General features: G+C 28.7%; 4 protein-coding genes across 6 annotated transcripts; 2 read left to right on the top strand and 2 right to left on the bottom strand.

Annotated features, from left to right (window-relative positions):
• Positions 1-13,658: 13,658 nt before the first annotated feature.
• On the top strand, positions 13,659-19,701 carry LOC113854043 (cyclin-dependent kinase C-2-like). 3 transcript variants are annotated; one of them, XM_027484863.1, is made up of 12 exons: positions 13,659-14,116; positions 15,918-15,999; positions 16,236-16,326; positions 16,413-16,442; positions 16,610-16,719; positions 16,802-16,874; positions 16,982-17,102; positions 17,222-17,339; positions 17,613-17,752; positions 17,900-17,957; positions 18,432-18,502; positions 18,685-19,701. In XM_027484863.1, exons 1-12 carry the CDS (start codon positions 14,007-14,009, stop codon positions 19,244-19,246), a joined length of 1,566 nt encoding a protein of 521 aa, XP_027340664.1. In that variant the 5' UTR covers positions 13,659-14,006; the 3' UTR covers positions 19,247-19,701. The 3 variants fall into 3 exon arrangements, with proteins under 3 accessions (XP_027340664.1, XP_027340665.1, XP_027340666.1); XM_027484864.1 differs by having other exon boundaries at positions 13,700-14,116; positions 16,817-16,874; positions 18,685-19,558; XM_027484865.1 differs by lacking the exon at positions 13,659-14,116 and adding an exon at positions 15,328-15,475 and having other exon boundaries at positions 18,685-19,558.
• A 5,330-nt stretch (positions 19,702-25,031) lies between these two features.
• Positions 25,032-28,490, bottom strand: LOC113854144 (probable serine/threonine-protein kinase PBL2). Its single transcript, XM_027485014.1, has 6 exons — positions 28,372-28,490; positions 27,333-27,634; positions 27,095-27,230; positions 26,622-26,758; positions 26,394-26,517; positions 25,032-25,411 (listed from the first exon to the last, which is right to left on the bottom strand). Exons 1-6 carry the CDS (start codon positions 28,424-28,426, stop codon positions 25,032-25,034), a joined length of 1,134 nt encoding a protein of 377 aa, XP_027340815.1. The 5' UTR covers positions 28,427-28,490.
• Positions 28,491-43,945: 15,455 nt separating this feature from the next.
• On the top strand, positions 43,946-50,294 carry LOC113856684 (CBL-interacting serine/threonine-protein kinase 3-like). Its single transcript, XM_027488647.1, has 14 exons — positions 43,946-44,113; positions 44,407-44,469; positions 46,092-46,163; positions 46,615-46,722; positions 46,840-46,920; positions 47,459-47,512; positions 47,618-47,743; positions 47,826-47,915; positions 48,226-48,348; positions 48,450-48,560; positions 49,219-49,332; positions 49,428-49,484; positions 49,572-49,646; positions 50,220-50,294. The coding sequence occupies exons 2-14, from the start codon at positions 44,428-44,430 to the stop codon at positions 50,292-50,294; spliced, it is 1,128 nt and encodes a 375-aa protein (XP_027344448.1). The 5' UTR covers positions 43,946-44,113; positions 44,407-44,427.
• A 10,414-nt stretch (positions 50,295-60,708) lies between these two features.
• On the bottom strand, positions 60,709-62,593 carry LOC113856642 (GDSL esterase/lipase At1g71691-like). The gene is made up of 5 exons (XM_027488564.1): positions 62,347-62,593; positions 61,690-61,814; positions 61,347-61,592; positions 60,980-61,232; positions 60,709-60,896 (listed from the first exon to the last, which is right to left on the bottom strand). Exons 1-5 carry the CDS (start codon positions 62,591-62,593, stop codon positions 60,709-60,711), a joined length of 1,059 nt encoding a protein of 352 aa, XP_027344365.1.
• Between the last annotated feature and the right edge of the window lie 9,496 nt (positions 62,594-72,089).

Here is a 72,089-nt window from a genome sequence, read left to right on the forward strand (position 1 = left end):
TCTAAATATTTATAGAATTATTCTCTTATTTTTATTCTTTCCATTTCATCAAAATTTTGTAAAAACCAGCTTTTGATTTATTTGTTGTATTATGCATCTATTTCGTCTTTTATCCAAGTTTTGTCTATTTTAAAAGGTTCTTCTTTTGATACTGTATTTAATATTTGTGATGTAGTACGACTATAATTTCTTTCACTACTATTATCTTGTAAAATAGAGTTATATAATAGTATTGATATTCCTAGCTTAGTAATATTGTCTATACATTTTAAATCTAAATTTATTGTGAAATTATCTATTGAGTGTCTTGAAGGTTCTTTTATTACTCGAGGATTATTAATTCTTATTGACGAAGATCTATTCATTTTTAATCTTATTCTTCTATCAGTTCCGTCTATAATTTCAGTATTGTATACTTAATTCTTCATGTCTTAGTTTTCTAGGTACTTGTATTATACTTTTTCCTAGGTTAGCTTGTATTATTGTTGTTTCATTATTAGGAGTTTCTCTTCTAACTTTGAACCCATAATTTACTTTCGTAATCTTATAATATACTCTATATATTAAGTGAAAGGGATCAAATGTATTATCTACTATATTGTCTAGAGATTTTATAAATATTCTTATTGCTTTCACATTATTGTCATTGTTTAAACTCAGAAAAGTTTGGATAACAGTTAAAGAAAGCAGGGCCATATAATAGTAGTGAAGTAGTGAAGGCAGTTCTCTATTAACCGCTCTCTAAAGTCACACACTCTTTATAATGTATACTTCTTAGAGCAGTTAATAAGAAATCACTCTCTAAAGTCTTTTTTTATTTTATAAATAAGCACGCTCGATAAATATCTTCATCTTGCTAACAAAGTTAGTCTTTTTTACATCTATAAGTTCTCTTCATATTCTTCATCTTCTTCATTTTTTTTATGAGCTAACAAAATTTGTCTCTTTCACATCTGTAGGGTTTTTTCGTCTTCTTTGTACTAACAAAGTTGATATTTTTTTCATCTGTTACTACCTTTCTTACACTTCTTTCTATTCTTTCTTTCTTTCTTTCTTTCTTTTCTTTATTAACCGCAAATCATCCTACTAGTGTTGTAGATGTAGACTGTTTGGTTAATATAACGTACAAACTCAAGTTTTAATTTTGATCTGGGATAAAAATGAAAAAATTTTAAATGTAACAATAAATTAATTTTGGTTTGAAATAGAAAACTCATAAAGAAAAAAAAATTTCAGATTTGTGAATCATACTCATATTTTGGAGAGCGGTTGTATGAACTGCTCTCTAAGTGATATCTACTTTGTGAGAAGGGTTTCACATGGAACCGCTCTCCACTATCAACATTTGAGAGCGTTATTACCACTCTTTTAAATGCAACACATTAAATAGCACAAAATTTTAGAATAATTTTAAACGCTCTCTAAATTAAAATAGAACCAATCTCCTTTCTATCGTAGTGATACAATACCTATTTACTTGTGTATAGAATCTTGAATTTTTTTCATCAATTCCCTTGTTGTATTACTCTTAAGTTCAAAAGTTTTTATCATTTCTCATTCTTGAGTTCAAAAAATTTTATCATTTCTCATTCTTGAGTGAAACTCTAGTTTCTCTTCTTCAAGATTTAATATAATACCTTTTGTTGTTGTCTTAAATCTTGAATTGTTTGAGTTGAAAATTTTTAAAAATTTTCAATCACACAATAAAATATACACTTTCTAAACCATTTAAGAATAGAACTAATGTAGAAAATATGCACTATTTACATTGATTTTATTATAATTAATGTAAAATAATAATTTTATGTTAAAAGCTTTTTTAAAAAAAAATATACCAAAAAAATTGCTCACAACTAATTATAAATATGTTTAAATCACACTTAACTGTGTAACTGCATGATTATAAAACAAGTACGAGGTAGAGTAATAATGGCAAATAGCATCTATGTTTTATTCACATTCCTAGACAAGATGGCAAGAGAGAATAGTTTTTAATACAACGGCTTCTAATAGAGAGAGGTAATTTTATACATAAATATAAGGATAAAGTAAAATAAAAAAGATATAATTTGAAGAAAATATAAAAATAAAATAATAATAATAATAAAATTGAATTGACTTAAAAATTAAAAAAAATCAAATTTTAAATATTTCATAATGAAAATTACAAAATTGGAAAGGATTTGATTTAAATTTGACGATAGTAACATAAAGTAAATATGAAAGATCACTTTTTTTACGAAATAAGGTAATTAAAATTATAATAAATAAAGATAAATATTTCAATTTGAATTTAATACGTAAATATTAAGAGAAAGATCATTTGAATTAAAAATTTTATTTGAATATACAAATAAAAATAATTATTATTTGAATTGGAAATAAAATATTTGACTATGGATCATGATAATAAGGATTATCTTATAGATTAAATATTTGAAATTTAAAAATTAAAATTAAGGAATTACGAATAGTTTTGTTTTCATAATATCTGTAAATGTCTTTATAGAATGAGGATACACATACAATTTATAATAATTATTTTGAGATTTCACGTAGGTGTCGTGTCCATGCGTCCTTAAATAGGAAATCGCTAGAATCGGCAATGCAGAAAATGACCATTTGAGAAATGATTGCAACTTTGTTTAAGTTAACTTTAAATAGAGAAAAGAGAAAGGATAATGATAGCATTTCTCCCATTATCTTTATGTGATGTAATTATGATCAGAAGCACTATAAATAGTCCTCACAAGTCACAACAAATTCTATTGATTTTCAAAGTCAAAAGTCAACCCTGTCGCTTGCAACTTGCAAGTACAATACATATATGCTATACATTCATTAATTAAATAACTAATGCTTTGTACGCAAGTGATTAGTGTTATTCTTTAAATAATCGGAACAGTTAGTTCTTATCAATTCAAATTTTGTTATTCTCTATCTATTATCTATAAGTATACGAAATGTAAGGTTATTTTTTGAAGTTCAAGAAAATTTTATAAATAAAAAAAATTAAAATTTAATTATTAATGATAAATATTTTATACTATTGAGAAATAATTAATTAAAAATTTAAAAGCTTTAAACTTTAAAAATATAAAAATAAATATATTTGACTTAAAATATAGGTTAGTAAGTTGATCTCTTAATTCTGTTTTAGTTTATTCTTTTAATTTTTTTTCTTATTTCAGTCTCATAATTGACAAAAAATATTTTAAATAATTTTTTTTTAGAAAACGTTAATTTTGTTAAAAAACATATTATTCATTTTCTTCTTCTCAGAAGACTCTAGCAAAAACACATAATGTTTTAGAGAATTTTTATGTTATGTGTTTTTTTTTATCTTTTTTCTTCCTTTTCTTACTATCATTCGTGTCTTCACAATCCATTTTTGTTTTCCTTCAAACTCTAACAAAATATAATCCATCCACATTCTCCACTTTCTGATAAGTTTCTTTGACTTGGACCAAGCGAGCTAGCCAAGAGAGAGAGTATACTTCTCTAATGAAGTTCACCTTTAGTGGTTTCTCTATCTGTTCAGCAGTTGCTTTTTACTATTCAGGTACCATTTTTCTTTTCTATTATGCCAATTAAACTCTCCTCCTATGTGTAAGTTATTGTCTCAACATTTCATAAATTTCAAAATCACTTTAATCCACAAACTACAACCCAACACATGATCTGAACAAGCACGTAAAATAATGTGTCAATATGTGAAAAATAATCAAGATTAACAATTAAATCAACGAGACCAACAAATTAAAACTCAATCAAAACATAAAATTTAAGCACAAATAGTGTCTAACTCGGCTATGCACAAAGTTAAACTAAGCGTGAATTAATCAATGTCCACAGTGCTTCTAAAATAAACAAATATATATATATATATATATATATATATATATATATATTAAAATGCAGATGACTAGTTCAAAATTACATTACCTAAGAAGTTATTTGGGAAGGGGGGTTTGCTGGGGAGGAGAAGAGAGAGGAGGGAAGGATGAAATTTAAATTTTAAATAAATATATGTAAAATTAATATTTTTTAAAATAAAAATTATAAATTAATATATTAAGAAAAAATTAATATATTAATAATGTATTTGTCATCATAGATAATATATAATTATTTTAATTTAAAATTGAAAAATATGTCCTTCCCACCTTTCTCCTTCAAAAACTTTCTTTCAAACATATCTTAAAATAAATTTTTTCGATGAATTTGTTTTGTTATAATATTCTTAGTAAAAAACTCATACGCAATTATAATTGAATTTTTTTCTTTCAATTGTAGAGAAAGGGTGAGAGAAGCTTGAAGAGGGTAGTTTAAAAAGAATACTTAGGCCTATGTCTAAAGAGGCGAGTAGGAAATGCTTAATAAGCATTTATCTTTTTTATGTTTTATGTATACCAAGATAACATATTAGGTCATTCTATTATGTCTATTTCTAACTCAAACTTTCCTCTCCCACAAAACAAATGTTATAATTTTTTCTTACCTTATCAAATTTACTAAATGAATCCTTAATTTCATTTGGTTTTAGTTTTCTTTGATTTAAATATGTAAATATTTATTATTATTATTGTAAAATATTTAAAATATGACATAAAATAAAATCTACCTAAGACAGTTGCATAAAAATATTATTATTATCAATAGCATCAATCTGAAAAATGTTATTGATCGTCAATAGCATCAAATTGAAAAATATTCTTGTTCATCCATAGGAAATAATTTTTTAATAGTATTGATTGATTATATTTTATGTATTTATTTTCTTTTATATTTAGCTCATTATTCCTCTTTTGTGCCTAATTAGATTGTTTTGGACTATTTTGTGTTTATTGGGTTTCTACTTGGACTTAATTTCAATTTTTCAGCATTTTGCAATTTCTGACACTACTTCATTCTTTTAGTCATATCCTGAGTTATAGAGCTCATTTGATTATTGATCTTTGATTTATAGGAAATATAAGAGATAGGACTACAACTTTTATGCATAATTCATGGATAATTTTGAAAGTCTTTGAGTTGAAATTAGGTTTTGAAATAGACACTATGTCAGAATAGAGATCTAAGAGCGGTTCTATTTTAAATTAAAGAACGTTTAAAATTGCTCTAAAATCTTGCGCTATCTAATGTGTTATATTTAAGAAAGCGGTTAAACAACCGCTCTCAAAAGTTAAGATTGGAGAACGGTTCCACGCGTAACCGCTTTCTAAAATATATGTGTAAGATTAGAGAGCGGTTCCACGTAGAACCGCTCTCCAAAGTATAAATGTAAACATCGAATCTGAAATTTGAAATTGATTTTTTTTTTTAGCTTTAGATCTGTTGTAAAGTAAAATTAATTTATTATTACGTTTAAATCAAAATTTAGAATTGATTTCTTTGTGAGTTTTCTTCATTTTTTATTACAAATCAAAATTGAATCTTGAGTTTATACATTTGGTGTTAACCAAAAACAATCCATATGTGCATGAACCAAACAGAAAAAAGAAGAACAAATTAGTAGGATGAGTTTTAATGTTAATAGAGAAAAAAAAAAAGAAAAAAAAAGAGAATAGATGATTCATCGTTAACAAAGAGAAGAAGAAAGAAAGAGAGAATGAAAAAATACCTACAAATGTGAAAGAAAAAAAAATTGTTAGCGCAAAAATATGAAGAGAATAACAGAGAATGTCTACAGATATGAAAAAAAACTAATTGTTAGCGCAGAGAAGATGAAGAGAGAAGAATGAAGAAGTACCTACAGATATGAAAAAAAAATAATTTGTTAGTGAGAGAAGACAAAGAGAGCAAGCTAACAGAAAAGATGAAAAAAACATAAGAGAGTAGAGAAGACGAATAAAACTTACAGTAAAAGAGACCAACTTTGTTAGCTAAGAAGAAGAAATACGTTGAGCGTGTTTCATTTATTATAGAGCTTTATTTATTATAGAGCGATTTTTATTAACCACTGTCTAAGTTAGCGCTTCAAAAATTTATTTCTGACGTAATGAGAGTCTTAACTGTAGTTGCAATTTTTGAGCAAAATACATTCTAGAGGTCATATCTCGATCCACAAAAGCCAATTGAGTTTGTTCAAGTGACATTTTTGTAATTTACATCCAAGGCTTTAACTGATATTCAGATTAAAATCCAAATTGATGAGTTTACATTGCCAAATGTGGACAAATGTTACTAATTAGATTAGAGAACTTACCTGCATGTTTTCTAACATAACTTTCTTTTTATGATTCAGAATTTAGCAAATTAAGTGGCCAAATTCATCTAAGAGAAAGGAGATTAATATGATAGGTTGTTGTGGATTTATTTTATATGTTTTTATTCTATTTTGGTGGAGTTTATGAGAGGCCAAGAACCTTATAACAAGGGAGAATTTTGGGAAAATAGAAATTTGGTTTCTTTTCTTCCTTTTGTCATCTCCTCCTCGATGATTGATTTCATTCAAATTCAGCATACAAATTCAAGATCATCTCTTCCTTCTTTCTCCTATTGCTAATTATATTTTTAAATTAAAATTATTCATTTAGATAATTGATTATGCACATATGTTTGATTATATATTATTCAGTTGATATATATAATTAACTTTTAAAGAACTGTGAATTAGATTTTCAAATCTGAAATTTAAGATTAATTGTATTGATAATTTAAATTAGCACAAATCAATTAGTTTCTAAAAGTTTTTGAACATTAAGTGAATTATATATTAATTAAATGCATGAAAATTTTTGTGTAAATGCTAAATTCTAATTTAAGACTAAATTTAGATTTATTGTTAGTCACTCTAAATTTCTGTGGATATATTTTCTTGGAATCTGGTGATAAAGTATTCTTAGAATTAATATTAAATTCTAACGTGTAAGTTTAACCACCACGCATTTATAAAGGGTACTCAAATTAGAAATAGGCGTGCGTGGATGAGTTATTGGTAATTTCAATGCTAAATATTTCACTTACCTACTGTGAAAACTGTGAAAGTAACCCAAAAAGCATGTGTCTATGTTCAATTTCTCATATTATTGGACTTAACGCGCTAAGTAGGTTTAAGAAACCCACAAATCAAGTATTGTTGATACCTATTATCAAGTGGCTAACCATCCCTTAATCGTTTTTTATTCATGTAAATCAACTCATGAGTTTTATATGAATCTTGGCCATATTATCGTTTACGTGATTCCACAGTGATTAGCTTGCGTTTGGCAATTTCCAAAACCAATTCAAAATCTTTTTAGTTCAAACCAGTTATATGCCTGTATACAAATTAACTTTTAAATTGACCCAAACACTAATTCAACAATATTAATTTTAATATGAATGTTATTTGGCACAAAGTAAGTTCTAGAGAAAGTTTTTTTTTTTAACATAGAACAAAAAATAAAAAATATTAATAAATAATACTTTTAATTAAAAATATAACATTTAATATTATCCATGTATTGAATTTTATAGTACTTTATGACTTTTAATAAAATTTAATCTTATATAAATTATTTTTATTTGCCCTTAATATACATTAAAAATATTATTTATATAATTTAGTGTTATGCACTATGCAAGGTTGGTGTAACGCGTATATTCTCAAAGTTAGAAAAGGTCACTACCATGATACTAAAGTTTAGTTTCGATAAATTTTTAGAAAAGCTCTTATACAAGAAAGAGTAAGTATAAAAAATAAATAAAAATTTCTTTTATATTAAAAGTAATTTATCTTGTCCAATCCTAGAAAAATTCCTTAAAAATTTAAAAAAAAATAGTTATTTTTGGTCGAAGTTCATAGAACTCCCAAGCAGCATCATTTTCTGTTCCAAGTATCTAAGATTTTATTTCCTCTTCTAATTAATGTTACATTTAGGAAGCATTTGAAATAGTTTATAAAACATTTAATTATTTGAATTTATAGAAATACACAACTCTTGAGTTTTTTTTATTTATTTTAATAATATTTTTAAAATAATTAAAGTAAATTCTTTCTAACTTGTTTTAATAATTTTTATTGTCAAATTTATAGCGCATAATCTTATGCAAATTAAATCATTAAACAAATACTTAATAAAGTAGTGGTGTGATTGATATGCTTTGGGGGACCTATTTGTTATCTTGCAAGCATATACAAGTGTGTGTATATATATATTATTGTTTTTAAAAACATTTGTGACATTTTATATTAATAATTTCTGTTTAGTAGGTAGAAAATTTTTTCATTTATCTATTGATAATGTGTGAATCACGCTTCATAATATTTTATTAACGTTGGATAGAAAATTCTGCTGTAAGTCCATTTTGGTAGTGAGAGTCTTCATCAAAGTTCCTGCGACTAACAATCATCCATATGGAATCTAAATGGAGTTAGTGTTCATCCAACTTTTGAGGATTTGAAAGATGGTGATTTAATACTTGACATATGTCCTATTGCTTTCTCGTCTATAAAAATCCTCTATTCTTTTGAAATTAATGAAGAATTTTCTTTTTCCTTTTTATATGATAAACAATATTGAGTTTGATCATTTTATTTAATTTATAGGTATTAGATGAAAGGAATCTAGATGAAGCATCTCATAATATGTCAAAATTGTAGCATCCCTAATTTTGTGTTTCAAATTATCAATTGATTTATAATAAGAAGAAAATAAAAAAATGTTTCTTTTGAAAAATTATAAATTTAAGAATTAATGAAAAGATCAAAATTATATTTTTAAATCTTACACAGAATTAATTTCATATTTTTAAATTTATAAATAGAATGAAATAAAAAAAAATTGAATAATCTACTAATTTGAGTTACATATATGTAAGTTTAAAACACACATAATACCGTCTAAAAATAATCGATTACTTATATTACAAATACTTCAAAATAATATTTACAATAAAATCTATCCAATATCATAATTTTTAAATTTTATATTTAAATAATTACACAACCTAATTAACTTAAAATAGAAATAAAAAATATTACAATCCTCTAAATTTTATAAGAGCAATCTTTTCATCATTTCGCCAAAAATATGATCCTAAACAGATCAATCTTTCTTTAATTCTTTCAATTAGCATGTCCTAGAAACATATTTTATAAGAGTAAGTATTCCTATTTCACTAATTATTTTCTTTATAAATCAATTAAAATAACACAGGAAATGTAAATTAGTAGCAGTGTTATATTAACAAATTCATAGCAACAACAATTGTATCATTCATATTTTAAATCATATAATGTACACTAAAATAATACTAATTCATACGTCATTTTACTAAGTATTACAACATATCAAACAGAGCATCAATCATGCCATTAGTACTTTCAAACACACCAATTTCATATTATATCATGTCTTTTTTAGACCGAGCAGTATGTCATAATATGTACGTTATAACTATATTAATTAATGTATTACAATACATGTATTATAATTACACCCTTTGATATATTACAATACATGTATTGTAATTATACTAATCAATCCGTTATGACTTACCTATTATAATCACACATCTCACAATTCCTCAACATTGCCTCTAGGATCCCTTGATATCTTACATGAGTATAGATAGTCGCCAGTTAACCCAAACAACATGAATATAACGTGTGTTCCTTTAGGTTCTTTCAGCAAAGGTATAGTCAGGAGTCTCGTTAGGAGACCTGTGAATGCTTTTACTTTCAGCAATTCGTTATACACTCACTTACAAATAGCATTCACCACATTCATTTCTCCAAAAATTTTTAAATTTTCTCCAAACTCTATACCCCTAGTGTATCTCTATAACTATTTATATAGTATCTCAACATTTGTCATTACACTTACTTTTTTAGCATTTCATATGATATTTAATTCCTCAACATTTTTCATTACATTTATTTTATCAGCACGACATTTCCACATGACACACATTTTATCATCATTTCAACATTTCATATTACACACAATTTATCAACATTTCACTTTCCACTTTGATAACATAAACAACTTTAATTTTACATGCACACTTATTCATATTAGCCCTTTATTCATCAACTTTCACTAATAAAACATTATCATTCAAGACAATCAAATACTTTTCATAATAACATGAATTCACCAATTTCAACATTTATCAGTTATCAAACATAAACCTACACTTATTACACTACACCATTCCAATACGAACAAATCATCCACTTATTTCACATCATACAAATTAATAAATTGTGTTGAAGGTCGGACACCCTCAATCTCAAACTAGTCGTATAGTTTAACATATATTGAACTAAACCACATATACATTGTTGAAGATTACACTCTCTCAATCTTCTTATAAAATCGTCTATTCTGGGGTTTAGCACCTTTTATCCCATATTGTGCAAAGTCATAATCCAAAAATAATTATGCGTACATATCAATATCAAAATCATAAACTTTCTTAAAAACTTATGTTACTCATAATTTCGGCTATAAAAATCTTATCTAAGTGTTTTAAGAAATAGATAATTGGTTTTCATGCTCCAAAAATCCCATTCTAGCACAAAAATCTGCACAAAAATCTTAATAAATATGAGGGTTTTACTATTGAAAATAGGGATATTGAAGTTTTTAAGTTAAAACACAAAATAAAAGTTAGGGTTTATGATCTACTTCCCTTACTTAGAAACGAGTCTCTAAGATCAAATTCTTCTTAAGATACAAAAAAGAGGTACGACACTTTCGATGAGAGGTTTTGTCAAAACAATGAAGAACCTATGTATTACAAAGTAAATACCTTTTGAGAAAGAGAAAAATTGAAAAAAGGAATCCAAGAAACTTACTTAGATCTGAACGGAATAGACGTTCAAGTTCAGATTTGGAAAAGGTTCGAGGTTCAGAAGAGTTTTCTCTGGAATGGAAGGTAAGAGAACAGAGAGAAATGAGAGGAGAAACTGTTTGATTCTAAATAAAAATTCTTAAGTTTGAAGTCCCTTAAATACCCTTCAAACTAGCGTTTTTTACTTGAGCGAGCGTGTTCTCACTTGTGTGAGGTCAACTCTTGCCTGGGCAAAACCCTCCTCGCCTGAGTGAGAGACATTCTCGCTTGAGTGAGAGTGGGTCAAAGGAATTTTTCATTTTTCTGCAAGGCCACCTAGGCGAGACCACTTCTCGTTGAGACGAGCCATATTCTCTCCTAAACAAGAGGACAATTGGAGTGACATTATCCTCTCTTGCTTGAGCGAGAACTTTATCGGCTAAGCAAGAGGACAATTGGAGTGACATTATCCGCTCTCGCTTAAACGAGAAATCCTGCGCCAAAAATTTCTATTTTTCCAATATAATGACAACAAATTGAAGACTGTTACAAAAATGGCGCTTTAAAAGCAATCTTAGAACCTAAATATAAGTAATAAACATTAAACTTATATCATGTATGGAGGTTTAAAACTACTAATTTTTTAAAATTTGTAAATAGTAAGTTACTTACCAACTTGCTTTTAACCTTATTTGTACTTAAAATAGTTATTAAAGACTTCTCTATATGTTTCCTAAATGCATGTAGTAATTTATTTTTGTGTTTTTTATTTCAAAATTTGATGATTAGTAATTTAGTATCAAATGTATCGTAATAGAAGATTAAATTAAGGAAGTGTAATGAATGTCACAATGAATACTATTGAATTAAAATTGTTGATAGTTTAAAATATCACTAACAATATGGTTAAAACTTTAGGCATAAGTAACATTTAAAGATTTTGCTTTCTTTTGGTAATAATTTTAATCTCAATAAAATGTTAATTTTGACCATTATTAAATTTACTTAAAATATGTTTGGTAAAAAGTTTTTGGAAGAGAAAGGAGGGAAAACATATTTTTTAATTTTAAAATAAAATAATTATATATTATTTAAAATAAAAAATACATTAAGTTTATGTTAATATATTAATTTATATCTTTTATTTTTTTAAAAATATTAATTTTAATTATATTTATTTAAAATATTAATTTTGTCATCTCTTTCCTTCTAAAAAATTTTCCTTTTTCAAACAACCACTTAATTTGTTACATAAACCTAATACCAAATAACTCTGATAAATTAAGAATTGCGACAAAAATTATAAGTGAAAGTTAAAATCACCACTAAAATATTCTCTTTCTTTTTTCATCCCATTAAATATTTTCTAAAGCCACTACGAGTTTTTTATTTTTTGGTCAAGTCTAAAACCAGTACTAAAAATTCACAAACACAAGTGTGTATCAATGTTGGAAGTAGCCAAAACAAACTTTGGCCCACGGTGGTTCTTATCTGACTAAGGCCCAAATGGAAACACAAACTCTTGATCCGATCACAATTAAAACTTGGGCGTTGCTTTTTGCAACCTTTTTTTTTTTTTTTTTCTTTTTACACCGTTATATATACCTTCTTAAAATATGGCTAATTAAAATTTTAAATTATAGTAAAATATTTTATAAAATTTAATAACATTTAATTTTTCTAATTTTTGTTTCAGATTTTATGGTAATATTTTTAAATTTTTACTTTTCGTCTCTATTGTATTTTTTTTTTTTCTACTACCCTAAGTTTCATTATTCTTCTGTCGTTACCTTCTCTTAGTATATCTTAAGCACAATTACTCTTCAAATATAGTAATGTTGTTGAATGTATTATAAAAATTTGATTTATAGTTTAAAATAACGTCTTCATATGCACCTTTTTAAATAAATTTTTAAAACTAGGATAAAACATTTTAGAAAATAATTTTTGAAATTAAGCTTTCATACTTCTTCAAATTCATTTTTAAAATTATCTTTTTAGAAATAAATTTCTAAAATTAGGATTCTACACTTTCCAAAATAAATTTTTAAAATTAAAATAATTTGAAAATTTATATTTTCACACTTCCAAAATTAATTTCCAAAATTATTCATTATTTTTAAAGATAAATTATTTTTTATTTTATTTTTATCACTTTCTTTTTTTCTGATAAAAGAGTAAACACCTTACAAACAGTGTTATAGAAACAAGATTAAAATTATGTTTAAATAAAAAAATTAAAATTATAAAAAATAGTTATGAATAATAAATATAAAATTTAAATATAATAAAGAGATTTTTTATTTTTTTAAAAATAAATCATTTGAATATAGATTATTTAACATAAAAAGTTTTTAGTTAAAATTCTATAATATTTTTAAAATATTTTTTTCTTATTAGAATAATTTTGATTTACTCTATTCAACCACAACCTAAAAAAATATATGACAAAACAAAGAATAAATTTAGTGAAAGGTTTTTCATTTTCTTTAAAAATAATTATCCTTTTTAATGGGAAAATATTTTTGTTAAATATATTAAATACTTCAAATGGAACATCATTCAAAATGAAAATACTATCAATGAAAATTTAAATAATTTAAAATCAATAAAAAAACTAAATATTTGATAAAAAAAAAAGTTATGTGATTTAATTAAAATAGTATTTTATAAAATATATTTAAATAATTTGAATAAATAATAAATACTTAGATTCATGATAAATATGTATATTTATTTAAAAAAAGTTAAGATAAAAATAAAAAAACGAGAAATTATATCTGAATAGAATTAAAATCATAATTTAATTTTAGTGTACTGTGTAAAAAATTCATACCTAAAGGATAATATAAAAATCTTATCATTTAAATTAGATTTTTAGAAGCAGAATAATCATTCATCAATAATTTAAGATACGAGAATTTACACAAGAATAGAATTAGAATCAGAATAATCATTCCCTTATAATCTAAGATATTCAAGAGTGAAAAACATGTAATTCTAAACCCTAGGCCAAACACAGCATCAAAATTATATTCGCAGCCTTCGTAGGCACACTTTGATTTCCCACACTACACAGTTTCTCATCAACTTTCTCGTTTATTTTCCGGGATTTTTTTTTTCTTTTGCTTACTTCCTCGCCTGATCGACAATATCCTCTTTCGATTCTCGTCGAGCCATCTTCTTTTTCGGCTTCGGTGTTCATTCGCGTAGAACAAGATTTTGGGGTTTGGAGAGTTGCAATGGCTATGGCGGCGCCAGGGCAACTCAACGTGAACGAGTCACCTTCTTGGGGATCTCGAAGCGTCGATTGCTTCGAAAAATTGGAGCAAATTGGCGAGGGCACATATGGGTCAGTGTTCTTTGATCTCCCAGTAGCCAGTTTTTGTGATTTTTTCTAATTTTTGTTATGTTCTTTTTATTGCATTGTGGTTTAGGGATTTTTTTTTTTCAATGTTTGCGTCAATTATATATATATAGTTTTTTTGCGTTATTCTTTGTTATTGGGTTTGTGATGTGGTTTGTGGTGATTGACAACTTCTTATGTTTGATCATGTTGTCATAATCTAAATTGCGAGTGTGTAAGAGAAGTTTATTGGTCCAATGGCAGTAGTTGTTCTACTTGGAAATTATTTTGGTGCTTCTTGTGTCTAGGCAATCTTTAGCTTCTATATGTTAATTAACAAGGTAGCAACACTGGGAGGAGTTTAATAGATGTTTCAGGGTTAATCTATATTATGCCCTTGATAGGGATTGTTTGGGAAGGAGGTTTCGGTGGGGACGGCAACAATTTTATTTTAAATGAATAGATTTTAATTTGATAAATTTTCAAAACTAAAGATATGATGGATTAGCATTAACTGATTAACATAATGTATTAATCTTTTATTTACTATCATAAATATTATATATCTCAATTTCTTTTTTTTTAAATTTCCCTCCACTCCCTTCCCCTCCAAAACCCTGTCCCAGTCAACCCCTTAATTACACTCAAAAAGGGAGGGAGATCAAGATTTTGCCTTTTGGCTATGGAGAAGCGGCATTGGAGTATGCAATTATTTGTCAGTGAGTGGAAGTTCTTGAGGCATGACTTTGTTAGTTAACATTACATTTGAAGCTCCACTTTTGTTGATTCTAGCATTCCTAGTTCCACCTCTATGATTTTCTAGCTCAATTCCATAGATGTCTTTGTATAATGCTCATAAATATTTTGGTAAGGGATATTATATTTATTTTATTAGTTTTCTGTTTGGTTGCTTATACTTTACTCATTTGTTATTACATAGACACATACCCAATTGCAATGCAGTCTCCTTTCAGATTATGAAATGATACTCCAGACGAGGTTAAGCCTTTAAGCTTGAATAAAACTTCAAGTTGAGCATTGGATTTTTGAAGCCCTTGATTGATAGAATGTAGCTTTATCAACCAGCAACTTTTGAACAGTGGAGCAATCATCTTAGTGTGTGTTCGAATTAGTTTATCTTTCGAAAATAATGGTTACTTTTTCGCAGCTTTCTTCGAGAGTTTTGGGAAAAAAAAAAAAGGATTATTTTCCATAATTAATCTCTTCCCAATCACCCACTTAGTGGAAAAGTTGAAACAGCTATAGGGAGTAATATCATATGCAGCTTGTTAAAATAATGGGACAGCAACACTCCCTTGGCAGGGTTTTTTCTTTCATGGGTTTTGAAGATTTTATCAACATTAGGTGAGGTAGAGTTATGTGCTTCAAGGTTGCTGTTTATTTGTTGCTTGTGCTAAACTTAGGGTTTCTTTGGTTGCTTATAAATCTCCTTGTGTCATGTTCTCTTCATCCATTTTCTTCCTTTGAAACAGTATTTTTTTAATCTAGTTTTTTTTTTCTCTCTTATAAATTCTTGTTTCCCATCACACTTATTTTCTTCTCTGGACATGGCTCCCAATCCTGTTTTACACTTGAGTACTATTAGTGGAAAATTGTAGTTTATTCTCACTTTTTTAGTTTGTATTTATATCTTTCTATTATGACATCAAATTTCCATGAAATGCTTTAAAAATTTGTTTTTGGGTAGGATTTATTTTGCTACTTTATGCTCCAGTAATTGTTTATACCTCTTTGCTGATATTTCTGAAGGAAAATAATCTATGCATTAAAATACTTATGATTGCAGTCAGGTTTACATGGCTAGAGAGATCAAAACTGGTGAAATTGTTGCCCTGAAGAAAATACGAATGGACAATGAGAGAGAAGGGGTATATCTTTGATCACCTTACTAAATGCTTCCTTATGTATTTTATTTTGGTAGCATAAAAACTTATTAGTTGATGTTATTGGTTTGATTCTTCATCTGGGATATCATTGTGTGTTTGATGCATTTTCAAACATTTGATTGTTTATGCAATTCTGTGGACCAAAATCTGAAGTTGCAATTATTATTGTTTCTATAACGAGTTCCCTCTGAATCGTTCTATGAATTTCATAATTGCAGTTTCCCATAACAGCTATACGTGAAATCAAAATTCTAAAGAAACTACACCATGAAAATGTAATCAAGTTGAAAGAAATTGTGACTTCTCCAGGTACACTTTTTAACGATTTAACTGTGCTTTCTATCAAAATGTAGGCTTTCAATTAATTCACTTCCAAAATTTGTCTCTTTTTACAGGCCCTGAGAAAGATGAACAAGGGAGGCCAGGCAAGTCATTGATTTTTGTGATAATAGTCAATTACTTCATTTTTAATTAGACAGTAGCTTGTAATATGTTTTACTGTTTTGATTGTATGGATATATCCATTACCTCCTTTTGAATTCTCTTATTTCCTACTACATATTTCTTTTGTTTATGTTTTGGGATTATGCAGATGGTAACAAATATAAAGGTGGCATCTATATGGTCTTTGAATACATGGACCATGATTTGACAGGTCTTGCTGACCGACCTGGGATGAGATTTACAGTTCCCCAAATTAAGGTATTTCTGTTAATATTAAATGTTAATTCATGAACTGATAGTTGCTGTTTTAGTGATGCCTGAGTTGCTTTTTCCTTCAAAGTGTTACATGAGACAGCTTCTCACTGGGCTGCACTATTGTCACGTAAATCAAGTACTTCACCGTGACATCAAAGGTTCCCTTTTGCTAATGTCTTTCTAAGTGCTACTTGTGCAAGATTTTGATTTTAAATCTTCCCAAATCTATTACTCCTCCTATTTGATATATTTTGTTCTGCTGCAGGTTCAAACCTTCTTATAGATAATGAAGGTAATCTGAAACTTGCAGATTTTGGACTGGCACGATCATTTTCTAATGAGCATAATGCAAATCTTACAAATCGTGTCATCACATTATGGTATAGGTAATGATATTCCTGTTATCATGACACTGGAGTTGGTTTCTAATTTTGACTAAGTTCACTGTTGGGTGGTATCATGAAGTTTAGCCTATACACATATTGATTATTTCATTATATATTAGACCTCCTGAGCTGCTGCTAGGGGCAACAAGGTATGGGCCAGCAGTAGATATGTGGTCTGTAGGTTGCATTTTTGCAGAGCTACTTCATGGGAAGCCTATCTTTCCTGGAAAAGATGAGGTTAGTGATACTATATATATAATCCTTGAGTGAAATTAAGGGAAAAATATGAGTGGTGTTGTCATGAAATTGTTTACCGGCCAGGGTATGCTTTTATCCAGTATGTTATCAGTACACCCAATACAGAGATGTATATATGACCAGAAGAAAGGATTCTTCATATTACTTACGTAGCCTTTCTGTTTTAATCAAAACTTGGTACAGCTATTTATTCATGGTAATTGTTCTAGTACAGCTTGATGGTAATGTATGTTTTCTTTGTAATTGTTGTAGCCAGAACAATTAAATAAAATTTTTGAGTTGTGTGGAGCACCTGATGAGGTGAACTGGCCTGGTGTTTCAAAGACTCCTTGGTATAATCAATTTAAGCCAACAAGACCCATGAAAAGACGTCTGAGGGAAGTTTTCAGACAGTAAGTGTCGAGTATGAGCATTAATAATTCCATATACTTTTTTATCCCCCCACCCCCTTTACCCAATTAAAAAGTATTTATACGCTGCATATTTCTTTTTCCTGGGTGTTCAATCTGAGTAGCTTTTCTCTGTGACTTAAATTATAGTTTTGATCGTCATGCTCTGGAATTGTTGGAGAAGATGCTGACACTTGATCCTGCTCAGGTACTGTTTTAATTGCTAAATTAATGTTGAATTTCCATTTTGTGTTTCAACTTTTAGTATTCCAGTTTATCTTACATTACCTAGTCTCTTTTAATTTGATAATGTTAATTGCATGTTTGTATATATTGTTATTTAGTCATATCATGTATCTTAGATATTGACGAATTGCCTTTTGAGCTTATGATGCAAATGATATATTATCTGGTTTTGGTTGAGTGGCTTATGTTATGTGATCAAAATGGTGAAAATAAAATTAACACACATCACAATCACACACACACACAATGGCATGGTGATGGAAAAGTAAGAAGTATATTTATGCATGTTATTTTGAAACATGAAAGTACATTGTGTTTGTTTTCGGTATAATCCGATGATAATTTTATTCACCCCTGGGACAATTGTTTTTATGATGAATAATTCTGTTCTTGATCTGCATCCTAATATTTGTTTGCCAATTTGATTTCTGAATAGAGAATTACTGCCAAGGATGCACTTGATGCTGAGTATTTCTGGACTGATCCATTACCATGTGATCCCAAGAGGTATGACCTCCTATGATCTTGAGATTTTATTTTCAAAATATTAATTTCCTTGGAGTATGTGATCTTCATTGGATTGAATGTCTATCCCATGTGTTCCTTCCCCGTTAAAGTTTATTGCTTCTCTCAACTGATCATTTACTATATTCTTTTTCAACTCACTATTACTCCTATGTTTGGCTCAGTTTACCCAAGTACGAGTCATCCCATGAGTTTCAGACCAAGAAAAAGCGCCAGCAGCAACGACAAAATGAAGAAAATGCCAAGCGTCTTAAAATGCAGCATCCACAACAACATAGTCGTCTTCCCCCAATTCAGCAGGGTGGGCAACATGCCCAGATGCGGCAAGGTCCTAACCACCCTCCTATTCATGGGTCTCAACCAACAGTTGCTGCAGGACCTAGCCATCATTATGGGAAGCCTCGAGGTCCCTCTGGTGGGCCAGGAAGATATCCTCCTGGTGGGAACCCTGGTGGGGGATACAATCACCCAAATCGTGGAGGTCAAGGAGGAGGAGGTGGTGGTTATGGAAGTGGTCCATATCCTCCCCAGGGGCGAGGGGCACCATATGGGTCAAGTGGTATGCCTGGTGGGCCCAGCGGTGGTCCTCGTGGTGGGGGTGGTAGTGGTTATGGAGTTGGAGCTCCAAATTATCCTCAAGGTGGTCCATATGGTGGTTCAGCAGCTGGTCGTGGCTCAAACATGATGGGTGGAAACCGCAACCAACAGTATGGTTGGCAGCAGTAAAAGCATTTTCTTATCGTGATTGGTATTGCAATTTGGTGATACTTAACTGAGGCACATGACAATAAGTGATAGAAATAGATCAGACATATTGATGGATTGAGCCATTAGAAAAAGATATGACCCTTATTCATTAATTATTGTTTATTGATATAATTGTATGATTACTTGAACTGCCTTGAAGCCTTTGTGAGGCCACCTAACACAATGTTTGGTCATTATGCAATAATGTTTATAAAGAGACCACGAAAGGGTAGAGAACTCACTGCTTTTGTAATTGTCCATTTTTAATATTTTATACCTTAGATTCCTGTGCGGCACATGTGTTAATGAAAGCAGTATGCTTCAAAAATGTATTACAAGCTGCTGTTCTAACTTATACTGTGTTTCTAGTGATCTTGTATCGTGTTTTGCTATCTCTATTTTCAAACTCGTACAATGCATTTTGACTTGCTGTTCCATATTGTAATGTGTAAGAGGAAAATATTGGCTTTTTTATTTAAATAATGTAAATTAAAAAACATTCATCTTTTATTGATTTTTTCAAACTATTTCTTTGTCCGGAGAGAATTTGCTACGTTGGCATAAGTTTTGCCATGTTGGTGAAGTATTTAATTTTTTATTTTTTTTAAATATATTGTTACATGTACTGCAAAATTAATAAGATCGCATCATGTGTCAATCATTTAATGGTTTTGTTACAATTTTGGCAAAATTAAGAGAAAATTTTGTCATCAACAGTGTGTAACTCACAGGGTAATTATATGTGAATCATTGTCTATTTTGCTACAAAAATTGTGAAATTAAAATAAAAAGATTCAAAATGAACGTTGGAGAGCTTCATGGACAGGTGACAACATTGTGGTAGCTGTAAAATTTAATTTTGCCGCATCTTTAGTGAAACTAATGGTTTTCTGACACGTGTTCCGTCGCATTGTGATCATTCCCTGCCTTTTTTTTTTCCCTTTCTCTCCTTTTCTCTTTTCATTTTCTTCTTATTCGAACATTAATCTCTCCTCTAATTTTTTTTTCTCTCAACATTGTGTATGATGTCCAGATTTTGTGGCTGAAATTTTTAAAATTTTAAACTTTTATTTCAGGTATTAATCATGTTATGTGTTCTTATATATTATTTTATATTTTGCTTATTATTTAAAAAATCTGAAAAATGAAAAAAAAAAATTTTGTAAATTTTGTAATTAAATGCAAGTAATTACATGAGTAGTGAGTAGTGAAACAATAACAGCAAAGGTTAACAAAGGCTACTAATTTTTTTTTTTTTAAATATTTTTACATTAATTTGTGTTTAGATTAACATGTTTAAAAAATTAGGTTGTAGTATAATTGACTAAAATGTGATTTTGTAATTAGTTGTTAGTTGAAAAAATAATTTAATAATAGTTTTAATTATATGTTTACGTAATATTATTAATATGATGGTGTATATTATATCTGTTATATATTTGTAAAATTAGAGAATAATACAAAAATAGTTAACTACAAAAATTCTATAATAATAATAATGAGTTATATTTAGTTTAATTATAATAAATATTTTTACATCCATTTATTTTTTTTAAGTATGGTTTGGAAATTGATAATTTAGTAATAATGTAAAAATTAATTTTACTTAATTAAGATATAATAATAATAATTTATATGTATTTCATGTATATATAATTTGTAATATTTAAAATGTAAGAAATAAAATAATTTATATGTTGGTAATAAGAGTTTTTTTATTTAAATAATATAACATTATTTATGTAATTTTTATTAATTAAGATGTAATAAGAATATTCTTATATGTTAGTAATTTAAATAATTATAATTAAAATCTAATAGTAATATGGATGTAAATTTAGAAGATATTTGATGGTATCATGTTAGTAATATGAACTTTTTTTAATGTAAATGTAATTATAATTTGTAGATAATTATTAAAAAAATTAACTTAATTATGTTAGTAATTTATTTTTTAATTAAAATATAATTTAAATTTGTATGTAAAGATAAAAAAAATATTATGTTTAATTATTTTAATAATTTGATTTTTTTTTTAAATGTGATCATGATTTGTATGTAAATCAAAATAAAATTTTGTTTAATTATGTTATTAAAATTAATGAAGTTAAATTCTATATGGTAATTAGGTTAGTAATTTAGACTTTTTTAATGAAAAAGTAATAGTAATTTGTATGTAAATATAAAAAATAATTTCTGGTATTATGTTAGTAATTTAAGTTTTTTTAATTCAATGTAATCATAATTGATATGTAATGAAAAAATTATTATGCTTAATTATGTTAGTGATTTAAATTTTTTAATTAAGATGTAATTTGAATTTGTATATAAATAAAAAAATTATTTTTTGATATTATGTTGGTTAATATTGTTATTAAATGAAAAATTTAAATTCATAAGAGTATCATCATTCTATGATAAATTTAAATTTATAATGACACTAGTGGACTTTTACCAAAAGCAATATCCATATATAACTTAATAACATTTTTGTTGATATATATTTATCATGCAATTAATATCTTCATTATCAAATATATTCAAAACTGTATATTGTCTAATATTTCTATAAATTAAAAAAATGTAAAATTAATCTGAAAATAACTTGATTTTGATTTAGATTAAGTTTTAAATAAATTTTTCTTTTAAAGACTTCAAAACTTATTCCTCATTTTATTTTAATCACTTTCTTACTTCCTTTGAAACTCACTCCTTCATTTCTTTCATAAATTCTACTATTCCAATATATAATAATAACAAATCTACTCATCCTTGCATTTTTACAAATAAAAATTATTTAATATTTATTTTTTCTAATATAAAAAACAAAAAAAAATCATTCATTGATTAATCAAATTATCTAATTAAAAATAAACTAACAATAACTAAATTCATACTTTTAAATTAAATTAGCAACATATTATAAAATAAATTAACTAAAACTAACTTGGTAACACTTTGGTACTTGTTCTTCAAATTGAATTAAATGAGAGGTGCCACTAATGATATATAGTGTAAAAGTTAGAAAAAAACATGTATTAAAAAATATAGCCATATTATTTGTGCATTTGGCCAAAATCGTGTCACATGTCAACTTCTTATAAGTTCTATCATTTTCATAGCAATTATGACATGTGTTAACATTTAAAAGTTTTATGCTTTTCATGACGAAAATAGCTTCTAATTTTGCTAAACACATTATGAAATTACACTAACGCTGATACATGATAATATTATGATTATTTTATATTTCTGATGATGAAATTTATTTAAAAAAATAAAAATTCAATACTTTTACTGATATTTTAGCGAAAGTATTATCACATAAACAAATACATTTCAGACAGAAAAATAGTTTGAAAAAAATAATAAATTAAGAATTAATTTTTTAATTTACATTATTTAAATAAAAAAAATCAAAATTGCCTTTTTACAAACTTGGATGTTTTGTGACAGAATTGCATGCGTAGATCCTTTGTAGACCAACAATAAAAACCACATTAATATCTTCTTTCAATTTTATTTTTGTTCAAGCCAATTTTATCATTAATAAGTGTGAACTGAGGCTGTACAGTAGTTTCAATTTTATTTGCGTTGTTGGGTAACTTAAAGCAGCAGATTCCACGCGAGGGGTATTTTGGTAATTACCGGGGGCTTCCCGTTTACGCTTTGGTGGCGTGTTTAACGAACTTTTTCACTCGCCAACAAAGGGAACAAAAAAAATAATCCAGATTTATTTTTAATTTATTTTAATTTTTTTAAAATTAGTTTTAAATTGACTTAAAAATTAAAATTTGATTTAAAATCAATTTTCGTTGCCACCCCCTTCCCCAAAGTTATTTTGCACTTTCAAAAAAGAAGCTAATGTTTACGATGTAAACTAGAGTTTTTTCTGTGATAAAAACGAAGATAGCGAAGTAAACTAGCAATGAACACAAATTGACTATGGTATATTTCAGTATTCAGTCTTCACTTTCTTCCACTTCAGTATTCAGAATAGTCACATTCCGGAAACTTTTTTTTAGTTGCTTCTAGAATCAAAGTTTAGAAAATTTGTAACCCCTAAAATTCAATGCTTTTCTAGAAAGAAAAAGGAAATGATTTTAAGGCTATTTTTTAAATAAAAACTTCAAAAAAGCATAAAGGTGGTAAATTTAGCAAAAAAAACAGAAGGTGCTAAACAGATTTTGTGTTCTTGACCTTAGGAATCCACAAAACTTTAAGCAATTTATCTACCTTACAGACGTATCCTTATGATTATTGAACTTAAAGAATAATAATAATAATTTTGAAAAAAAATATTTTGAATAAGTTAAAATCATACATTTTACTAAAAATGCAATTTGGTTCTTCAGTTATTTAATTTTAAGATTCTTATTGTCTATTAATCTTTTAGTTCAATTTTGATAGCATACAAGCTCTTACAATATCAACAAATTAAAATTTCTTGCTGATCTAATAATTTATGATTGAATGATAATAGTGCATTCCAATTAAAATTTTAACTTTTAGAGTTTAATTTTGATATATGCTTAGTATACAAAATTTTACACTGTCAACTAATTATAAATTATTCTAAATGTGAATTTTAAAAGTAATTCTTACATAAATAAATAATTTTAATCATTCGAAAATTCATTACTAGATAAATGAACCTAGGCCAGCTCAAATCCAATCAAAGAAAAGTTCAGATGAATTAAAAAGTCCAAAATTAATTTAAGTCTAAATTTTAAAGCTCAAACCCAATGTTTTAACAAACTTAATCGGGTTATCCAAGCCTATCCACTTTTCCAACTCTAATATTAGACACTCAATTTTCATGAAAAAAACATATATTAACAAATTTTTAATATAAAACTTTCACTCTTAATATTCATTCTATTTATCACTTTTACTTATGATTTCTTATTATTAGTCTTCAGTATATTTTAGTTATCAAATTTATATTTTTAATTTCAATCTATCATAATTATATTAGTAAATACGTTTAAATGAAAATCTTTATCTTCTTGCTGTACATTGTACGGAAATATTGTTTACTATATCAAGTATGAAAGATATAAGCCAATTTCATTTCTTTTGGAAAAGCTGAAATCATAAATTGAATGTGAGAATTAGGTCATTAGAATTCATGTATTTAGATAGTAAGAAAAAGTAATTTCAAAATATTACAAAATTTTAACTAAATGATTTTTATGTCAAATAGAAAACATTTCAAATTACTTGTTTTAGAAAAAATTTAAAAATTTATGTATTTTATTTAACTTTTTGAATCTATGTTTCATAATTTTTTTTATGCTTAACTCTCATTTTAAGCGTACTTCGTTATTTCCTTTATGTATTTTAAAATTTTCTGTACAAACACAGTTTTGAAATTAACACCAATGAATAGAAACTCCAAACCATGATGTGATTCTGAGCTGCTACATACCTCATTTCTATATTCTTTGGCCAATTGTACTCCGTACACAATCTAGCACTGACATTTGCTAAAGCTTTGATACACAAATAGACCAAACTAACTATGAGGGGCAATACTAAAGAGATATCTTTTAAAGTAAACAAAGAACAAAATAATAAACACTAGACAACTAATATATAGATCCCTTACAATAATATACAAATCGATGTATAGAGAGGTAGTGTATTAAGTTCTAATTTTGTGTGTTTAAAAGCCCAAAAAGTTGATCTCCAAAAGGGAAAGCTCAAAAAATTCATACAATGTCACAAGGATTGAAGTAACATATACTTTGTATTTCCATTTTTACTTTTGTGAATGGCCACCAGAATGCTTAATTGCATGACCCTCAGATTTTGGTGTCCTTGGCATTGTGGTTGAGGATTGAAGTCCTTCTAATGCTGCTAGAACCTCTACCATTGGGGGTCTAAATTTTGGGTCAGTGTTAAGGCATTGCAATGCAAGTGCAGCTGCAGCTTGTGCTCCTTTCTTTGAGTATTGGCCCCCCAACCTTGTATCCATTATTCTCAAAACTCTTCTACTATCACTCAAGAATGGCTTTGCCCAATCCACCAGAGTTTCCTCAGAAAATCCTGGCCTATCATCTTCCACTGCACGCCTTCCTGTTAGTAGCTCTAACAAGACTACACCATAGCTGTATACATCACTTCTTGGTGTCAAATGACCTGTTTAATTGAAAGCTAACTTAGAAATAGGCATAGATATGCATATATATATATATATATATATATATATATATATATATATACACGTGCTTGCATGCACTCGCACATACAAATTGTGTGTGTATGTGTGCGCGCGCGCAAATGTGCACACATGATATAGCTGCAAATGGAAAGCTATAAATAACATAACATCTAATGCTTGCTTTGATTAGATACTCTTAAGTATCCATTTGGTGTAAATTTGCATAGAATGATTTTGATGGAATTGATTTTCAGCTCTGAACCATGTATTTTCATTGAACTATGTATTTTTCTGTTGGAAAATGCAGGAATAAATTTTTGTAACTTCAAAACAAACAAGCCTTGAAAACATTGAAACTGAACTGGTAAGTAGTTTAATTGGAGTTACTTAAACAAATATGCTGCTAATTGCATGTATATCAGTTAAACTTTGAACTAAGACCAGTTCACAACTGAGAGTCATTTTGTTTTGTTGCAGTTTTAAGCCACCAGTCTACCACTCTTCCAATTATATGTCTTCTTCTGATACTGTTTACAAGCAGCAAAGGGAGAACTTAGTTTATCATTTATTCTTCTAAGGAACAGAACAACTTGAAGTAAAAAGATAAAAGAATGAAACCTAAATGACTTATGGAATGTCAATGACCTTTTGTGATTCAGGATCTAGAAGTTTGAATAGATTATAATTTAAACTGATGTTCTAAGAAGAAGAAGAAGTCAAAACAAAATAACAAAGATGTATTGGAAACAAGTTTAGCTGAGCAAGATAACAAAAAAATTTGCACCGAGTCTTCAAAAGGTGATGTTGTAAACATAGGTTCCTCAATTACAATAAATATTACAGTAACACTTAACCCCAACAGTAACACCGCTCAATAACTTCATATAAAAATGTTTTGATTGAGCTAAATGAGTTAGAAATTTATGTCTTAACACTTTGATCAAGACAAAGGAACTGTACCGGTAGCAACATATTCTGGTGCAGCATAACCTTGAGTTCCAATAACTCTGGTTGAAACATGAGTATTATCCCCAGTAGGACCATCTCTTGCCAAGCCAAAATCCGAAAGCTTTGCATTGAAATCCTACATATTCATTAAGGCTACTCTTTAAGAATATAAAACATACATTGAAATCAGAATACGTAGCCATTACAGATTCACAAACAAAACTTTTTAATGTGACATACTGAATCAAGTAGGATATTAGAAGCCTTTAAATCACGAAAGATAACGTTTGCATCCAGGGAATGTAAGAATGTTAATCCTCTTGCAACACCAATTGCAATGTTGACCCTTGTAACCCAGGCCATAGGTTGAACACCCTCTGCAGAAATAAAAGAACAAAACTTAAGTTTATAATGGATAGATAGCAATCATGGCTCAGCTCAAATTGATGTTGTAAAATGGTTAAGAAAATCAAATATTGGGAATAAAAATTAATTAACCAAATAATCACAATAATCATCTTGGGAAATCAAGCACATCAAATTGCAGTTACCCCTCAAATGTGTACATACATGCAATTGTAATTCGCTCAAAATGTCCATATCATAATCTTAGCTTTGGTGTATAAAAACTACAAATATCAGTAATTTATAGGGAAGGGAAGTGGGACAATTAAGACACCAAATATACTTAAGAGTTAAATAAATGTACTTACTTCTGAATAAGTGATTCTCCAAACTTCCTTTTTGCATGAACTCATAAACCAGAAGCCTGTTTTTACCTTCCAAGCAATAACCAATAAGTTTCACCAAATTTTCATGGTGAAGCTGTCCTAGGTAATTGACTTCTGCCTGCCAGCACAAATGATGTAAAATCAGTCATCAAAACCAAGCAACACCAATAATCATTCAGGAAAAGAAAAGGCTTTGGTTTATGGTTCTTGTTATACATACAAGCCATTCCTTGTGGCCTTGAAAGCTTTCTGGCTTCAGATTTTTAATGGCCACAACAATTCCACTGCCTGCTTTTGTGGGAGCATATGTGTTCTCATCAATCCATCCCTTGAAGACACGCCCGAATCCTCCCTCTCCGATTAAATTTTCGCGCCGGAAGTTCTTCGTGGCCTCCTTCAGATCATTCAAGCTGAAGGGCTTGAGCTTATTGGAGATGGATTTGTCAAAATTTGATTCTGAAGCAGCTTTTTTCTCAGAAGAATTTGAATACTGCTTTGACTTACTTACAGGCTTCTTATTTCCTTTAAATAGATGAGAAGCAAGTCAAAAGCAGCTATGAGATTAACTACTTAAAATCTATTGAAATCAGTTAATTAATTAACATGACAAGATATGAAGTGCCAAAAAAACGGGTGCAAAGTGAAAATAACTATCATGCATCAAATATGTAATTAGTCAAATGCAAGCAAAGAATGTCAAGTGTTAGGAGAGTTCTAATTCTAAACTCAGCGAAGAGGTTTTGGGCAAGTATCTTGGATTACATGTTCTGGGACAATGCTAGAAAAGTTCTAGTGCTTCTAATTTGTAGTTGACATAGACAAGTACAAGAATATCACAAAATTTTGACACATACGGCCTCCACTAATTTGTCCAAGTTCAAATTTCACTAACTTCATCTAAACATAATAACCAATTGTTCATTGAGTCCTTATTCTTGAAAAGAAAGCAAATGGAAGTGATTTTAATGAATTCCTGGAAAAGTATCTTCAAAAAATGCAAAATTGTTCAAACATTATTTACAACCTGAATGCAAAAGCAGCCTCAAAATCTTCATTTTTTCAGACCAAGAATTAGACAACGACAAGGAAATAGAACAGCCTATAATCTCAAAGTTTTACATCATAAACGACGGAGAAAAAGTGAGAATATTCAACAAAACAAAAGGTCAAAATATACACAGTGGCATGGCATCAAGGAACCAAAGAAGAAAAAAGTGGGTAGGAGGGCATAAAAAAGATTAAAATGAAGAAAAACCAACCAGCAAAATTGGAGGAAGATACATGAGCAACTGGTTTCCCACAAGTGTTTCCCATGATGAAAAGGGTCTTTGGAACTTGTTAGATCAAACCAGAAAAAACCATGAATGAAAAACACAAGAGGATGCAAAAGGGTGTGAGGAGAAGGTCACAAAATTGGAAGTGTTTGTGAGAGTTAAGCAAGAAGGAAGTGTCCACGGCAAAGCCATAATCAGCTGCAGAGGCAGCGTGGTCAATTCTAAGTTGAACAAAAAATAGTTAAAAAAGACTAGTTGCTTTTATGAAGCTTCAAAGAACAAGTGCGAGCTAAGCATTCATTCATAATTTCCGGGGTCAGATTTTGACTACATAGACATGTTACTATGCTTCAAACGTTGTGACGTGCGAAAATTGAAAACAAATTTTAATGTCTTTTTCGGCTATGGATTCAGATTTTAAGTCTTATTAGGATTATGTTTGGCGTTACATCGAGAGGAACAAATCAACGACATGGCTGGCATCAATAATAATCAACACTATGGCGGAAAGTATATCAGGCGGCATTAAATTTATATTTAAATTTGACTTTCTTTATGTCATTTTAAATTGTATTTAATTGTATGACTTAATACAATTTTACTTTTAATTAATTAATTTTTCATTTTTAAAACTAAGTAAACTTATATTCTTTATCAATGTTTTTACTTAAAATTATAACAAATTGAATCGATTATACCTTCTTTTACTCAAAATTCACCAACCAAAATGAAAAATAATTATTTTTTATTTTACTTTTACATCTTATACAATCTTTTAAAATAATTTTTTTTCCTATATTTTTTAAGTTCTAAACATTTAAACTTCTATTATAAGCCATATACATAGTTGGACAAAAAAGTAAAAATTCGAAGACTTTAAATAGGACAAAATCAATGAAATGATAAAATTTTAAAATTTTAAAAAGAAATACTTAATTAGATAAAAAAATTAAAATTAAACACAGTTTATATTAAAGGGCCAAAAAATATAATTAACCCTTTAAACAAATAATTGAATTAATCTTGTGAATATAGCTTTGTTCAAACTAACAGCCATAAAAAATTATAATTATGTGAAGGTGACTAAATATATATTGAAATAATTTAATATTTAGAATTGATTGAAGTTCAAATTAGTTATATATTGTAATAATATTTAAATTCAGTGAGCAGTGTGCTTCTACTCTGTACATTTGATTGCAGTTTTCAGAAGATGTCTTCCATTGACCGGAACTGGGTTTCAAGGATACACCGCTGTCCAGAGTCCACCATTCCACAACGTCATAACTCAAGCCTGTCCCCATCACAAGGGTTATCCTTTCACATCCCATTCCATCTTATTCGTTTTCACTATTTTTATCCCACAAATAAATATTATGCTCCAAAATTATACCAATACATTAATTAATGTATTCATTATTGGTCAACCCATAAAGAACAAAGCCCTTCTTTTTTTTTAAAAAAAGCTAAAAAACACTTAAATTTTACTATATATTTAGAAACATGTTAAAATGCCTGTAAACGTGAATTTAATACAGAAATTATAATAAATAGCATTGAAATAAATGTAACTTTGCTTGCATAGGGTTTTGAGATGAAAATTAAAACGTATGCAAATGATGAAGATGTAATTAAGTAAAAATGTTTGTAATCTTCAAGATTTTGATATATTATGAATATAGATATTTATAATTTTTTTTATTTAATTTAATCAGGTTGCGTATCTGGATGCAGTAGATGAACTTACTTTTAATTTTTTTTTCATATATAAAAACTTGAATTCGAGACTTTATTTAAACGATATGAAGCCGCTTGTCACTCAGACTAATCTCTATTAGTAATAGACATTTATATGAATATGAACAAAATATATATTTAATTGCATGATTTTAAAACAAAATTATTTTATGGAAATCAAGACAGTAAATTTAAATCCTTTAACTAAAATGTATTAGTGTGAAAAGTAACAAATATTCCTTGTGTTTCAGATGAGTTGTGTTCTTGTAGTTATTTCTACTAAGGATGAGATAGTTAAGTGCTCCATAAGGTAGTCACTTAGGCTAGGTTAATGCTCCCAAATAGCTTTATTTATGGGATGAGCGTGATATATATATTTGACATTTTATCTTTATGATAACTGACATTTTTGCAGTGTCGTTTGATTTAGGGTAGCATTTTTCTCAAACACACAAATTCGTACGCATTTATCTTTTCTCATGTTGAATTGGACATCTGACGTAACTTATATTTTTGTTATGTTAGGGTGGTCTTCTTGATTTGAGAATTAGGTTTAGTATAATAAAGTTGATACCTCTATGCATATGCATTTATTATTATTATTATTATTATTATTTATCTAACTAAAAGAATTTTTTTACAACTAACAATTCATTTTTTGATGTTTCACATCAAACTATTTATTATCCATTATTTGATTGATTAATCTTTTGTATTGGAATGGGTGAAGAGTTAAATGGTTTAACTAGTTATAAATGCTTAATAAAACTATTACATATTAGAAAAAAAATATTACGTACTTTAATACTAGTTTTTTCATACATTTAAAAACTATAATTTTGAAAAGATAGCACTAATTTTCTTTTTTTCAAAAAGATGTTAACCACTTTCGGTTGCAAATTATAATAATAATAAATCAAATACATTTTATGCACATAATAAATCAATAGCTTAAATATATCTTTAATCGTTGTAAATAAAATAAAAATCAATTTAATCTTATATATATATATATATATATAATTAAATAAATATAAATATGTTTTCCCTTTACATGTCTGGTTTTAGTAGAGCAAAATCTGATATTTGAATTTTATACGTGTGTATGTAAAAGGAATTCTGAAAATTCATTCCTTCACGTGATTGTTAACATTGGTAAATTGTTTTGTATTGTCCGCTGCTCTTTACGTAAAACAACATACTTGTCATTTTATTCCATTCCAAGAACATGTCTCTTTAATTTAATCATATCTTTGACAAGAACATCTTTTCCTCTTTTTAACAATATGACAGAGATTTACTTAACTAAATAATTTTTAATGTGTAATGACATATTAATAAATAATGTTTTATTAAAAATATGTAGCATTTGATAATATCAATACATCACATTGTATTAACTTTTATAAAAAATTTATGATAAATAAATCTTCATTATATATAATGTTATAAATGTTAAAATAAATGAATAAAAATTTAATAAAAATATAAATTTCAATGTTAGTTATATATTAAATTTTATAATACTTTATCATAAAATTATTATATATCGTTAGACACTTATAAAAATATCATTGAATAAAATGAAGGAGACAAAAAGATTCATAAAGTGTGAGTTGAACTGAACACTATAAAATTGTAATGTTGTAATAGTTCCGTTTTAGGATAATGCTTGCAATGGATTGTAAGGAAGAGAATTATTCTATTAGAATTAGTTTATTTTGAAAAATATCATAATATTAATTGAATTTTTATTTAGAATTTACAATATTTTGATAAATTTTATTATAAATGATGATTTAAGATGTATATGTAATATTTGGTATTCAATTGGTCTTTATTCTAACTATAAATTTAAGTTATGAAACACATTTTATTTTTATTATGAATGAGATTTTATGCTGATGAAATTTTTAAAATTTATTGATTGTATTAGTTTATATTTATACATATGTACAACTTTTTAAAACTATTCAAATTTTTTTACAAATTTCATTAAGTTTTATTCAAAATATTATATAATATTAAGATAAATTATTTGAATTATAGTAAAGATGTTACATAAAAACAGAGTCAGTTTATACAAAAAAATAAAGTTAGTTTTACATAAAAAAAAATATATAATTTTTAAATGTGACATCAAATGTTACATATGGCACAGACATGCAAAAAGAAAATCACACTCAAATGGCATAAGTTCATCCAAAATATAGGAACCTAATGAAACTAAACTAAGCTAATAGTATTAAATTGGTTGGTAGTTAGGTTTAGATTGTTTGCAATAAGTTGTAATGTTTATGATCCAAGTTTTGTGTTGGTTGAACAAACTTGTGTTCTGCTTTCTCTGCCTATTCCTCTTCATTTTTTAGTAGCAAAATTGATGGTTTTTATAGATAAAAATCAAGAAGGGAAACTTGTTAATAGAAAAAAAAATCATTAATTGGATTCTAACTACAGTGATAGGTTACTTATTGGTGTGTTTTGGTTAATTTGAGCATTAGTTCGTGTTTGCTCGATTTGACCATAGTGATAGGTATATTATGTGTTGCAATTTAACTAATGAAAAATATTAGATGCTACCTAACAAGCTAGCGGGTTTGGTCAAGTACCTTGTTATGTCCAAAGCTCGTAAGCTTCCTGTATTTGTATTGAGAATGCAACCTCCTTAACTTTGTAAGGTTGGTTCTTCAATAGGATTCCTTCTCCTCAGGATTTTTGGGTATTTCTTATTCTCTTTAGTATAAAGGTGGCAATATGAATTCATCTTTTATTTGTGGTTACGCATTTTGTTAATTAATTGGACAAATAACTTGTAATAACATCTCTAATATGCTTGCCTACTATAATAGTGATATACATATTGAATTGAGTTGTCTCCTTTATATGATATAGCAACAATGACATGTTTACAGGGAATCCCACTAAATCCTAAAAGTTATAGGTACACTATAATCTCAAACTTTAACTCTCTCGCCCATGTTGGACACCAATTTGCACTGAATTATATTTCCTTATCAAGTCTTTTCTTAGGTCTAGGCATCACATCTCCTTCAAATTTGTTACCTTCCTCTCGAAGTGAAGCAAACTTTCCATTAAGTACTCCTAATCCACTCTAACATACTTAAATAGGCTTCTCATTAGCTTGCAATAGAGCACTCATTCAAAATAGTGCTCTAAAACTACAAAGTAGGCTTTCCTCTACTATCCTCATTTTTCACAAATTTAACTTGTAAACTATTCAAAAGAAAATGCTCCAAAATTGCAATAGTAAATTGTTCTATTGAAATAAATTTCATTCCAAGTTGAAACTTAAAGTCCTTGTGCATTTTCACCAATACATATGCATCATACTAAGGCTTATCATCAACTTCATAGTTTGAATCAACATTACTATGCAATTGATCACTCTAGTAATCTTCATTTATGTCATGGTCACCAACCCTCAATCCTTCACCAAAATCACCTCTAAAATTCTCACATATTCCATCATTAACGCCTTCATTTTCCTAATGAATTGCATGATATTCAGTAGACCTAAAATTTGACCTAAACTCATTTTCTTAGTTTGCACGTATATTAAGTTCTATTTTTACCCTACTCTTATTTTGCCTATTTTGATATTTCCTAATTTAATCTCTTGTTTTAGGTCTAACTTCATGTCCTACTCCACTCTTAAGCTTAATTCCATCCTCAACATATGATCCAATTCCACCCTTACTTTAAGTTATCTTTGCTTCTTTAGTGACTTCATTTTGTGTACCTTTACCTTTCACTCAACATTCCCCTACCATCATGTATGTATCATAATCTAAACTTGGTGTTGGTAGTAACTTCCTTCTTGTCCTCTTCTTTCCCAATGCCTTAGTCTCACCTTTATCTATGTTCTCACTCTTCATTTCCTTATTTCCTTATGTAATTCAACCTCCTCATTTATCAATTCAAGTATTAAATCATGTTATGAAACTTTATGCCCTACATATATGCACTTCATAGGTTTCCTTTAAGGTATAATTAGCCATTTTCAAAGGATGATTATCCCACATTATTCCCCTTAATCATCATTGAATGATAACTCAAACATCTTCCGCCACATCAAAAACTTTTCTTTATACCCCAAATCTCTCATAATACATCTCAAAGTATGACCATATGTAAATGCCTATGTTATACATACTATTAACATCTTTCCCACTATAAGTCATGGTAGATTCATTTAACACCTACATTATTCATAAATTTTAACCTATTAAAAAATTTTTAAACAAATGTAATATTAGTTTGCTACCTATTCAACCTCGTTTTTGGCCCCACACCTCTCAAAGCTCCAACTTTAACCCTCATTCACAAAGTACGTCAACACTGATACATTAAAAAAATAAATAAATTTGGAAAGACACATTACTTGAAGCTCATTCTTTAGGCTTTTTCTTTTTTGTTATAACTTTCCCCATACTCCAAGTTGAGATTGAATATAGACACCTTCTTATCTAGATGTAAGTAAGGTTAATTTTGTTTCTATTTAAGTCTATTTCATTCAACATGTTTTGAGGATGTGAACCATTGCTCCAATTCATCTTGTTTTTTTTTCCCCTAAGTATTTTTTTTTTCTAACTAAGATATGTCATGTATTAATGAGTATGGCGTGACAATGATGAGATAAAATTTTGTTATCCAGTTCATTACTTAGAGTTGATGGTGATGACAAATTTGTATTAAATTAAAAATGTTAGAAACACCAATCCTAACAATTTTTGTTAAGCTAATTCTAAACAATATTAATTTTTCAAAAATAAAAACATAATTAAGTCTTTTTATTTCATCTTTATTTAAAGTCATCTATATGAAGTGTAAAATTATAAGAATCAAAATATTAATGTAAATTTATTATAAAAAATATTGTACATTTAATTCATGCGCAAATTATTTGTATACTTTATCATTATTAATTTTTAGAAATGTGTATTCATAAACACAAAAAAAGAAGATTTTTTTTCAAAATTATCACAATAAGAGATATTTTTCTTTCATATTTTTAATACTAAAATTAGGTTATTATAACTAATGAAAAATCTTGACTGCAGTGTGCTATAAAAATCTAAACATGAATAAATTTGCTAAAGATGGACTAATAATTGTTACTCTCAAATATTCCAAACTATATTTAAGTCTCTCTTTTTTCAATATTTTTAAATACATACTTTTAACTTTTATGAGTCTGTTTTTAGGGAAATGTCTATGTAATTTTTTTTTATCAATGCTAAACACAATTTTTGCATTAATTATGATATAAATCAATAATATTAATCAATATGATAATTTATAACTGGGTGGCAATGTAATTTTTGTACACTATTAGTGTATTTAAATTAAAATATAATTTTTTGGTTAAAAGTTACCTTTATATGGTTACATTTTTATAATTTTTTAAACTTTTTAATAAATAAAAATAATTAAAAATAAGTATTATAGCAACAACAAAAATATACTCTTAACGCTCTAAGGTCAATCAAATACTGGGAAAAAAAAACATTATTAACAAATTGATATTAGATTAATCTTTTTAACTTGTATAAGATTTTAAAATAATTAAACTATTAATATAGATATTTTGAATTTATACTAATTAACATTACCATAAGATTATATTAACAAAAAAAATTATTTTATTAGAAAAATTATTAATATATACTGCTAATTCATCAAATTAACATATTATTTGATAGTATAAAATTTTACAATATAAATTGACAGTTTGTTTATTTTTATTAGATAAAAACTAAATTAATGAAGACTATTTTAACACATTTGACAATCTTTATTTGTTAAAAAATTATTTCTTTTTGCAATAAAGTCATTGATACGTTAATGTAAATGGATGAGTCACCTTCTTTAATGAAATTTTGACCATTCTTTTTCTTTTAACTTGTAAAATCTGTATCTAGCCACCATTAAAAAAAAAAAGAAAAAAGGAAAAAGAAATTCTACCATTTCAACCACGGAAGCAATGATTCAAGCAACCATAGAACATGACTTAATTGCATATTTGGTTGTTATATTTTAATTTATATATGATTTTAGTTTTAAATTTTTAATTATATGCATTTAGTTTTCTTTAAGTTTTTTAATTGTTCAAATTAGTGCTTTCACTTTAAGATTTTTCTAATAATTATATTTCGAGTGGCATATTATTATTAATTTATATAAATTATAAAAATATATATTTAAATAAAATGTATAAAATATAATAAAAATTTATTTATATTCAATTATTTTATATATTTTTCTGTGCAAATTTTCATTAATCAATATTATTTCATATTATTTTATTTTTGTTAATTATAAAATAAATTTTTACAGTAAGAGAATTAAATGGAACAATTAAAAAATTAGAGGATTTAAATGTGTGCAATTAAAATTAGATAAAATAAAATCAAGCATAAGTAAAAATATGAGGACTAAAAATGTAATTAAATCTAAAAATAAAAGTTTAGTGTGCTAATTTTCATTCCAAGATGAGTAGATAAAGAAAAATAAATGAAAAAGAGAGATCAAGAACCGATTTAACTGGGAAAAACGTAATAAAACTTATAAAATACTTATCCATATCCAGAAGTTTTCAAGAATTCAATTTTCAGAATATTCATATTAATAAAAAATAAATCCTAATTTTGCAATCAACACTCAAAAAAGATCAAGCATACTTAGTCCATAATATTAAACTTGGTGTGCATTTAGATAGACATCTTAATTAGTATTTATTTAATAAGCACTTTTTAAATGATGTCTCATACACTAAATTAACCATAAAATTTATTTGAATAAACTGAATTTTTTTATGATAAGCTATACAATTTTTTTTTTAAAAATTATAAATTATTTTCATAAACTGTTTATAGGCTTTTTCAATCAAAACTCTTACAAACAATAGTAATAATAAAAAAACAAAGATAAAAGAAAGATAAACCAACGGTACCCATAGACACACAATAAGACAAGGAAGATTCACACTCCAAATAATCATTTTTTTTGTGCAAATTGTGTTAGACAACGTATTATTTGAAGTAATGGTTAAAAGGATCGTGCCAAAAGCAGCAAAACAAACACCAGAACCTGGTCAAACTTCAAAATCCACAATTTGTCGTATAAAGAAAAGCCAATCAAACGATGATTATTAAATCCCAAAATAATAAGAATCAATGAGAAATCGAGAGTTCTCACCTCTTTGCAAGAACATTCAATAATCCTCACTCTAATATTAAATCATAAATGCCTCTGAAAAACAAAATAAAAGAAAACATAATCACCTTTACTTTGAATAATGAAGCCCACAGTTCTAAATTGGCAACCACATCACATTCTCCTTGTGAAGAACATTTTTAAGTATTCTATAGAATCCTAAGATATTTGAAGAGTGCTAAGCAAAAGGTCTTCTATTTTAAGGAGAAAAAGTTCAACGATCCATTGAAGTGTACATTGATGTATATTTAGATTGGACAAGTTTGATCACCAATACAAGGTCTACTTTTGAGTATTGTAACTTTGTTTGGGGGCAACCTTGTGAAGTAAAAATGCACAAAATTTAATTTCTAAAAGAAGTTGGAAAGGTAAATATAGATCAATGACATTAAAATTTTGTGAGATGATGTGGTTGAAAGGGAATTCTAGAAGAATTAAGAGTGAGTATCAACCAACCCCATGAAATTTTATTATGATAGCAAAGTTGTAATAAGCATTAAAATGCACAAAATTCACTGCAATTTGATTGAACTAAATGTGTGTGGAGATAGATAATCAATTCATTAAGAAAAAAAAGTTTATAATAAAACTAATTATATATCATTTGTTTTTAACTAAATCATTAGGAGAGATTTTTCACTTAAACTTTGTTTAGAAGTTTGGAGAAGAAGAGAGGGAAAGAATTTGAAGGAGAAAGTAGAGGAGGGGATGGAATGGGAAATGAGGTTAAATCCTTACTTTATTTGGAGGTTTAATATTGAGAAGAAAGGGTAATGGAAGTTTAATTGTATAAATAATATAATTATATTTTATATATTTTATTTATATTTTTATTTTTTTAAAATAAAAAATAAATATTTTTTTTAAAAATTAATAATTTTAAAATTAATATTTTTATTTTTTATAATTTTTTTAAAATTCTCACTTAAATAATTAATTTTTTTTAAAAAAAGTTAGAATCTTAGTCATGAAAAAGTAACATATAGTGAGAGAGAAAGAGAAAATCTTCTAAAAATTTTAAAATAGGAGAACTTAAAAAGCTAGCATTAAGAGAGTTTTGAAAAGTTTAGAAAAACAACAAAAGTTATTCTCTGCTAACTCCTCTTCACTCTCCTAAATACAACTCCTAAACATAGCCTTAGGATCTTTTCTAATCAAATTTTGAGTTCCTTATTTAGAAAATAAATTACTATGAATATCTATTTTTGAACTTGATTGAGTATAGATGAATTACTTTGTTATTTCACAATTTAATCTAAATCATGATCGTGTTACAATAATAATCAACATTTTGCTTTTTAATTACGATAAATTAATTTCTTCTTTTAATTAGTGTTGGATTGTTTTAACTTAACAGTAAACTAGAGTTTAAGTTTCTAAGTATGAAACTAATGTAAAACACTGAAAAGAAAAGAAAAGCTTTATAATCTACAACAATTATATCTGGCTTGAATAATATTATTTCTAATAAAAAATGTGGTTTATTAAAAAGGAAATAGTTCAATTGCTAGTTATTTTTAGGACCAATTATCTACAATTAGAAATTATATTATTCAAAATTTAAAGAAAAATATTTTCTTCTGTGTCCAAATATGATCTCCTATGATTATAGTTGCAAAATGTTAAATTCTACCCTTCTAAAGACTCGTTTTCCTACTTAAAGCTAATGTTGTGGGAGCTGTATTTTCTAAGTTTTAGTTTGTTTTATGGGTTACATCTTGTTCACTGAAAAAATAATAATTACAAGAATGAATTAAATAGATTTTAATTTTTTGTATTTTAAAAAGTATATCAAATTAATTTTGACTACATTAATTAATTAACTATTACATAATTTTGAATTGATCTAAAATTCTGTAAAGATAATTTATTTAGTAAGTATTTTAATATGACAACTGATTTCAAAATAAAATTCTCTAATAAAAATTTAAATAATATAATTATTAATATAAATGATATTAATTAAATTTGATTGTCTTTTTATTAGATGTTACAATAAATAAACTCAAATAACGAAATGTTGAAAAAAAAGGCAGTTTATCTTATAATTTGTCTAAATTTTTTATTGTAAATAAATAAATAAGAAAAACGTTAACAATATATTCTCCCTAACACATCATTTATTATTAGTTAAAATTTATTAAAAACTAAAAGATATGAGAGATAAACATTAATTTAAGACTGAGAAAGAGCTACCCACATTATTTTTATAGTTTTTAATAAATTTTAATCAATAAGAGGTGTGTTACAAAAGAGCTATCCACATATATTAGAGAGTGTGCTGTTAGCATTGCTTAAATATATAAATATAATATATATTATTTTAATTATATAAATTTTTATGCTATTAAAATTAATAATTTGACTAAAATAATTAATATAAAAATAACTGTAAAAAAAATAATGTAATCAAATCTGAATAAAGGAAAAAGAGAATCGAAGATGTATTGTTTGACAACATCAAATATAAAAGCAATGAGAGGTCTATGTTTCCTTCTTCTACATCTAAGCATAAAATTCTTGAGATTTTTCATAAAGGTTTCACTTTATATATATGCATGATTTTTTTCTATTTAATTTATATTTTATTATTATTATTATAAATAAAAGATTTTTTTTAATCGATTATGAACGTACTGATTTAAACTCTAAAATTAATTTTATGATTTAAATTCTTCATAAAAATTATTTAGAAACCATTATTTTTTTTTTATAGGCAAAACAAATCTTATTAAAAAGAGTTCAAGGGGAACTCAAAATCCATATACACAAAAAATTACTTACTCAGAGAAATAAAAAGCAAAAATATACTTATGCAAAATTAAGACAGATGGAATTTCGTGGGTTCAAATACCAATCAGCTAACATAATAGCTTTTCCCTTACTAACAAGTGATAACCATTTCCCGGATCTCAAAATAATAGAATCTAGGACTTCCCTTTCATCCAAAACACCATTGGAAAATATAATTCTATTTCTATGCAACCACAAAGATCACATTGTACTTACCCAAATAATTAATAAGCATATTCCTTCTCTTTTACTACAGCCAACACCAACACAAGAAAGCAAGTGATTCGATAAATCTGAAGGCAAAACCAGTGAGAATCCAAGTCAACGCGCAGTAAAGTACCAAATTTGAGATGAAACTGAGCACGTTAAAAATAAATGAGTTGGAAGTTCCTCCAAACCATGACAGAAACAACAAGTTATATCAAAACTTGTTGGATTTACTTTCTTTTAAAACAAAACTACAGAGTTATAAAAATATATATTTTAAGTATAAATTCATAAAATATATTTCTATAATATTTTTATAATTTATATATATATATATATATATATTATAATTTCAATTATATTTACAAGCGTTCATACTATTTAGTAACTAATAAACAATGGATAACATAAAGTCCTTGAATTAAAAAATACTAAAAATTTAATTTCTTCAAAATATGCAATATATATATATATATATATATATATATAATATTAAAACAATTCAAATAAAAAATCATAAATCAGCTTTCTATCATATGTTTTTTAATTTATATGTTTTAATATTTCATTTATATTTACTTCAATTAGTAAAGAATAAAAGTTTAATACTTTCAGAATATCTCAAAATTAATTTATTTGGATATTAATAGCGTTATTTAAAAACTTTTAAGAAATAATTTTATTATTTTGTCAAATATCATATACCGAAGACAATCTTAATTGCTTTGTTTAAAACTTTTCGTTAAATAATCTTTATTTATGACTAATAACTATTCAAAATTTTAATTGAGACTTGAATAATAGATATGTATAATTATATGATTAAGATTTACTTCTCTTATATTAGGAAAGAAAAATCATCTTATAAAACACATTCTTACATATGATATATCAAATGAGTGTGCTTTTTTCTTCCCTGAAACAACTCAAAGTTAACAAAACATTCTCTGTGTGTAACACTTCAAAGTTCCAACACATTGAAAACGACCCACCCAGAAACAAACATTTTTCCACATATTATAAGTTTGGCTAATTACAGAAAAGAAAAATTAGGCCCACCGTACCTTACGCCCACCGAAAAGGACCCATTCCTAAACAATGATATGCAAAATAATAATAATTTTTTATGGTAACTAATTATTATTGTTAATTTTATACTAAATAATAAAATTAGTGATTTATTAAAAAAATATATAAATATTTTTAATTTTAAAGACAGATCACAACTATTATTTAAAGGAAATATATAAATACTTTTTTAAGTCTACGGGTATTATAATAATATTTTTATTATTATTAATCATTCAATTTTATCATTTTACAACTGTTGGTCATTTATATTTTTTTCTTTTTAATTTTAATTTTTCATCTTTTTGGAAAAGAAATTGCTGAACTAAAAGATTAGATGGTTCCAACACTGCTTTATCACCGTAGTAGTAGATTGTAACTTTAAATAATTTTTATTTGTAACGCTAGAAATTTAACTTGAATTTTAAAATTGTAACTTAAAAAGTACCTTATAGTTCTAAGCAATAGCTGTATTATTTCATAATCATATTAGATATGAATTTATATTACACAGTGCATGATAAAATGTACTAAATCTATTCAAATCACTTCGATAAAATAATTTAAAATTTGAGTTCAAATTAAATTTATTTATTTATTTTTGCTGAATCTAGTTAAATCGAATGTGAGCTTTGGTCGCAATTTTTAAAAAAAATTATAGTTTAAATTAAATTCAAAATTTTTAAACTTTGGTCACTGAATTCACCGATTACAAATGAGTTAAGTAACTTGTTTTATCAACTCAATTGTACGGATATTTGGACCATTATTTTAAATTACATTCTTACAACTTTTTATGCATTTTTTTTTTAACTTTTACGTTAATATAAATAATAATTAAACATATTTTCACATTTTTAATACATTTATTATGCTTCACCATTAAAATATATTGTTTTACGGTTAAATGTTATATTTAACTTTTTATATTTTATTTTTATAGTCATATATTGTGTCTTGTAACATTTTAAATTTTTTGGTCTCTTAATATTTGTCTCATATTGTATCCTTGTCTTATACAGAGATAATCTCACAACTTAACTTTTGAAAAATTATAGTCAGAAGACAAAATAGGAAATTAGACACACATGCATGTACTTGGGCACAAATTTGTCGTGTTGGATAGCAGTCACTAGTTGGGGTCTCAAAAGTTCACAAGATCTCTTGCCTTTTTGGGCACACCAATGTCACCATATACCATCATTATCATTTCTCGCCCACTACCACTGCATACATCTTATACTCCATATTCAAGTATATCCTCCACCTTTACCTCTTTTGGCTTTCTTTTCCTTGTTACATAATTGTCATATATATCCATATATTATTTGAATGTCAGAATTTAATGTTGGAATTTTGGAATATTGCCTTGTGGAGATGTGTGGTTTAGTACTTGAAAGTTGAAATCTTGATCTGGGTTTGTTTTGTTGTGTCATTGCAACCCTTTTAAGTAATAATAAAGTGGTCCCTTTTTGTATCTTTCATCATTATTCAAGGTGACTTTATGAGCTTTTTGTGTCTTTTGCACCATTTTTCTTCTTTTTATTTGTAAGATAAGATCAAATGAAGAATTAACTCGGTTTTATGTTGTTCTGTTTTGCTGGCTGAAGTTTTGAGGGTAAAGGGGTAATGTGTTGCTTCTCTTCTCTCTCTCTCTCTCTTTCTCTCTCTTAAAAATGTCCTTCTCTTCTGTTTGTTCTATTTGTTGAATGGTTTATTAATCATGAATTTGCATGAAGTGTTTCTATAATTATTTTGGATTCTGAGTTGGTGGAAATTTATCTGGGTGGCATAAGGCATTTATAATGTTGGTTCTTTATCACAAATCTACTCTCCTATGTTGATGGTTCCTAGAGCGCTTCTGTGTTAATTTCCTTTTTGGTTCATATTGGAGCTGAATTCTGGTTGTGTGGTTAAGGTTGCTCTTTTTTCTCTTTACCTTAGATCAAGCATGAATCAGTTTTAAATTTCTCTTGATTTTGGAAATTGTTTTTAAAAGCAACGCTTGTCTGCTATAAGATCTTCTTTGGCTTCTTTTTCATTTGGAAACATGGTTTCCTTGGATCTCTCTGGTGAATTGCTGCATTATTTGTTGAAACCAGATTGTGCATTGTTAATGGCCATTCAATGATGTTAAAGTAATGGTTCTTTTTCGTTTGGAAACATGGTTCTCTTGGATGTTGGATCTCACTTTTTTTGTACTTGCACCATTATGGGTTCCTGTTAAATAAGGCAAAGTTTAGAGTCTTGAGGGTGTATGTTTAAAATAAATTTGTGGACTTGGCTAAGTTGCATTTCATCATGGCTTCAATGTTAGATTTGTTTGAAACCATAGGGACTAGTTGCATTTTCTAACTAGTAACTATTCATCACAGTTAAGAACATGAAATTTTATTTTACTATTTGATAATTTAATCTGTGGATAAAATTTTGTTAAGAACTGATTCTGATGTGCATTTCAGATATTCTTCACAATTGAACAGCAATTTATTATAAAGTTTGACCAGCATAGAGGATGAATGGGCAAATATTTACACGCCGAGTGGGTAAATATGATATAGGGAGGACCATTGGTGAGGGAACATTTGCAAAGGTGAAATTTGCAAAGAACACTGAGACCGGGGAGCCTGTGGCTCTCAAGATTCTAGACAAAGAGAAGGTTCTCAAGCATAAGCTGGCTGAGCAGGTAGTTTAAGGCCTTTCCTCTGTTGGACTACGGTGTATCTTGATTTTCACTTTTACTCTACCTTTCCATTTACTATTAAGGCATAGAATTTATGTCATTATTGCTTCCTCATATATTCCAAAAATCTTTCAAGATTCTTTAACATACTTTTAGGTTACTGATTTCAGACTTCAAATGTGTCTTCCTCTTTAAAGGGAATTTCGTGTTAGAATACATCTTTTATAATGTAGTTTCCATAGACCCACACATGGTGATGTTAAGTCTTTTTGATTTTTCTTGATGTACTTTTACAGATCAGGCGAGAGATAGCTACGATGAAGTTAATCAAACATCCAAATGTTGTTCAATTATATGAGGTCTATCTCTCTCTCTTTGACACTAGGCACACAACCAACATCTTGTCTCTCACTTCGTGTACAAATTTATTTTCTCTTTTTGTTTAAAGAACAGATAAACTCAAGACTCAAATCTTGCTGATGAAATTAGCTGTCAACTCTGTTATGTGTTCAACTTATAACTTATCGGCCTATGTTTTGAACTCTTTATTTTATAACTATCAATGTTGCATGTATTCTTCTCTTTAGTTTATCCTTGCGTGAACTTGTGTTGTTTTTTTCAAAGCAATAGGTGGCAGTATCTGGACATAGAACTTAACACAACTGACTGTTTAACTAAGAATTTAGCTTACAATGTTAGAAATTAGTTAGGACTGTTAGTAGTTAGTTTATTTTATGGGCTATATAAGCTTCCTATTTCTTCTTGTAATTCAACTTTTTTCACTCATTCAGATTAATACAAATTTACTTTTCTTCCATTTTATTTCTATTATTTTCTCTGGGCCATGTTTTTTGTTTTTGACATACAATTCCAGAAATTTCTCAAGTATCATGAAGTGGAACAATATTTAATTCCAAAGGAGGCTAAGAAAAGTAGCCTCTTTGACTTGAGGTTCTAAATACATTTATCGCCATTATATTCAGAGACTATGTTTCTTAATAAATTCCTTAACTTCATCCTTTTTATCCTAGGCTGAATTTTTATGCTAATTCATCTTAAATGGTAAGAGATGAGGACATTAATTTGTCACCAGGTTACTTCAACTCATTAAAGGATCTTTTTACTTTCTCATATACTTGTAATTTTGTTATATTTCCTTTCCATACATCATATATACAAAGCTGAAACTGGTGTTCAGTTCTTTTTCCTTAAATAGAGATCAGCATGTACTGTTTCCCCCCATCCTTTTCTTTCCTTTCCCAGCTTTTCTACGTGGATTTGAGATGGACAACAATGAATCACCCTTCTATATGTGAAGTCAGGGTCCGATCTGATAATCTCGTCTCAAATTCTCAATTTTATTTTGCACTTTTGTCCTTACTGGTGAACTTTCCATCCATGAGGCCTACATGATTAGTTTGTGGATGGGATATGAATTTTTTAAGACAAAAACATTAGCACCTAATTGATGATATAAGGTGAATGTGATAATCAGAATGGCCTTACTCTGATCATGCCAAATCATTACTCAATTTAGAGAGAATGATTCTGGTCTGTTGGATTTAAGGACTATAACACATTTATTTGGCCAATGTTGTCAATCATTCTCTGCCACTTTTGGCTTTAAAACCTCAAAAACTGATTTGCACATATGACAAGAGAGCTAAAGAATTAGAATAAATACCTTATTTAACAAATTGATTCTCCTCTAACAAACACTATTTTCATTCCATCTGATAATAAAAGAACAAAGATGAGAACCCTTGTGTGCAATTTCAAATTTTCTGATGGTGCTGTTTTATTTGCTGAGTCTCTAGCATTCACATCAGTGCATAGTATCCAACTAAAATGGAAATTATTTCACTAGGGAGTAGAACTGTGATTACAGACAAGAAACCAAATTATTTCTCAACACAGTTATTTTGTTGCTAAATTCATTTTCTGAAAGTGCACGTCATATAATTTCATATAATGTTTGCAGGTCATGGGGAGCAAGACAAAAATATATATTATTTTAGAGTATGCTATTGGAGGAGAACTCTTTGACAAAATTGTGAGTAAATGTTTTTTTTTTTTTTTTTTTTTTTTGGTATTTTGGTTATGATATCCTTTCATTTTCAAATGGTTCCATAACCTGTTCAAGAAATGGAAATGTGAGACATTTTGGGCATCTTTTTGTTCTCCCACTCTATTTAGCTTGTGATTCTATATTAGTGTTTTTCTACCATAGTAAGGTGCTTGGAAAGCTTATGGAAATAACTTATAGCTCCCATAAGCTCTTTTTCGTTTATTTCAATAAGCTTCTCAGTATATCTTATCAAAATAAACTCTTCTCAGCATATTTCAAGAAGTTTTTTAGTCAAATCTATGGCATGAGCCTGCATGTAAAAAGAGCTTATTGAATAAACGTTTAATTAAGCTGTGTTTCCAAATGCATCAGTCAATGAATTACTTCTTTGTTGAAGTGGAGAAAAGTGTTTTAAAATTGATTTTATGTTGTGAAGGTAAACAATGGACGAATGGGTGAAAAGGAAGCTCGTAGGTACTTCCAGCAGCTTATAAATGCTGTTGATTACTGCCATAGCAGGGGTGTGTACCACAGAGACCTTAAAGTAAAGCTCTTTCAGCCAACTAACAATATGCATAGGCCTGAACAATTTATTTGTGCTTGATTTAAGAAGAAAGGATCTCTTACTTTAGTTTCATGGTGTTTCATAAACTTTCTGCAGCTAGAGAACTTGCTATTGGATTCTTCTGGTAACCTAAAAATTTCTGATTTTGGATTGAGTGCACTTTCCCAACAAGTCAGGGTAAGAATGATTCATTGCCTTCTGAATTTAATTTGAGTAAAATATCAATTGGGTTCCTAAAATTGGGACCACTGGTCAATTTAATCCTTGATATCATGAAAAAGCAAATTTAGCTGTGACTTCGGTTATAGTTAGTTAATTCTGTTCTTGATGTTGGTGTGCATTAGTCAATTGGGCCACCTAATGTTAGTGTGGATCAGGGACCCAATTGGATGATGGTTGTAAAAAATCAGAACTAAATTTACTTTTTCAGAATTTTAGGGAACAAATATTCGCTTGTGGAACTTACAACAACAACAACAACTATTCACTTAGGGAACTTAGTCTTGAAAATTTGAATGTCAAAACACAAGCATGTTAGTTTTCTGCAAAACAAAGTTGTCCCAAATCCTATCCAAGTAACTGTTCTTCCCTTCTTAGCATATCTAATGGTTATGAATTGAATATATTTTTATAATGGCAGTGTAGGTTCAATCGGTTAATATAAATACTTCTGAAAAGGGTTGATTTGTAATCCACAAACTGGCTGTTTTGACAGGATGATGGACTGCTCCATACTACATGTGGAACTCCAAATTATGTTGCTCCTGAGGTGCAGATAGTTGTCATGTCATGCTCATTTCTTGTGAATTGCATGCAAATTCAAAATTTCAGACATTTAAAATCTATCCTGTAATCATATGTTCTTGTTACTTAGGTTCTTGATGACGGAGGCTATGATGGGGCAGCTGCAGATTTGTGGTCATGTGGTGTGATCCTCTTTGTATTGCTTGCAGGTTACTTGCCTTTTGATGACTCTAATATTTTGAACCTTTATAAAAAAGTGAGCATTTTTGTGTATTCCATTGCATAATTTTATTATTGTCCTATATTTCTGTTCATTACATTTGTTTCTTGGTTTGCAGATTTCAGCTGCTGAATTTACTTGCCCCCCATGGTTTTCTTTTAGTGCCAGGAAATTGATAACTAGAATCTTGGATCCCAATCCTGTGACGGTAAGATATAGTATTTGGCTTTTTGTTTACATTGTTTTATAAATTGCACGTTTGTTATGACTTTTCAAACTGCCTTAGGCTGTGTCATTTGATCACATGTGTGCTGTGTTTTTTTGTTACTCCTTCAGTTTTATTTTTTATTACATAAACCACTGAAATTTTTAACCCGTCGCTGCAAAATGACAGAATTTATAAACCAAAGGAAAGAAAAAGTTGATAACTTTTCATACTAGTTCCATTGTTACTGTTATTGTTTCATTACTAGCAAGATTTTAGTCTGAATTTCTGATTTTCTGTAACTGTATGGCAGCGAATTACTATACCTGAGATTTTGCGCGATGAATGGTTTAAGAAAGACTATAAACCCCCAGTTTTTGAGGAGAAAAAGGAGGCCAACCTTCGTGACGTAGAAGCCATCTTTAAAGATTCTGAAGTATGTTGATGAGGGACAGATGATTTTGGTATTTGTTTTTGGAGAGTATTGCAATATACACACGGGTTTTTTCATATTAAGGATTTTTCCCAAAAATGCAGGTGCACCATGTAAAGGAGAAGAAGGAAGAGCAGCCAACATCTATGAATGCATTTGAATTAATATCCTTGTCCAAAGGGCTGAATCTTGAAAACTTGTTGGACATAGATCAGGTTTTCAACTTCACAACAAAAGATTATATTTACTATTATAATGAATCTCTAGAATCCATTGTTTTTTCTCTCTAATTCTCATCCACTAGGAATCTGATTGAGATGTGGAAAAGATTTCCAGATATCAAGGAAAGAAATGAGTGTAGCCCAACAGGCATGTCTCATTGGATATTCAGGTTTTTTTTTTTTATTATAATACTAAACATTATCATTTATTTTAGAATATATAGTGAACCATAATTTTGTTGATTAGATAGTGATCAGGCTACAAGTTAGGTACTGGTTATTAGGATAATCAAATTAGCTTCTAGTTAACTCCTAATCAAGCTATAAGAGAGATCAAGTGTGAAGCCTCTAGACACATTTCTCTCAGTAAAGATCTCTTTCAACATTTTTTGTTATTCATAAATCCATTTGCAAGTGTGAAACGTTTAACCTTATTTAGGATTTAATAACAAAATATAAAATACGGTAAAGCATGCAGTATTACCATCTATATTTCAACATATTGAGTTATATATAAAAAGAATTAGTTAACTTAATTGAAACTTGACTCTGGTTTGGATGAGATTGAGAATTTTTCATTTGCTAGGCCAATTTATGATAAGGTTTCTTGCTGTATTAATATGTAATTTTAATCCAAAGTTATTGGTTGCAGGGATTTAAAAGGGAAACAAGGTTCACTTCAAAACGCCCTGCCAAGGAGATAATCAACAAGATTGAAGAAGCCGCAAAACCTCTTGGTTTTGATGTGCAAAAGAAAAACTTCAAGGTAAGCCAAACTTGTGCAAATTATTATGTAAGAGCATTCAGAGCTAATTCCTTAGTTAATGTTAATTTGTTTAATTAATAACTAATCACTCACAGATGAAGCTTGAAAATGTGAAAGCTGGAAGGAAGGGAAACCTCGGCGTTGCCACAGAGGTATATGAACATAATTTCTATTCTTTGGTGATGTGGAGCCTCATTTCCCATAATATTGTATTGATGGAGTTATAACATTTTAAACAGATATTTCAAGTGGCACCTTCTCTTCATGTGGTTGAGGTGCGGAAAGCAAAAGGCGATACATTGGAGTTCCTTAAGGTATCTTTGTGTATCACTTTTCATTTAATTGATTTTTGTACTCTCTGATTGCCACACTTTAAATAGAACACTTCTGTATTAAATTTTTATAAGCATATTAACTATTCTGAAAGAACCATAGAAGAAAATACTCTCCCCTTGATTGAATCATGCATTAAAATACGTTAGGGGTTGGATGGGATGAGGGTATCTCTGACATTAGGCATTTTACAAATTCTATTCATCATGTATTTGCTAATGATACCAGAAATAATGGATATGACTGTCTGGTTTGTGCTACGGCCACCTATTTGTGTGACATGGATTTTGACTAAATCTTGCTGTTATGAAAAACCTTCATTTTGCCTCTTTTCTGTATCTTCAGAAAGAGTAATTATGATATGATTTCAGTGAGTGAAATACTATTTACATGTATTTTTGTAATCTCTAAATGATATAATGTAACCTCAGTTGTGATCAACCCACAGCAGCAAGATCTCTGTTTATAATAACATCAAAATGATGTGGTTTACGCGGCTATTTTGTACTTAAAAGTTCTAATTGAAATGGATTTGTCTGTTTCACACCATGCAGTTCTACAACAAGCTTTCAACATGCCTGGAGGATGTTGTTTGGAAAACTGAAGATGACATGCAAGATGCAAAGTGATATTTGATATAACTACCAAGTTTTGTTTCTTGATGCTTAATAAAGTCCTACCATGTTCCAATTTCTTCATTGGTTTTTACTCCATCATCCTTTGTAGGTTTGGTTGTTCATGTTCCAATGTTTTCCATGAATTATTGTTGGAAAGCATCCAGTTTATGTTATCATATTACTTTTCAAATTTTGAACAGTTTGCTTGGAACAAGGAACATGAAAAACATAGAAATTGTATATATCTTCCTTTTGTTAATAATGATCTCTTTTCCATTTATTGCTATTTGCTAAAGTAATTGTGCATATTGCACCAACTGAAAACAGAAGATTGTGGAAAAAATGCTAATAATGCAAAATTATACATAGTAAAAAGAGCAAGAAAAGAGATCAGGCTCAGTTTATCAGTAATTGAATTTGTAATACCTGCATCCCATATTGTATGTGGAAAAGTCAAACCCTAGTTTCTCAGTCACTTGTGAGGGCTAATCATTACTATCAAACCAACACATTAAGAGTGGCTAATTAACTACATTTTGAAGACAAAAAATGGAAAACCATGGAATATAATTTTTATTTTTACAAATTTTCCACAAATTCACGGGCATGTCATTGGAAAAATTCTTGGTTTAATTGAACATTTTTTAGAATTGGTTTCAATGAGTCTATCTTGAAGTTTGCTTTGGTGTCATAGATTGCTTTCATATAAGTAAATACTACTAAATAGTGTCGTGTAATTTATTTTTGAATGTTATTTACCAATTGATTAAGACAAAACATTTTTATTTGAATTGTATAAAATAGAATAACTTTTATATGTTAAATTATCAAAGGGATATTAAACGACTGAAGAATTACTTGGTTGACGATGAAAGAGTATTATCTCCAACAGCTAATGGAAGTCTAAACATAATCATCAAAATGGTAAAATACATACCCTTTAGAATTTATGAAATTTTTTATTAATGAATGTTTAAGTGAAATGATTAAGAAACTTCTAATCAGGACTTTATTATTCATTATGCACACTATTAAATATTTGTAACTAATAAATATGTCGGGTAGTACACAAGTTTGTTTGTATTTTTATCAAATTATTTTATTTAAAATTAATTAAAAAGAATTACGACTTAAATATAAAGAAATATATGTTTACAAAAATATAAATTTATTATTTATTAAATGGTGATAATATTTTATTATATTAAATAATATTAAATGTAATTATACTATAGAAGATTATTAAACACTTCATTATAAATAATAATTTTTATATATTCTATATATATTTTTATTTTTCTCAACAATAAAGATTTTTATTCATGGTATTTTACATAATTAAACATGAATAAATATAAATTTTGTTAAATATAATTCAAATATAATTCAATAATTGTCCTTAACTTTTGTTTATTATTTTTACATACCATACTTTTATTGAAAATTGTTTTCTTCTTAAAAACTTACTTAAAAGATCACTTGTTATTATAACTACCTATAGAATGAGTACTTTATCACCAATATTACTTAAGTGTAATTATTTTTCTTTTAATTATCTACTCTCCTAAACATATAATAAGGTGTATTGTTTTATTGTACATTCTTAATGCAGGATTGATGTTTCTAACTAACGTAATTGAAATTTCTTTTTTGAGTTGTAAACAATGGTAAAAAAATTCATTAAAATTTAAAGTATTTTTACGAGATACATAAACTCTTATTTAATTATTTTATCACTTACTTAGTCAATTTTATCAAGTTTTATGATTTAATTATTAATATTTCAATAATGTCATTTAAAGGAGTATGTATGACTTTTTTTTTAAAGATATTTTTTATCTTGCATTTGTTGTTAGAAAAGATAACAATTATATAAGTTCAAAACAAAAAAAAATGTATTTATTTCATTAATCTCATAATTATTAAAAAGGATAATAAATATGAAAACTCTGTTAATGTCTACTGTAACACCTTAAATTTAATTTCAAATAAATAATAATTTTACAAATTCGTAATAATAAAAGTTTCGTAAAATATTTCAGAATAAGGGAAGAGTTACAAATTAATATCAAATAACTGCTACAGGACTAGTTCAATACAATATTTTCAAAATAAAATTTAAGTCCTATAACAGTTCATCTGTCCCTTCACTGAGTCCGGTGCTGATTTGATTACCTGAAAAATGAATGTAAGTATGAGTACTCTACACTACTCAAAACACAACAAGCATAGAGTCTCACCTTGCATATACTTCATACAATAGAAACATAAACAACATTTTCACACGTTTCATTTCAATTTATCACCGGTGCACTCATGGCACCAAATATTTATACACATTCGCGCGCTCACGGTACTGCCACGTTCATGGTGGCACTGTGATCATAGATTTTCACCATGAATGGTCTCTGGTTACCCCCACCTCACAGATACCAGGTGGGCAGTCACGGGTCGCTCAACAAAGGTAGTGGTCAGAGGTCTAGTCAGGAAGATAGTGTGTGGCCGTGGTGCACCCACTCCATTGTCGGTGTCACCACCACTCTCTTTTCTCCAAGGTATTTCTACCATCCCCATCTTCCACACCCCCAGCGTATCGTTAAACTATCCACAACACATTACACCAGCGTTAATCACGCCCCATTCACACACACTACGATATTCATTCACACACGCAATATTTATGCTTGCACACAACACACAGTCCCTGTTCATTCACAATACACGGCACATAGTCCACATTCATTTACAATACATGGCACATAGCCCACATTCATTTATAATAATGTTAATTCACCAATCAATGACATTCTATCACACACAATCACCCTATGGGATCTAACTATTCCAATACATATCACATTGCACATCAAATTCGATCAAACACACAGTCCCTATCCTCTATCTCAGCCATATTGCAATAATCAACAAAATACATAAGAATCACAACACATTGAGATAGGATTGAGTCCCCCCTTACCTCGGATCGAAGACCCACACGCTAAATCCACCAAGAAGCGCTTCCCTACATGAATTTTGTCCTAAACACATAGAGAAACTCCATGAGAACCCAAGGAAACTGAGAAACAGAGAAAGGGGATGAAAAATGAAAACCTTAACCATTAAAACTCACCTCTAAGCATTTCTTGCACAAATTCAACCTTCAATCTATCTTCTGAAAGGCTTTAGAGGCAATTTAATTGGTAGAATAGGGTTTTGGGTCGAGATAATCGAAAAGATTTGAAATCCCAATCCCTAAACCCCCTTTTAAAACTCCTCTGGTTGTGACACTCTCGCTACAACGACACACTCTCGCTGCAGTGACGCCTCCTATCGTTACAACAAAAATCTCAAACGAAATTGCACCATAGTTTCTACTGAATCTTGCTACAGCGAGACCCTCTCACTACAGCGAGATTGTACCCAGAAATGCAGCCCAAACTGTGGCTTTGTCGTTACAGCGAGAAACCTCTCACTACAGCGAGAAACCTCTCACTACAACGACAAGGCGACAGTTTCATCCTTCTCTCCCAGTGCTCTCTTGCTACAGCGAGAATTCTCTTGCTATAGTGATAAAGGCATAGTTTCATGCCTACGCCTAGGGGTCTCTTGCTACAGCGAGAATGCCCTGCTGCAGCATCCACACTTAGCCTATTTTCAGCCTAATCAATTCAATCTAATTATATATATAGACACACACACACATATCCACATACATTATATCCACAAACATCATCATTACGCACTCAAGTGCAGATTCCAACATCTCGTCACATTTACACATACATATATATATATATATATATATATATATATATCAATCAATAAATATTATTATAAAATTCGGGGTGTTACACTAGCAGCTGCGAATTATTTATATATCTTTCTTGATCATGATTTTCTTAGAAGACTAACTCAATTTACTGTTGAGCGAGTAACAGGTGTTGAGGTTGAGACTAATTCTGGATATCATTAAGAAGATAAGGACCTAACTTCAGAGGAGCTAGATGAGATAGAAGGTTGACATGGTGATAATGATTATGATTGGATCCTCAATGTTTTGGGTATGGACAGGAACTACTCTCAGGACTTAGTTTATTTTGATATTGTACTTATGTAATCTAAATACTACGATATTTTGTTAATAACCTGTAAATATTAAACCTTTGTATGTAAATGATGTAACACCCTTTTTTTCATTTGTTTATTAGCTGGTAAATTGTTTGATATTAGATAATATTAAGTGTGTTTTAAATTGATTTATAGGTGTTTGGTAGAAGTACGTTGCAGGGAGTCTCGTTCAAGCGAGAATTGGATAAACTTAGCCCAACTGTCCTCTCGTTCAGATGAGATGATCTCGCTCAAGCAAGCATAAATCTCACCCAAGCGAAATGAGTCATTCAAGTGAAGACTCAGGAAAAATGGCCAACTCTCTGGACATCTTCTCGCTTAAGCAAAAATAGTTAAAAAAGCTTGGAGGAACCACTGCCTGGTATTTTTGCCCAGGCGAGAAAGGGCTTGCTCATGCTATAATTGTCTCGCTCAAGTGAGAGCACAAAAGAATCCAAAGACATTTAAGAAATTCCAGCCTAGAACTTGCATTACAATCCAAGAAATCTTTTCTAACTCTTTTTCTCTGAACTTTTTCGTCTCTCCTACAGAGAAAAGCATCTAAACTCTAAAGTTACTCCAAATCTTAGCTTAAAATCTCAACTCTATAGAATCGTTGGTGAATATCTCAGAGCTTGACTCTTCATTCTCACATCTATTTTCTTTGTTTTCTCTCTTTTCAAAGAGTACTATTCTCTATAATATGTAGGAATATCTTAGCTTGTTGGACCACCTTTTCCACTAACTCCATCACTAAATTTGTCTATTAAGGTAAGGAGAGATTTATTTCATTACTAATAACATGATATGTTGTGCTCATGTGGATGTGGTTGTGTGTTTCTTGTTTTTGAATATATGTTTGAACGAGCTCGTTGATAAAATGTGCTTTTCTTACTCTTGATGACTTGTAATAGCATATGTGTTGAGAATATGTGTCTATATGTAGTTGACTAGAATAAAATAGAAAATAGAAGAATATGAATAACATGTTGGTGTAAAGTGACAAGCTAAGGCTATAATGACTAATGAAAAGAGTGAAATCATAATGAGAAATATGAATGAGGAGATGGAATGAGAAAGAAAAATAGTGATGAGAAAGGAAAGATGATAAGGATAAGTGTGAATAGTTTAGAGATACACAAGAAGTGTAGAAGATGGAAGCGATTTTAAAAATCTTGGGAAAATAAGAGTGGTAGATGCTCTTTCTCAATTGTGCATAACTAATGAGAGTAAGAGCACCACATGCCTAACCTAAACTCCTGACCATGCTTTTGACAAAAAGAGTCAGGTTGACACACATATTCATGTAGCTACAGCTATCTAGCAACTATCTAGGTTAAGAAAGAGCTCAAGGGATTTCAGGGGCAGTGAAAAGTTTGAAATGAGGAATCCAAGAACAACAGAAAGGAAAATATGATTATTTTATAATATTAATCATTGTTGTATGTGTATGAAAATGAAATTGTATTTCTAATGAATTGATGTGCTTTTCATGTTTGTATTACTTGATATTATTGTGAATTGTGTTTGTAATGAGAAAATATGCTCATCCTTGCAAAACCTATCAGGGAATAAAGATGAACGATCTCTAGAGACTTGTTAGGTTATCAAAGCTACTCATTAGCAATAGGTTAAATAATGTATGTAGGGAGTGGCAACTATTATACCATTGTAACTTTATTGTAAATAGTAATGATGACTAAGATATTATATTTACCTTAGAAATGACAATAGGATATATGATGTATCTTTTGATAATCTACCAGTGGTAGGATCCACCATACTCTATGCCTGTACATATACAAAGGTTTGGTCAGACCACCAAATGCGTGAAATTATGTATATACTTTTTTGGGTCATGATCAACATGGAATACCAAGCCATTTTACCATAGAGCGAATCACGGGTACTGAAGTGGTAACTGATGCGGGTGATCTTGGTGAAGACGAAGATTTATCCCCAGAGGAACTAGTAGAGATAGAGGGGTGGCTTTGGGATGATGACTAGTATCGTCTTCAGTCTTTTTGATAGATATACTGCTTAATAGGACTTATTTTATTTTGTAAATGGTGTAGATGAGTCCTAATGTATTTTGAAATTATATTTTGTATATATTAAGCTCTAGTATATTAATGTGATCAATATACATGAATGTTATTTCAACTTTTTACTTAAATTCATTTATTTCCCAATGCTTTATTATTGAAAAATTTTATAAGTCTGAGTAATTTAAATGAAAGTTTTACATTTTCACACTTCATATTCTGAACACAAGCAAATTTTTATTTAATTTCCTCTTTCCAATTCTAAAAGTATTTTCTTAGATTGTATAAATAAATAAGGATGTTACAAATGAAATTCAATATAAGTATATTTTTCTAATGTTTCAGTGAAAATATAACAGTTAAGGTATAGTTTAAACTTTGATATTTATATACCTTTACAATTTTAACAAACAGACTTATCAACAGGAAAAAAAAGTTTAATTTTATCACATTTTCATATTACATGTCTTACAATAAATTCATTATATTTTCTTTACTTTGTCATAAATTATATATGTTTAAAATAAGAAATTAAGGGCTTTATAGCCCATGTCTTGTAGGGGACAAAGCCTAACTAACTTGTATTGTAGGCAATGGAATCTTTGCTAACCTATCCTAACAAGCACTAGAGCATATTAGGATTGGTTTGAATGTGGGCTGCTAGTAGTGACCATAGAATGAGAATAGTGCACTTATGTTCTATCTCTGATAAAGAGAAAAGATGTACCTATGATATTAGCCAGATTGCAGGCACAAAATTCTCAATGTCAACCTAAAAATGAAATGTTGGATAATTAATTAAATACTCAATAGAGAATTCACAAACAAAGACTTTGATTGATTGTTTGCTTACTTGATTTTGATTTACTTTATTTAAGCTTAAGTATTGTCGTATATGATTGTTTATGAATCCTTGTACTCACCCTTCTTTGTTTTATGTCCTTTAATAATGATATAGGTGCAAAATGACTCCTCTAGATGGGTCAAAGGAGTAAGGGATGAGTTGATTAGGAGATGACTTATAAATGTCACAGCTAGTTTATATGATATTGAATTATGTGTTTAAAGGTTACTACATAAACCTTTTGTTTCTGTTATGATGTATTAGTTACGTTAGGAGAAAATAAAATGGTCTGTAACCTAGTTTTTAATTTGCATTCAAACTTCTATTTATGCCTCTTCTAAATTAATTAAATATTATTATATTGTAATTTGGATAATTAAAAATTGACAAAATAATTTTTAGAAAACTATTATCCTTTTTTATTGGATAAAATCTCACAAATCTCTCTAATTTGGGTTGATTTTGGGTCAATTTCACAAATTTTTGCTCTAAATTCTAATTTCTCTTTTTACATCTTATTTGTAAAATGTAATTAAGATAATTGAATTTCTGTTTAATAAGAATGAAAAAATTTGGAGTACGATCACTATTTTTAAATTGAACACAAGGCTAGAATGTATCTCGTTGTGAAGTCCAATTTAAATATCTCATATTTATTTTACTAAATATAGTTGTGCATTTTATAGATTGCTTTTAGTAACAGACATTATAGATATTATTCCTATTGCATAGGAAAGACAAATCTTGTCTTAGATGACTTGCAATTTAGTTATTATGAACTGATTCAGGACAATTGGTTTCTCCTGTGTTATATTCAAAAAGTTATTATCTAATTCCTTACATGATTTATGTTTTTATTAATTGTTAACTACTTATTCTAAATCTATGAATAGTCATAATTAATAATAAAATGAGCTCATCTTTCTATTGTTGTGGAAGATCACTCCTTCATAAGTTATTTTTCGTAGTTGAACTGTTTCTTTTTATTTTCTATATCTTAATCTTTAAGAGTGTATTTAGTATCTTTCAAAATGGTAGTTATTTGTAATCTTGTTGAAGTTATTTATTATTAGAGATCTTGACAAGCCTATTAAACTTTCATTTTAGTAATAAGGAGAAGGGTTTGTTGTATCCACACAAATTGATAGATAAATTGGTAATTTATATTATCCTAATTAAAATACTTAACAAAAATCATTAACAATTATAAAGATGTTTGTTTATTATGATTTTGTAAAATATAGATTATAAAATTGTATTAATTATTGTTATTTTATTAATTATAGAACTAAAATGACAAAGGAATCAATTTTAAGGAGTCAAAAGAGTACATAAACCAAAAAGTTGGAATCTGTACTCTTTTGTTCCAATGACCAAAGTTAGGAAATCTAGCATTGGTTGACAAAAAAAAAAAAAAAAGAGCAAGCTTCTAACCCATGAGCATTTGCCAACTTAGTAATTGCGTTCCAACACTAATTATTGGAGGTTGCAATATTGAAATTATGCAGAAATATTGTTTAAAAACCTATTGCTAGTGTTTTGATGCCCATTTTAGCCTCTCAAGGTCTAGAAAGACTATAAACTTTATAAATAGATTATACAAGGGTCCTTTTTATATATAGAATCATTTTTACATTTTCAATTATCTAACCTTGAGTTTAGGACTTTCTCTCCTTTTTTTTGTTAATATTTTTTATTTTAAAATATTTCAAAGACTTATTGTGTTTTTTCAAGTCACTATGTAATTTATTGATTTATTTCTTTTGCATTAGTTATATTATTTCTTCAAAGCATGTCATTCCATTATATTGTGAGCTCAAATAGAAATTTGAAGAAAAAGTAGTTGTAATTTGACCCAATCTTTACGAATTAATACGAACTCTACTCATTAAAACAATATGTGCTTTTGCCTGTGCTATTTGCATATGTAAATTGACTGAACAAAAAATACGCATCATAATTTATAAAGCAACATAAGCATTGTATTCACCTTCTTATAATTAGAAATCTAAAAATTTGTATTCAATATAATAGAATCTAAATTTTTAATCGGAATGAATTAATTGCTTAATATTAAGAGAAAAGTATGTTTGAGTTTTGCTAACGCATTCCTTTGCATATATTTCATTTACAATTTTAGTGGTGTGCATAGAACCATAAAAGTAATATAGCTTCTGATTTTCACAACGGTTTTCTCCTTGCTCAACACATGAGTAAAAAATATTGGTCCCTAAAAATATTGTGATAAAAAAAGTAAGATATAATTATAATTTTAGAAAAAAGTCACATGACAAGTTTTGTTAGATTAATTATTGTTCACCAAATTATTATGGTATTATTTGGTATTTTTAATTACTTTGTATAAGTTATAAATGTAAATGGTAATGAATTTTGAATATGGAAGTTGAGTTTACAACTCTTAGAGCATTTCATGGAGTTTGTCTAAGTAAGGTTTAATCTTCTTTTTTTGTCATTTTTCTTTTATTTTTAGACATTTTGAAGACTTCTTTGTGTCTTTCCAAGTCACTATGTAATTTATTGATTTATTTCTTTTGCATTATTTTCATTAAGTTTTTCGTACATATGTATGGCTAGTTTCACTTTATATTATGATGAGATGAACTTTTGTTTAAATCTCCTATAATATCAACAAATCTTCATTTTTATTTACTTTCATTTATGTAATTAGGTGAGTTTCTTTGCTTTTAATGCATTCTTTGATCTGACCAACTCTAGAAAAATGTTAAACTTGATTTTACAAATTGAAAATTGTTCTTGAGTTTGATATGAGTTTTTCATCATCGTTATTAACACATTGAGGAATTCGTTCGATGATTATACAATTTTTCTAAGTTTTTTAATTATAATACAGGTGCTAATTAGGCTAGCCTAAGGAACTAGGAAGTTTTGGTTGATTGCTTTGAGATTTTTCATCTAAAGAATTGGAGTCAACTCAACCTAAGAGAATGTCACCTTCATTGCATGAGAAGTAAAGTAGATGAGATAGCTTTGAATATAAAAGAGAAAAATAGAAGTGAACCCAATCCAAACCACTTTTGTCAAGTGCAATGCATGTCATTCCATTACATTGTGCGCTCAAAAAGAAATTTGAAGAAAAATACTAGAATTTTGGCCCAAGTCCCATGGATTAATATGAATTATACTCATTAAAGTAATTTGTGCACCTGCTAGTGCTATGTGCATCTGTAAGCAGACCGAACAAACAATACGCATCATAACTTAAAAGAGCAATATAAGCATTGTATTCACCTTTTTATAATTGAAAATCTAAATTTTTTTTTATAATAATTTGTGCAAAATACAACTTATTTGTCATATATGAACAAAAAATGAATACAAAAGCTTATAAAGAATGTTAACAAAAACAAATGGTTTATCGTGTATTTCTACTAAAATAGAATATAAATTGTTAATGGGAATGAATCAATTGCTTAATATTAAAAGGAAAGCACGTCTGGTTTCCGCTAAAGCATTCCTTTGCATATATCTCATTTACAGCTTCGGTGGTGTGCGCAGGATCATAAAAGTAATATAGCTTCCGATTTTCACAAATTTTTTCTCCTTGCCCAATGCATGAGTCAAAAACATTGGTGATCCCTAAAAGCATTGTGTTAAAACAGTAAGAATGTGTATTTATGATTTATACATGACAATATTTGTTAAGATTAATTGTTGCTCACCAAATTTTTCAGGAGAATTTCTAATTACTTTGTATAAGTTGTAAGTGTCCATGGTAATGAATTTTGAACTTGGAAGTTGGGTTTGCAACTCTTGGAGAGTTCCATGGAGTTTGTCTGAGTAGGGTTTAATCTTTTGATTAATATCTTCATTGCAATATTGGGAATGCAATGTTCTAATAATCAAACCAGGGATGCACCCAACTGGACCAATGCTAACAATCACAAACTTTCGTGCTCCTAAATCATAAATTTTCTAAAATTTAAAGGTAAAAAAAAGGTAGATTAGTAAAAGAGAATGTGAAGTACTATAAAATGTATACATTTTCTCATTTGATCATGTCAACTCAAATAATTCACTGAAAATTACCTTTATATGTGAAGTAAATTGCTTTAAGAGGAAACTTGCATATTCTTCGGGATTGACGTTGTTGTTAGTTCCCATAACATTTCTCAAATAACCCAATGTGTAATCATTAGCTCCAATTGACAGTAGATATATGGATTTGGATAAGTAACGCCTCAATTTTATTTTGTTAGACAAAATTCTTGGAAGATCATGCTCCACAGTTGAGGTGAAATATTCAATTTGTTTGTCTAATGACAAGTATTCTCCCTTATACACATGAAAATAAATAAGTAAATTAGTGAGTAACCCACAATTTTTAAATTGATTAACAGAATGGTATATTTTCTTTTTTTCTTCCACTTACATCTCCAGTTGAATTTAGGATTCCAGATGAAGCTGATGCATAGTTAATTCCTGTGGCTATTTGATATCTCTCAGTTTCAGAAACACCCAGGTATGGAGGTGGCATCGGTAAACCCAACCTAATAGCTATATATAAAAAGAAAAGAGAACAAAGGTAGAAAGGTACACATAATATGTCAAAAAAAAATGTCTTGTAAACTATGAGCATTACGCTACAACAATGTTACACAAATATTGTAACTTTTCACATGGAGACCTTGAAGTTAGCATTACTCATATTCTTACACTTTTATTAGAAAGTTATATTCATTTATTTTAGTACTTTAAGATTGCATATATGATTTAATTGAAAAATTAATTTTTTGAAAAAAAATATTAGCTATCTACCTACAAGGAAATAATTGTGTAAATTCAATACAATTAACTTAAGTTTTTTATTTTTAAATCAAAATACTTAATATTGATAAATTATTATATTAGTTACCACAACAAATTCTATAATTTAATAAAGTTTAAAGATCTAAGAATAAGAACTTTTTTTTCTCCTCTCTTTATAACAAATTTGTATGAAATGAATTATTTAATAACCAAACTTTTGTTAATATTTATTACTAATAATAGGATAAAGAAAGAGTATAAATACATGTGTTCAACATACCAACAATGTCTGCAAAGGTTTTTCCATTGCTAAACCTGCCGGTGGAGCAGTTATTGAAGTCTATGCCATGTGGAAATGTGTTTGCCTTAGCAGGTGTGTTAAGATTGTTATTATTTCCAGCATCTACGCTAGAATCACCAAAAACATACAAAGCGGGTACAAGACTCTTTGTACAATAGGCATTGGCCAAGAAAGTTTGGTGGATTAGGATTAGAGATATAATCCAAAAAAGTTTGACGCTAGCCATTTTCTCTTGTACAACACTTGAAGATGGAGAATGCCTTAAATAATATTTTTAATTGGAAAACTTTATTTTAAGAGAAACAACAACTCAAATTAAAAATCTCTAACTTTAGGTGAAAAGTAGTTTTAAAAACTATATAAATTTAGCAAAACAAATTGTAATTGAAATGTTTGAGTTCTAAAAGCATAAAATATTTTGGTAAAATGTAGTTGTAAATGTTAATAATTTGCGTAATCATCTTTTAGCAAAGACTTTATTGTTTAATTCTCGTGTTTCCATGTCAGAAGTCACACATAATAAACAAGGATTCTTGTTATAGCTTTTCCTCTATAATTAGCCAAGCTTAAATTTTGTATAGCTAGAATTGCAATGCATGATAACTAAAAAAATAATAAATTAAAATCTATATAGAAACATTTTTATTATTATTTAGTTAAAAATAAATTAAGAAAATTTTCGAATATACATTCAAAAATTAGTTTCTAAATTCAGTTGATGTAAATTATATAAATAACTTGAAGCATGTTTAAATTATCTCAATATATAAAAAGAATAGAAAAAATTTATCATTAAATACTAATTCATAATGTTTATAGGGAAATTTCAAAACAAAGTAAAATATTTATGAATATAAAAAGGCATGAATATTGAAAGTCAAACTTAGAAAATAAAATATTAAGTACAACATTTGTTTTTATTTATTTGTCTAAAAATAAAAGAAGCTACATAGAAAAAAAAACATCCAAGATTATTATCACCCAACTATTAAGAAAAAATGAACTATTGTATGATGATATTTTCTTAATACTTTTATATAAAAAAAGAATTCATAAAGAAAATATGTTCACTAAGTTTGCTCAATTTAGAGTTAAAATGAAATATTTGTGATTTTTTTAAGTTGTTGTATGAAAGTAATGTTTTTGCGCATGTTACTGAGAAATTTATTTTCATTTTAAAGGACATATGCGACATTATTTTATTAATATTTTTTCATAAAAATAGATACTATTAAGAAATATCCTTATTGGTTTGATGAACTTTGGACTATAGTTATGCTTTTTTTATTGAACAACTTCTAAGAAGTAAGTTGCTATAAGTAATAAATAATATTTTTTTAATTTTTCTAAAATTTGAAAGTGATAACTTTTTAATTGTATTTTTCCTGTGAAACTAGATAAAAAAAAAGTGATAGAATACCATTGCGTTTATAAATTTTGGAGGTGAATTGAATAATTTTTTATCTTTTTAACATGTTAAATTGTGCCCATTCTGTGACATGTATTGAGAATTTATAGCACGAATTGATGTTTGTGTATAGTTAGACTTCAAAAGTACTTTTACTTAAAAATAAACATGTTGAGAAGAATTGTGACATTTAGGCGCTAGGCGAGGGCAGTGAGTAATCAGGGCCGTTCTTGACCTTTTTGAGACCCTAGGCAAAATAGAAAATTAGGGCCCTTTAAAAAAATTATAAAATGTAATAAACAAAATAAAAATATATATTAATAATTTTACTAAAATAATACTTTTTCTTAAGTAGTTATAATTTTTTCTAATAAAATTATAAAAAAATATTCTTTCATTCAACCAACTCTTATGTTATATAATTAACTACAAAAACACAGAAGATCATAAAAAATGAGTTCTACAAGCATTTTGATATGCAAAATCATCAATGATAACATTAATATTAATGTTTTTTAAAAATTCTTTATTGATTGATAAAATATGAGACCATTCAACGGTTCTTGTAACATTGATGACCTTAGGTAAGTTTTGATTAACTTTAACTTTAAAAAACTTCTTTCAGTTGATGATATAGTCATCGGGACCGTAAAAGAAATTCTATAATTGATTAAAACATTTAAATAATAATCTACAAATTTGACAAACTCAATAACTATTTAATTTTTTGAAGAAAACTAAAATTCTCCATAAGATTTAATGTTAAGAATATTAAAATTTTGGAATTAAATGATGTTTTGAGTCTACAGAGGTCAATGAGTCGACTACTTTTATAGCAAGTGAGGTGCGAGAAATTAAAAAAAATTATTTTTCTATTTTTTCCAACTGCAAACGGTAAGAGCTGAATTTTTTTTCAAGTAAAAGTAGGACACGATTTCTACTTTGGGCCCTAGGTGATCGCACCTCTAAAATACACTCAAAACCGGGCCTGGGAGTAATCGTCGGTGCATTGTAGCACGGACAATGAGCGGCTATTGATAGGCTTCCAGGCGAGGACGGGGAGTGATGGCTGGTACAATGTGGCACAGACAAGGAACAGCTCGTAGCAGGCTTCCAGCGGTAAGGGACATATGAATGAATTGAACTTACACTGGAATGAGAGGGATTTAGAGACTGTATATACAGTTAAGGATAGCTTAAAGAAATTGATTAGGACTATCTATACTAACAAAATATATTTACTTTTCGATGGCTTATCACTTAAGAACTCCAAAGTTAAGCGTGCTTAATTTGGAAAAATTATGGATGCGTGACCTTCTGGAAAGTTTCCTGTAACGCTCTGAATTTTTAATATAATTTTATTATTAATATAAGTGTTTACGTGAAATTTCCTGTGTTATGTATTTATTATATATATATATATATATATATATGTTGTAATGAGGATATATGTATATGTGGTGATGTAGAATTGTATGAGTGTGTGGATGGTTGGAATTAGATTGAAAATTTGGCTAAGTGTTTGGTGCAGGTGTTCTCTGTAACGCTTTAAATTAATTTTCAAGTAATAATTTCACAAAATGGGAGTAATAAATTTTTATTTAAATAAAAAGATCTCATCATAGAGTTTCATAAAATAGTTCAAAACATAAAGAATTACAAATTTATATCAAAGACTGTTATATGACTAATTCAGTTATATCATAATTTCAAAAATCTAAGTCCTATAGCAGTTCATTCTTCTTTCACTGAGTCCGGTGCTGATCGTCTTGGTCACCTGAAAAATAAATATAAGGGTGAGTACTCTACTCTATCCAACACACATAAACATAGAGAGACACCTCAAATACTACACATTTGCTAACATATTCTAAATCATGCAACCACAATACAAACATCTCAATCTCAATCACAATCATCATTCATCATCTACTCCAATTCAAAATACAACCGGTGCACTCATTGCACTAACATTTCACACACGTACATTTACCGCACCTAGCCACGCTCACTGTGGCACTGTGATCACAGTATCACACCATGAATGGTCGTTGGTTAGCCCCGTTTCACAAATATCACGTGGAGAGTCACAGGTCACTCAGCAAAAGTGTTAGTCAGGGGTTTAGTCAGGAGGAGAGTGTGTGGCCTGTGGTGCACCCACGCTCACTGTTGGTGTTACCACCACTCTTTCTTCCCTAAGGTATCTCTACCCTCCTCATCTTCCACATCCCCAGTATATCACTGAACCATCCATAACATATCATACACGACATACTTTGCCCATATTCATTCGCATTACACGACACAGAGGTCCATATTCACTTACAGTACACAGTGCACAGGTCCATAATTCATTCACAATACTTGGCACATATGCCATTATTTCATCACATAACATATCAACAGGTCATCCATTTTCAACCATTTACATCATTCAAGGGCACGCAAACATGCTTATTCGCCCATATTAGGCTCAATCATTTCATTCATCACATTCAATATCAATTGCTCAACATGAATCATACACATTTTCAATCAAGGGTATGTCAACTGTAACATCCTCGTTTTTGCTAAACAATTAATTTATTAATATAGTTCTAAGTTAAAATATAGTTCTTGATTTTTTGGAGAAAATTAGGATAGAATTAACATGAGATGCTTTAGATAAAATTGTTAGGTATATTTTTAAGAAATTTTTGGTAATTTTTAATTTTGAAATTTTTAAGTTTCAAAAAGTATTCATTTGTATTGGTTAAAATTCCTATATAAAGCTAAAAATAATATTTTATTTAAAATAATAATAATAATTATAAAAAGTTCATATTTTATTTATAAATATTATTTGGAATATAAAAATAATTTGTTTTTGTAATTATTGAGCATTTTTGGATTTTCTGGTTAATTTTAAGTAAATTAGTTATACGCTCAAGCAGAAATTGCATGTAAAAGTTTTGGACACCAACTAAAGGAACAATAGTGTCAAAAATTATTTTATAATTATGTTTAATATATTTCATGATTATTTTTAAATTTTTGGATTTTTATCTAATTATTTCAATTAATTACAAAAAAATTAGTGAAAATTCTAATATTATATTATTATTTTTACTATTTAAGATAAGATCAATTCATCCAATTCATTTTCTTCTCTCTTGGATGCCGTAGAGTGCTCTTCTTCTCCTTCCAAAAGCTTTGAAATTTCTTTGGCTTTAATCTTTTAATTTTTCAAGTAATTTCATAAATTTTTTTTACTATTCCACCTATTTTTATCATTTTGAACACTTTGAACTGATTAAATTTTTATTTTTTCCCCCTCTTTTTGGGTGCTGGAATAGTGGCATGAGGGTGAAATTTTGTCCAAAATTTTTGTTTCTAAATTATGTTTTAGTTAGCTTAATCCTTCTATGTTTTATAAGAAATAATTTTGGTGCTTTTTGTTTTGTTAAAAATGCATTTGGGGGTTCAAAACTTTTGGTCTAGAGGTGCTATCCCAAGAGTGTTATGAGGGGAAAATAATTGTTTTTAATCACCTTTAGGCTTATAATATTCCATTTACATTATAGAAAATAATTGTAAGACAAGTAAGCCATTTTTGCGAAAATTAGAAAATGATAGTTTCAACTCACTAGGAGAGGATTGGATGATTAATGCCTCTTAACATTAATCATGATTATGTGTGATTATTTGGTTAGGATCGTGATTTGAGAAGTGGTGGAAAGAAGACGTTGGTGAGAAAAAATCGGTACACACTTCAAGGTAAGGGAGACATATCTATTTTCAAGGGTATAGTAAAAAAACGTTGAGAGATAGAGTGTTTTATTACTTGCTATGTATGTATAAATTATTTGAACAAATTTATAATTATTTCTTACTTAGTGTACAATTGTTTGATATTCCTTTTTGAGATTGATTTTATGTGTGATGATGCTTCTATGATAATTGTTTTGTTGAATTCAGTATAAATAATTGATTGCCTAAAATACTTGAGGAATGAACTATCATTCATATGAAGTGAACATATAAAAGCTATGTTGAAAGTTGAAAAGAATTGGAGACTTGATAAATAAAGATGTGAAAAAAAATGGGAAGATTTGAGATAAAATTTGATGGGTTTTGAAAAGTGTTTTAAAAATTGAGAAATGACATTGTGGTTAATTTTCTTCTTAAGAAAATGATTTTTTTTTTAAAAAAAATCTTCTTTAATTTCAAGTGGTTTGATCAAAATTTATTTAAAAGTTTTTATATATTTAAAGTACACCTATATATATATTTAAATAATTTAAAGGAATTTAATTCATTTTAAAGTATTATTTTAAATGAGTATTTTGAAATGTGGTGATAATTGGAAAAAGGAATTTGAGAGCCATTGAAATAGCTGGAAAGTTGTGAAATGTGGTGGTGATGAGTCTTTGCTTAAAATTAGAAGTGTATTGGAATTTTTTGGCTATTTTGTAGAGAGAAGAAAATTTGAAAATATTTGAATTATAGAGGAAACTCTGCTGAATTGTTGGTAGAATTTTGAAACATATGTTGTTGTTGATTAAAAAGAAATGTTTAATACCTAATTAAAAGACTGAAATTAGGTTCATACATCATAAGCATGTGATGATGGTGGTGTCGGATGGGAAGTATACGAAATTTAGGGGAGACTCCAGGTTAGTCTTAGGGATAGTTGGGTATGATTGAGCCGGGAAAAGGCCAGGGCTCGCAACTGTGCTGTCGGTTCTCACTGCAAAACCAAACTATCCTGACAGAACACGATGGATTCTTAGAATAAGTTGAGTTATACCTTTGAAACTATCTGATGAGATAGTTATGACAAAAAATGGTTGGTGGCAGTGAACTCCTGATCCTTCCCAGAAAGAAAGAGAAAAAGAAAAAAAAATGGTTTGGGCCCACATGCATGTGTCAGTATAGTAATTAACTAGGTGATGCACAAAATCATACATGGCATGTACAATGTGTGTTGAGTTGTTTGCTATTTGCTATAATGATCGTAAATATCTTGACGTGTTTTCTACTGTACTTTGGTTGAAATAAGTTTGTCTCACCCTTTTTAGTTGCTATGTATATTGTATGTGAATATGTTTAGTAGGTGAGGACACAGATGGCTCGACTACCGTACCAGTTCAGCATCACAGTTAGGTATGATCCTGAAGGAAGATGGGCTTACGATTGGGAGCAACAACAGTTTACCCATACTGGCATTATTACCTTTTTGTTAGATAGAAATGGGTAAGGCCCACGGGCATACCCCATCCCCATCAGGGTACTCATGAGACTTACTTTTCCATTTCCTCCTGGAGTACAGTTTATGATACCTCATGTCCCACCTCCTGTCCCTGTATTATCGCCCCCAATATTACCCCCAAATTTTCTTAAATCTTTAGGGCCTTATGTATCGCCTGTAGTACGACCCAATGTAGCGAACATACCTCTACCCAGACACATCTCTATCTCATCCACTTCCATTTTGACTTCCTCTAGTTCTTCTGACTCTCCAGATTCCTCTCACTACTCAAACACCTCTACTGTTACTGGAAGGAAAAGGACTGCTTATCATGCCGGACTTTCCTCCTAGTCTTGCCTCCTCTGAGTAGGAACCTAGTGGGAAATGAGAGTAGGTTAAGGATGAGTAAAGAATAGCCTATACATATATGTAGGTATAATTACTAATGACTACGAGAAGAGTGGGTAGAAATCCTTAATCGTTAACTTTTGGAGGAAATGGTATTTTTTATGATCATGGTTCTAGGGAAAAAGCCTGTAAGTTCATTTTTTGGTTGTTGTCTCTGATATTGTGACCCCACTTTATTTTGTATGTAATTCATTTATGTGTATATGTTTATATGACTGGATGACTGTATATTTTGACAAATGATATGTATATATTTATTTAGATAACTGGTGCAGATGATGTATTTAGTTTCTATTTATGTGAATAGACATAAACTCATACATGTGACTTTCTTACTGCTTAGATTATTTTAATGTTATATTTATATTGATGGCGTAATAAGTAGTAAGGATGTCACATCAACCCCACAATCAATTAACTTTTTTACTCCAAACACAGTTATTTTCATTAAATCACATATTTCCTACTCTCTATCTCAGCAACGTCATAACATTCAATCAAATAAATGGTAAATTAAACACAATGAGATAGGATAGAGTCTCCCCTTACCTCGAATTGAAGACCTACACACGAATTTAGCTCTAGGAAGTGTTCCTCACACAAACTTAGTCCTAAGTACATGGAGGAATCTCCTAAAGATCAAGGAAAACCAAGAGAACAGAGAATGGGAGAGAGAGACTGAAACCCTAACCATTAAAACTCACCTCCAAGCGTCCCCAACACAAAACCAACCTTCAATCTAGCTCACGAATGGCTTTGGAGGCAATTTAATTGGTCGAAAAGGGTTTGAGAGTGAGAGAATTGAAGGGACCTTGAAGAGAGAAATGAAAAAAATGAGTTTCTCAAGCCCTAGCCCCTTTAAATCGCTTTCTAGTCGCGACACTATCGCTGCAATGACGCCCCTTGTCTCTACAGCAAAAATATCATAGACAACTACACCCTGATTTCTGTAGAATCTCACTACAGAGAGACTGCACTGAGAAATGTTGTCCAAACTGTGGCTTTGTCGCTATAGCGAGGGACCTCTCGCTACAGCTACAAGGCGATAGTTTCACCCCCTTCTCCTGGTGCCTTCTCGCTACAGCAAAAACCTTTTGCTGTAGCGAGAACGACACAATTTCATGCCTCACGCCCAGGACCCTCTCGCAGCGAGAATGCCCTGCAGCAGCACCCCACACTTAGCCTGTACACACACACACACACACACACACACACACACATATATATATATATATATATATATATATATATATATATTATCTATCTAGTCCAGTCAATCCAATTCATTCACTTCATACATATATATATATATATATATATATATATACATATATAATAAGTACACAACATATCAAAGTCCACGTAAATACTTATATTAATAACCAAACTATATTACAAAATCTGGGGCGTTACATTCTCGATGCAGTGAGAGATATCTCGCTGTAGCAAGGGGGCCATGGGAGAAAGGTGTGAAACTGTCGCCTTCTTGCTACAACAAGAAATCCCTCGCTGTAGTGACAAAGTAACAGTTTGGGGTGCATTTCTGGGTGCAGTTTCACTGTAGCGAGATTCTGCAGAAAACAATGTGTAGCTTTCTCTGATATTTTCGCTGTAGTGACAGGGGACGTCGCTGCAGTGAGAGTGTTTCGCTGTAGCAAGAGCGTTATGAGCAAAGGGGTATTTGAAGGGGTTAGAGTTAGGAAAATTTATTTTCCATCTTCCCTCCTCAAAATCTCTTTGATTCTCTCGACCCAAAACTCTATTTCACCTATTAAATTGCCTCCAAAGCCGTTCGTGAGTTGGATTAAAGGTTAGATTCATGTGGGGAGTGCTTGGAGGTTGAGTTTTAATGGTTAAGGTTTCGATTTTCATCCCTCTTCTCTATTTTCTGGATTCTCTTTGAGTTCTCATGGAGTTTTCCATGTGTTCTAGGGACGAAATTCGTGTGGAGAACGTTTTCTACCATTGTTTGTTCGTGGGTCTTCAATTTGAGGTAAGGAAAGACTCTACCCTATCTCATTATATTTGTTTACTGTTTATCTTGGTAAATGTTACAATGTGGCTGAGATAGTGGAAAGGAAGTGTGTGATTGATGGAAATTATTTTGTGTTTGAATATAATGTAGTTTGATAGTGGGGTTGACATACCCTTGATTTAGAATGTGAGTGAATGTGTGTGAGCATGTCTATGATTGATGATTGAATAATGTAAATGGTTAGAAATGGGTGTAGATGGCATGTTGAATGTAAATGTAAATTTTGTTGAAAATGATGTTTGATGGAATAAGGGCATACGTGTCGAGTGTGGTAAATGAACGTGAGCCCATGTGCCATGTAATGTGAATAAATGTGGGCCTATGTGCCGTGTGCGAATATGAATATTACATGTAATTGAAATGTATGTGAATAGGGCATGACAAATGCCGTTGTAATGATGCTATGAATGGTTTAGCGATACACTGGAGGTGTAGAAGATAGAGACGGTAGAAATACCTTGAGGAAGAGAGAGTAGTGGTGATACCAACAGTGAGCGTGGGTGCACCACGGGCCACACACTCTCCTCCTAACTAGACCTTTGACCATTACCTTTATCAAGTGACTCGTGACCGCGTACGTGGTGTCTGTGATGTGGGGTAAATGATGACCATCTATGGTGTGAAACTGTAATCACAGTGCC

Source organism: Abrus precatorius, unplaced genomic scaffold, assembly GCF_003935025.1.
Source record: "Abrus precatorius isolate BTA unplaced genomic scaffold, Abrus_2018 Scaffold11, whole genome shotgun sequence".
Taxonomy (NCBI): domain Eukaryota; kingdom Viridiplantae; phylum Streptophyta; class Magnoliopsida; order Fabales; family Fabaceae; genus Abrus; species Abrus precatorius.

What these genes read in the sequence shown, in the direction of transcription:
- LOC113854144 (XM_027485014.1), bottom strand. Translation starts at nt 28,426, where the DNA reads ATGGGAAACACTTGTGGGAAACCAGTTGCTCATGTATCTTCCTCCAAT. An exon ending in CTAATATCCTACTTGATTCA is followed by an intron (nt 26,518 to 26,621) that starts GTATGTCACATT and finishes ATGAATATGTAG; the next exon opens with GATTTCAATGCAAAGCTTTC. An exon ending in ACCAGAATATGTTGCTACCG is followed by an intron (nt 25,412 to 26,393) that starts GTACAGTTCCTT and finishes TCAATTAAACAG; the next exon opens with GTCATTTGACACCAAGAAGT.
- LOC113856684 (XM_027488647.1), top strand. Translation starts at nt 44,428, where the DNA reads ATGAAGTTAATCAAACATCCAAATGTTGTTCAATTATATGAG. An exon ending in TGTACCACAGAGACCTTAAA is followed by an intron (nt 46,723 to 46,839) that starts GTAAAGCTCTTT and finishes AACTTTCTGCAG; the next exon opens with CTAGAGAACTTGCTATTGGA. An exon ending in CAAATTATGTTGCTCCTGAG is followed by an intron (nt 47,513 to 47,617) that starts GTGCAGATAGTT and finishes CTTGTTACTTAG; the next exon opens with GTTCTTGATGACGGAGGCTA.
- LOC113854043 (XM_027484863.1), top strand. Translation starts at nt 14,007, where the DNA reads ATGGCTATGGCGGCGCCAGGGCAACTCAACGTGAACGAGTCACCTTCT. An exon ending in ATTGGCGAGGGCACATATGG is followed by an intron (nt 14,117 to 15,917) that starts GTCAGTGTTCTT and finishes TTATGATTGCAG; the next exon opens with TCAGGTTTACATGGCTAGAG. An exon ending in TGGACAATGAGAGAGAAGGG is followed by an intron (nt 16,000 to 16,235) that starts GTATATCTTTGA and finishes TCATAATTGCAG; the next exon opens with TTTCCCATAACAGCTATACG.
- LOC113856642 (XM_027488564.1), bottom strand. Translation starts at nt 62,593, where the DNA reads ATGGCTAGCGTCAAACTTTTTTGGATTATATCTCTAATCCTAATCCAC. An exon ending in AACCTTTGCAGACATTGTTG is followed by an intron (nt 61,815 to 62,346) that starts GTATGTTGAACA and finishes TTTTATATATAG; the next exon opens with CTATTAGGTTGGGTTTACCG. An exon ending in TCCTAAATTCAACTGGAGAT is followed by an intron (nt 61,593 to 61,689) that starts GTAAGTGGAAGA and finishes CATGTGTATAAG; the next exon opens with GGAGAATACTTGTCATTAGA.